The following is a 72,089-nucleotide window of genomic DNA, read 5'->3' on the forward strand; positions in this document are numbered from 1 at the left end:
TCGGGAAAGGTAATTTTTCTCCATTTTCCCAATTTCGCTATTAATATGCGGTTAAAACGACGATCGAATACCACCACGTGGTCTTAATCGCTATTGTCATCATTTTGATGTAGGTAAACTTTCAATTGAGATTTTTTAGGCCCTACTCCAAAGCGAGAGTGAAATTTGGGAAATTTAACAATTTGAGTGTATTTGTGGGTATTACTGTTTGTTTAGGAATTATGGCCCTAGGAAATTTTAAATAATATTTTATTCAAGAATAATTTATTGGAACTAGGAATTTAATTTTAGGATCCGGGTAAGCGCCACAAGCATCTTTTCGGGATCCCTGTTGGTGTAGTGTAAGAAATTAGGTAAAGGGAAAAATATATATTAAATCAGAATTTTTATAAATTTAATGAAAAATAAATTGTGTTATATGTACGTGTGAATTTTTCGGTATGGGTTTAAAATGCTGACCATTTAAATTATGTTTTTTTTTTCTGAATTTAGGACTGTTTATTCGATACGTATATGTGAAAATGAACTGATAAAAGTGGAAAAATATTTATAAAGTAATTATGTAAGAAATGAAAGGTATTTTCAGTATATAAACATCAAATGTTTGTTAGCTTATTTTACAGGCAGTGTATGAAATTTATTACTAAATTATGTGGCATGAGTAAATAGAATGTTGTGTGGAAATATATGTTAAATGTATGAGATGCAGGTTAAGTAAGTAATGCATTGTGAATAAAACATGACATGAACTATGTTGCTTATGTGTGTTAATGTAACCATGTAAATAACTGAAATATGTTGGGTAAACAGCTGAAATATGTTGGGTAAAATAGTTAAAAGTGGTTGGGTAAATGTGTAACAGCTGAAAATGGCTGGGTAAATGTGTAAAAGCTGAAATATGCTGGGTAAAATAGCTGAAAGTGGCTGGGTAAATGTATAACAGCTGAAAAATACTAGGTAAAAAATTGAAAGTGGCTGGGTAAATGTATGACAGTTGAAAAATGCTAGGTAAATGTATGACAACTTAAATATGTTGGGTAAAACAGTTGAAAGATGCTGGGTATGAAATGAAATGAAATGAAATGAAATAAAAAAGACAATAAATGAAATGGAAATGAAATGTGAAATGTGAACAATGTAAAATGGGAAAGAGTCACTTAAAGTGAAATACAATGCAATGTTAAGCCATAAATATGAACAGATGTGTATGATTGAATAATAATAGAAAGAATGATGTATTATGATATTAGAAGTATGTATATACGTAAAACATGTTACGATTGGGTAAGGTGTACCTTTCGCCTGAGGGCTTGCTGAGTAAGGCGAGTGCACTAGTAGCTTCAGATGTGGCAGTAGCTTCATAACGCACTAGGGCAGAGGGAACCTATTTGTATGGGCGGGTAGAATTCCCTATCCTTAAGGCCTTTGTTGGTAAACTGTTGTTGAATGCGTGAATACGAGATTAAGTTAACACTTGAGGGATTACTGAGTAAGGTGAGTGCTCTGGTATGTTTTAGTAGTGACCTTGGGGTACCTAAGTATCTGAGTAGATGGGTGCTACTTGTATGAGCGGGTAATCACCCCTATCCTTGGGTAATCTCGTGGGTAAACCTTTGCATGTGATTGTTAGATTTAGAAAATGATTTTAGAAATTATGTTAAAGATTTGCAAATGTTAAATATTATGTTGATTATAAACTCATGATGGCCACATGCTGAGTTTAATATATTATTTCTTCCCTTACTGTGATGTTTCTCACCGGAATATGAATTTATTTTTTTCAGGATTTCCTCGAGATCGAGCTGTGAGAGCTCGAGGTTTTTATAGCATTATTGGGAAATAGAAAAAGAAAATGGTATATTTCTATGTTAATTTTGAGATGTATATGTTATGTTTTATGTTTTGTATATTAAGTCTTCTAGATATTATGAAAGGTTGTGAAACATACTGGTATTATGAATACTAAATAATGTTTGGAGATATGTATATATTTGAATACAGGTGGATGATTAATTTATTAAGGTTGGTAGATGGATTTAGAAAACTCTGGTATTATATAATTGGGAGATTATATTTATATTTTCCGTTGCGTATATGTTGATTATGGGTTATCAGAGATTTTATCAGGATAATATCAGGTATAACGTGCCGAACTCAGGATTAAGGGTTCGGGGCGTTACAGTATATACGTGAGAATGATACCTTTGATTTAAGATAATATATTCAACAAGCCAATAATCAAAGGACCTTGAAATCCTAGTCAAATATCTCAACAAATATTTTTCAAGTATTTAGCACAATATAGATTAGGATCTAAGCTTGCAAAAACGTTTTATATCAAAAGCACAAGCAAGCTTTCAAATCGGGCAACAAGGATGCCAAGACTTAGGAGAAAATAAGAGTTCTTCCCAAATGATATTTATCAATAAAACACAACGGGAATAACTTGGCTTACTCACAAAAATCGATATCAATCACAACAAATAAGTGAGAGTAGTAAACTTAAAAAGATGTATGAAATGTGCACAACAATCAAAAGTCCACCTCCCTTTCAATTTTCAATTAGTTTGCAACCAAGGAGTATAAAAAATGATTCTCCTTAAAAATAGTTTTTCAAATCAAAGTAAAAGGAGAATGAGTAGTATGCTTTGAAAGATTGAAAGAATTTGAGCAATAAGAGGAGTATGAGTATAAAAGAATTTTACAGAATTTTTCTTAATGATTTTTTTTCTAATCTCTTGCTAATTAAGACAAATGAAGGGGTATTTATAGAAATTCATTAAAAAAAACCGTTGGGGATACGGAGGTCTCTTTGGAAAAAGATTAATGATGTTTAATAAGAATTAACCTCATTTATCTGCGGTAAAAATCCAACCAACTCGAGAGGTTCAGTCGACCAAGGACAAGGTTCGGTCGACCACTTTAATAAGTTCAGTCGACCAAGGTAATTGTTAGAATTGGTGTATTCCCAAGAGGGGGGGTGAATTGGAATTTAAAATTTATTGCCTAGGTTAAACCAGATAAACGGCAGTATATACACAACCTAGGGTCAATCTATTCAATTTCCAAATGCGTGGATAAATATAAAATGGAAATTAAGTCATACGCATCATTCACCCATAACATACATGTGCGGTAAATATAACGTGCTGAAATGTAAATGAACACACGATATGTTATCGGGGTTCTGCCAATTGTGCCTACGTCCCCGCCTTAAGCTAGAGGATTCCACTAAACGCTCACTTAAGGGTGGAGCGTCACCGTTTACAATTAGGTCAAATTAACACAGGGCTGACCTCAACCTTATCCAGGTCAATTAGCGGGGCTGACCTCAACCTACACGCCTTAACAGGACAACGCACCTAGCTTTCCTAATCGGGTCTAAGCCAATTCGGGACTATTCTAGGGCTAGTCTCCCTCTTCAGGCCCGTTCCTGGAAATACAACCAAATTGTATTACAATGAAATGGTACAGTGATTGTGCTTTCAAGTAAAGCAGATATGTACCCAAATTCGCGCAATAATATACACCACAAATATGAAATAATTTGTAAGCTCAATGTGGTCTCAGATGTCAACTCTCAAATAGATTTACTATCGTTGTAATGAGTGCGTGAGAGTGCAAACCTAAATGATCTTTGTATCACAGGATATTCAATCTAGGTGCTCAAACAAAGATATTATCCAAACTTCATATATTTCAATAAACAAGTTTTCTCAATATATATATATATATATGTATGTGAAGTTCTAGCAATGTATAAGTTTGGTTTGCAAAAAGAGTTTAATCTTTGTATTCAACTATAGATATAAATCAATGAATATTGCAACAAATATTTCTTTTCTCACACAAACAAATATCTCTGTAAAGATTTTTCAAGATAAAGCACACTAGATATTTGAAAGTATTTTGAAAATGTTTTGCAACCAAAAACAAATATAATCTTCTTTAGATGTTGCAATGAAGGTGCAAATCTTAGAAGATCTATCAAAGTCTTCTTAGGATAGACTTATTTACCAAGTCTCCTAAGAATACTTAGGTTTAGCTCTCAATGAAAATAAATCAACCAAATATGAATGGGAGAGCAAACCTATTAACTATAAACACTCAATCGACTTACAGAGGATTTAAAAGATCGAAGAAGGTAAGCATGAATGAATGGGGATTGGATATGCATATTATAGGGTTTTGATTTTTCAAAGAATTTTCTCTAATCAAAGTGGCTAATCACTTTTAATCTTTGCAAATGAACACATATATATAGCCATGGAAGGAAATATGACCGTTGGGGACCTTTTGGGTATTATTAGAAAAGTTTAATGATGTTTAAGGCATTTTAACCCTGTTTAAAAATATTAACTACGATAAAAAAATCAGGGCAACCCGAGAGGTCAGGTCGACCAGAACTCAAATGGCTCGGTCGACTAGGGGTATTTTGAACTGAGTGGTCGGTCGACCGAGGCAAGGCGATTTTCCAAATTCCTGATGTTCGGTCAACCGGGACTTTTTGAACTGAACGGCTCGGTCGACCAGACCACTGGGAATTCTCCCAAGACCCTTCGGTCAAGCAGGTAGTTGGAGTACAAAAAGTGGTCGGTCGACCGGGAGGTCAAAATGTTGACTCCCAGGTTGTTCAGTCGACCGGCAAGAAATGAACTATGAAGTTCGGTCGACCTAGCCTTGGTCAAACCGTTGACCCAGGGATGGTTTGGTCGACCAGGCCAAGAATGAACTGTTTTAGTTGGTCGATCGAAAATGCACCAAATGTGCATTTCGGTCCCGTATTGACCAGGCAAGTCCTATTCAAGTGCCTAACAAACATATGTATATATGTGTGTGTCCTAAGGTCACTTGGGGTCCAATTTGAAGACACCGAAAAAGTCCAGTATCAGTCGACCGAAAGTCGATCGAAGGTGCACCCTAAGGTCTTTCTACGGTCCTTTCTCATTCATGGTTCGGCTTGAGCTTACAAAATGAATCATGCATGTGATGTGTGTGAGCTTATTACAAACCAAATGCCTTAATTACTATTACAGACCAATATAAGTTTATTACAATGAATATGATTTGGTCTTCAAGCTTCTTTTGCTTTATGCACATCTTGATCTTATCATTCTTGATTCCTACACAAAACCTCAAACGCTCATTAGATACAATGAGTATTCGTCATAATCAAAACCGGGCGTGACCATTAAGGTCAACAATCTCCCTCTTTTTGATGATGACAAATACAACAGGAAAAAAATATAGGGTTAAGCCTACGAAGGCTCCCCCTCACAAGATGCATCTAATGTATTAAAACAAAACCATTAACCCATTATTTTTGCCTTTCCATCTCCCCCTTTTGGCAACAGCAAAAAGGGTTATTCCATGGGTAATTAGTACAGTTATACAAGAGAAATTTTTGGAAAGATTTAGAAAAATTTCGGCAGAGTGCCGTTTGTAATTCGGACTTTCCAAAAGATATCCTGTATAAGTAGGACCTGTTTGAGTTTAAATTTCCTAACAATTTATCCACAACTACTTAAACAGTTCAGTATGATCCAATTACAGCAAATAAAATATGAATTATGAACATGAATTGGACAAGTTGTGCAATAAAGGTATAAAGTGTGCACACAATCAATGTAATTGGTGATTCCAAGATTTAGATGATATAGCAAACATGATTAGACCAGAAATATACACAAACCATTTGACGTTGAAACATATCATAATACCCGTGGAAGTTGAGTTAAGGACACATGGTATATGATATCAAAAAGAAGGTTTGAGCATAAGTATAGTCTAACTAATGCGTATGCATTTTCACATATTACCAATGAATCAATTATATAATACAGCACCCTTAAGATATCTCTTGACATAAGATTTTAATACATGGAAGGCACAAGTCATGAAGACAAGTAAGCACACTAGCAAGACATACAATATATTCAATATGAGTTCAGTTCTTGCTTTCATAAATAGATTTATATATTCCCTTTAATGTGTGCTAGGGTACTGAGAAGTTGCTTGATGAAAAGGAGAACTTCAATTTTAAGATAATCAAGCAATATTTTTCTGGGTTGTCAATTATGCACATGCTAAATCATGATCAGAAAAATCATAACCATAATGATCTAGAAATTTAAGATTCACATGCATGATCATATGGCAAATCAAGTAACAGTGGCAACAAGAACATGTTTCAATTTTATGATTAAAACATTCCATTTAAGCACAAGCCACACTTAATTTAAAGTAGATATAGTCCAAACATATTTTGTGAGCAAGACAAGATGGACATTTATTTTTAGATGCTCCCCCTAAATGTATGCAAATTATGAAACAATTACTTCATATGGATATATACATTTGGCACATACAAGTAATTGTTTTGATTATTTGGGCAAATGCCTACAGAAAATTTGGCAGCATGTCGGCTGTAAACAGAACATTTCCCTAATTTTACCTGCACAAAAACGTTCTCAAACAGACAGTATTACAGAAGTAGGGCACACGAGAACCTATCATCTACCAGCAGGCAATTCTTAACAACTGCATCCGCCATGCAGTAGGCATTCTATACTACTCATGCATTTTATTGCCATACACAATTAACCACAAGAACATGCAAGTCAAGAAACTGCAGATGCATATATATATCATAAATAACCAGGGTAGTATGTCAATAACATCATGAGGGTACAAAATAAAGTGAAAGAGCTGTTTTTATTTAATACAGATAACATGATATATAAAATAAAACAAAAAGAATCAAGGCCACGCTATCTGATCTGTGGACAACTCCGGAGTCTAGATCTCCCTTCCATCATCTCCTCCATCCTCTCCTCCATCACCATCATCGGCGGCATCAAAATCTAAATCCATCATCATCCTATCTCTCTCATCCTGCATCTCCTGAATGCGGTCACTCAGCTCACTGAAGCCAGCTGTCATGGTCCGCTCCAAATCTGTAAGGCGGCTATCAGTGGAGATGGAGTGCTGCTGGAACTCCTGTCGAAGTGCAGCGGATGACGATGCCAAGTCCTGCAAGTCTGACTGGACTGATCCTCGAAACTATATGAACATGTCAGACAAGCCGGAGATAGCAGCCACAAGATCCACATTCGATGGCTGTGGAGGCTGTGGTGGCATCTGTGGAGCCTCAACATGTGCTGCAGCTGCTCTAGAGGGTGCCCAAATGTTCCCTACGAGCTCGTACCCCATCAGTCTAAGGGTCACACCAGAGAAGGTGTCCGCCGGTCGTCTCCTCTTCAATGAAGCCACATTCGTCCTCATGACTCCAATACTCCTGAACAACTTGTTCAGGATTCCTCCATATGGCATGATCACTCGGTCGCCAATCGTCTTGGCCATCATCCACCGAATAATCAAACTCGGCAGGTCCAATTTCTTCCGAGCAAAGAGGCACCACATAATAAAACAATCTAAGAAGGAGACATGCACTCTAGATCCCGCCTTGGACAGGACATTGTATGTGATCAGATGGTGCACGACCCTAGCCTCTAAGCTGAACTGTCTGTGCTGGGGAGGATGGATCTGGCTAGCAGTGCCAGGGTCAGACATGGTCAAGTTGGCGAATGTGGCTACGATAAATCCCTGATCAAGGATCCAGGAGTTACCTACCTCGGGGCACTCAAAATCGCCATGGCCAATGTCTAGGATGTCAGATATATATTGTGCGTCAAAGCGCACATCTGTCCTAAAAACATGAGAGAAATACCCGTTCTCATCATTGCCAAGGTTGGCATAGAACATCCTAACGAACGTCGGGTAATGTCCCCCAGGCTGGTAGGAGATAAAGGATCTCCACCCCTGATACTCGAACATATCCAATATATTCTGAAAATGCTGGCCCATAAATACTAAGTCGAGTATCTTACCTAGTATAGCCTCCTTGGGACGAAACTGTCGTATGTACCGCATCTTGCACCTATCTAAGAGAAAGTACTCATCCACTGCGTGAGCAAGGTCATGGGCTTCAATTTGAGCCATGGGAGTGACGGTGTGAGGCTAGGATAGTAGGAAGTGCAGTGAAGGAAGGGAATTCTCTCAAGATTTTTCATGCAAATGAGCTGAAAATGAAGAAATCATACATATATATCGCAGCTCGGTCGACCAGAACTAGATACGGTTGACCGACAATTGAGATTTCCCAGGCACTGACACAAGTCGGTCGACCGAGGCGAAAATGAACTAAGATGGCCGGTCAACCGTAAGGGTATGTTGTGCCATGTTTCGGTCGACCTAGGGGAAATCGAGACTTCTGGTCGACCGATGGAATTTGTCATGAGGGTTCGATCGACCGACGGGGGGTCAAAGTCAACATGCCCTGGTCGACTGGGGCATTTTACAACTACAGTACTCGGTCGACCGAGCATAGTAGATTTTCTCGGTTTTTCCTGATTTTTGATCCAAAGTTCTCCCTAAGATCCAAATTTGATGTGTAACAGTATAACCATGATTCTTAGGGATTCTTGGTGAAGAGATGTCGCTCAAGTGAGGTGCGTACCGAGAATTGACTTATCGACCTATTTTAGGTACCAGGCACTAAGGAATGTGAGGCCTTTCTTAACTTGTGCTCTATGGTGATTGGAGAGTATCCTGCAGAGATGATGGCATAAAGAAGCAAGGATATGAACCAATGAACGAGTGAAAACTCACCGAGTATGATTGTGGTTTTGGTGAGGACTACCTATGAAGAGGATAGGTGAGTGCGTATACCAAGATTATCATTATAAGCAACGACCACTTTTCAATCCTATTGTTATCACAACCTTTTAAACTTAAGCCTAGGAACTAAGGAAACATATCAAGAATGTATTTTCGATTTGAATTTGTCTTTCCTTAAGTCCTACGGGGTTTGCTTCACTGATTATCCATCTCATTTCCTTTTCTAGTCCTCTCACACTTCTTAGTAAGCAATTAAACCACGTATGCCACACATATTTGAAAAATAAGCAGGTATAGAATACACGTGAAGGATTGTGCTTATTCATTCCATCTTTCTTTAGTGAGACTAGACTATTGGTTCTATGTAAGCAACCCGAACCCTTTTTGAAATGAGTTCTCTCTTTAGATCCGAAGGGTTTATTATGATTATTCGTATCATTTTTAATCTCAAGAGAAATTTTCGAATAATCATCTGTTTCTTCATCCAAGCATGCAATATTCAATATCTTCTCAACCTTTTTCTTTTCAAGAATAGCATGAAAATTTTTCAGCCCCTTTAATTGTTTTGCTATTCTTTTGTTCTCATTCTTTAGACGTATTTCATGCTCAGAGATTCTAACTAGAAACTTGTGCATTTTCAATGAGGTATTTTCTAGTTCTTCATGTGATAGCATGCTTTTAATATTCAAATCAGCACATGATTCACCAAAAGAATTATCCCAACAGTTTTCATACAAATCATTGCATGCATGCTCAATAGGACTATCATGAAGTACAATGGATGATTCATTCCATAATATACTGCAACATTCAATATATGAATCATCACAAATATCATTATCAAAATTATTATGATATTCAACAGATGGTCCAGCATTTGATATGTTACAAACACCAACATATGATTCATCACAAGATTTTTCATAGTAAACATCGCATGAACCATTTATAGCATTATCAACAGATGATTCAATATATGACTCAATACAACATTCATCACATAAACCATCAAATGGGCTTGAGTGAGAATCATATACCTCATCGTTGATGTCTAGCTCATGAATTACCTCCTCTTGATCATTTAATCTTGGAGCATCTGGAGGAGTTTCCATATCAGATTCCTGGGATTTTCCATATTTCCTTTCCAGTTCATCCCAGATTTCCTGTGCAGTTTGATATGCCACAAACTCAACAAAGATATCAGAATCTAACGCAAGATGTAATATGTTCATGGCATTAGAACTAATCATATTAAAATCATTTTCATTTATTTGTGCACATCTTCCTTTGGCAGTCACAAGCCAGACCCTCCAGTCCATAGATTTCAAGAATATGGTCATTCTAACTCTCCACATGGTGTAGTCGACACCACAAAATACTGGAGGACTGGAAAGTGATTGTCCCTCAACGAATAGGGATACACCAATGTGAGCCATTGCGATCTTTTTACAAAAACGTTTAAGTCAAGTACAACGAGGCTCTGATACCCATTGTTAGAATTGGTGTATTCCCAAAAGGGGGGGTGAATTGGAATTTAAAATTTATCGCCTAGGTTAAACCAGATAAACGGCAGTATATACACAACCTAGGGTCAATCTATTCAATTTCCAAATGCGTAGATAAATATAAAATGGAAATTAAGTCATACGCATCATTCACCCATAACATACATGTGCGGTAAATATAACGTGCTGAAATGTAAATGAACACACAATATATTATCGGGATTCGGCCAACTATGCCTACATCCTCGCCTCTAGCTCGCAAGCTGGAGGACTCCACTAAACGCTCACTTAAGGGTGGAGCGTCACCGTTTACAACTAGGTCAAATTAACATAGGGCTGACCTCAACCTTAACCAGGGCAATTAGCGGGGCTGACCTCAACCTACACGCCTTAACAGGATGACGCACCTAGCTTTCCTAACCGGGTCTAAGCCAATCCGGGACTATTCCAGGGCTAGTCTCCCTCTTCAGGCCCGTGCCTGGAAATACAACCAAATTGTATTACAATGAAATGGTACGGTGATTGTGCTTTCAAGTAAAGCAGATATGTACCCAAATTCGCACAATAATATACACCACAAATATGAAATAATTTGTAAGCTCAATGTGGTCTCAGATGTCAACTCTCAAATAGATTTACTATCGTTGTAATGAGTGCGTGAGAGTGCAAACCTAAATGATCTTTGTATCACAGGATATTCAATCTAGGTGCTCAAACAAAGATATTATCCAAACTTCATATATTTCAATAAACAAGTTTTCTCAATATATATATATATATGTATGTGAAGTTCTAGCAATGTATAAGTTTGGTTTGCAAAAAGAGTTTAATCTTTGTATTCAACTATAGATATAAATCAATGAATATTGCAACAAATATTTCTTTTCTCACACAAACAAATATCTCTGTAAAGATTTTTCAAGATAAAGCACACTAGATATTTGAAAGTATTTTGAAAATGTTTTGCAACCAAAAACAAATATAATCTTCTTTAGATGTTGCAATGAAGGTGCAAATCTTAGAAGATCTATCAAAGTCTTCTTAGGATAGACTTATTTACCAAGTCTCCTAAGAATACTTAGGTTTAGCTCTCAATGAAAATAAATCAACCAAATATGAATGGGAGAGCAAACCTATTAACTATAAACACTCAATCGACTTACAGAGGATTTAAAAGATCGAAGAAGGTAAGCATGAGTGAATGGGGATTGGATATGTGTATTATAGGGATTTGGTTTTTCAAAAAATTTTCCCTAATCAAAGTGGCTAATCACTCTTAATCTTTGCAAATGAACACATATATATAGCCATGGAAGGAAATATGACCGTTGGGGACCTTTTGGGTATTATTAGAAAAGTTTAATGACATTTAAGACATTTTAACCCTGTTTAAAAATATTAACTACGATAAAAAAATCAGGGCAACCCGAGAGGTTAGGTCGACCAGAACTCAAATGGCTCGGTCGACTAGGGGTATTTTGAACTGAGTGGTCGGTCGACCGAGGCAAGGCGATTTTCCAAATTCCCGAGGTTCGGTCAATCGGGACTTTTTGAACTGAACGGCTCAATCGACTAGACCACTGGAAATTCTCCCAAGACCCTTCGGTCGAGCAGGTAGTTGGAGTACAAAAAGTAGTCGGTCGACCGGGAGGTCAAAATGTTGACTCCCAGGTTATTCGGTCGACCGGCAAGAAATGAACTATGAAGTTCGGTCGACTTGGCCTTGGTCAAACCGTTGACCCAGGGATGGTTCGGTCGACCAGGCCAAGAATGAACTATTTTGGCCGGTCGACCGAAAGTGCACCAAATGTGCATTTTAGTCCCGTATTGACCAGGCAAGTCCTATTCAAGTGCCTAACAAACATATGTGTATATGTGTGTGTCCTAAGGTCACTTGGGGTCCAATTTGAAGACACCGAAAAAGTCTGGTATCGATCGACCAAAGGTCGATCGAAGGTGCACCCTAAGGTCTTTCTACGGTTCTTCTCATTCATGGTTCGGTTTGAGCTTACAAAATAAATCACGCATGTGATGTGTGTGAGCTTATTACAAACCAAATGCCCTAATTACTATTACAGACCAATATAAGTTTATTACAATGAATATGATTTGGTCTTCAAGCTTCTCTTGCTTTGTGCACATCTTGATCTTATTATTCTTGATTCCTGCACAAAACCTCAAACACTCATTAGATACAATGAGTATTTGTCATAATCAAAACCGGGCGTGACCAATAAGGTCAACAGTAATTTTGAACTATGGATTTGGTCGACCATCTCAGGGCAATTATAAACGCTTTGTAGGTTCTTTCGACCATGGAAAAAGGCCGATTGACCATTCAAAAGGTTCGATCGGCCAAGGCAATTTTGAACTATAAGGTTTGGTGGAGCTAATAGTTGGGCTAACAGAGGTTAATGGTTCGGTCAATTGAGGGCGGTGTGTTTAATTCAGTGTGGTTGATCGAGCAAACTCAACATGTTAACTTCTAACCTATTCAGTTGACCGAGGCATTTATACTGCCAAGGGTTCAGTCGAGTGATCTTTTAAATTAAGCACAAAAATTCAACATCGATCGATTATAAGCCCTAATTTTTTACCTTAATTTATTTTAAAAACCTTTGTATGAGTTTTAGCTTTTAAGAAAAAGGTTTTGAGTTTAGGTTAGGTCCCCTAAGGTTAGGTCTAGATCCCTACGGTTAGACTATTGTCATTGTGAGCATAAACCTATCATGTATGCAATGCATTATTACAGTTCATTATTACACACCCAAAATATAAAAACCAAATGCATTTACAATTAAAATTAAATGTCTTCAACCTTTTTACTTGTGTGTCATCATGGAATGCACCTGATACATATGATCATGGATTTTCTTCTGGCTTCCAAGTGTGGGCCTAGGAAATGTGAATATGGTTATTATTTTTGGGGTTGAATTGATTAAACTAGGGTTTATGAATACAAGATTTTGTGCGAATGCCGCAGGCATCATTTAAGTTCCTCGCGGGTATATTTTCAGTAATCAGGTAAGTGGAATAAATTATGTCAGGCATTTTGGAAATTAGTTGATTAATTTAAAGCATGAGAAAATGATAACATTGTGAAAGATTTGCTAATGTATTCGGTATTTGAAAATTCTGGTTTTGGAATATTATATATTTATTTGAGCAATTACTAATTTATGAAATATTATTTAAAATTTATGTGGCATAAGTATTGGTTTTGTTGTTGTATCTTTAACATGTGGAAATATTTTATGATGAGATGTAATTTATACTAGCAAATATTTTGAAATGATAAAATATGGTTTATACTGGCTTAGGAGAAATGTGATGTAAGTAGATGTGTGTGTGTATATATATATATATATATATATATATATATATATATATATATATATATATTATAAGAACCCGACCTGAGATATGCAAATTGACTAAATAACAAAAGGGTAAAAAGGTAAATTTTGCAGGCTTCGTTGACGAAGCCATTGTTCTCGTCGATGAACGAAGGCCTTCACAATCTTCGTCGCTGAAATTCGGAGCCTTGTCGACAAAGAGATACCGGAGGAATTGTAAAATATCGAAATAGGGTTCGTCGCCAAAGGAACTGGTTCATCGACGAAATGCATGGATGATTCGTCGATGAAGGGGCGACCTTGTTGACAAGGTTGGCACGGTCAAAGGGGCTATAAATATCCTACTTCATTTTTTCATGACTAAGTAAGCTAAAACTCCTTTTCTCTCTCTTTCTCTCTCTCTCTCTCTCTCTATAAGCAGCAGGAACTCTCTCTCTCTCTTCGATTATTCTCTGTTCGTTGCCTGATTCAACGATTCGATGTTATTGCGTGGACCAGGGGAGGAATCTTTTAGAGAATAGTGGATCAGATCTTTATTTCGGGGGCTTTTGGGTTTTGACCCAAAACCAAGGTAAGGATCCGATTTCAATTTCGTTTTGGAATATATGTAGTAGTACGAATTGTAGTGAAGTATAGTTCTTGGACGTTTAGGTTTGGGTGTCTCGATTCATAGTTTTGGAGCCGTAGAGTTTGTATTTTGGTATTCGGGAAAAGGTAAAGGGATTCTGTTTATTTCAGTTATTTTTCAAATTAAGATCGGTAAACATGTAGTTTACGATCATATATATGTTTTGGTTACTTATTTAGAAAAATCTATCGAGTAAAAATGCAAGATTTTCAGGTTACAGTTTTTGGAAAAATTAGGGGTTTCAGGTATCATCTCTATTTTTGTTGGAAAAACTGTATGTGGTATAAAATTGTAGTATTGAGACGACTGTACTTGTATTTGTATTAAACTATATTTCTCGAACTCAAAACAATATGATTTTTTGTATACTGTATACTCAAATAAGTGTGGAATGAAATGTTGTATGTAAAATGTTCCAGGGTTTTGTAAAATAGTTAAGGGTGGCTAATTACCGTATGCTAATGAGTATAGGGATGTGAGTTCCAAAATTGTTCCAGGTTTTGTAAATCGACTAGGGGTGGCTAATTACCGTACGTTGAATCAGCTAAGGGCGACTAATTACCAAACACTGACACCATGTCTCGGCTAATTACCATGGGCAAAAGTGTCAAGCTCTATATCCAAGGGTGTGAGATATCACCAGTCCTTTCTGGCTGGTCACCGATGAGTGTGAGCTACACCGTGGTGGCAACGATATCATTGTGAGGCTTCAGTTATCGCAGGTTATCGGGTGCTTATATTGACAACGTTATCCATGTGAGGCTTTGGTTATCGCAAGGTAATTGGGTGCTTAGTGTGACAACACTGACCTTATGTTTCGTATCGTATGTACTAGAATTGAATTGTGAAAATACTGGAATTGTATTGTGTTATGTTTTACGTTGAAATAACACTTGTATGCCACACACTGATATAACCTGCTTTCTTCTTTACTAAGAGGTGTCTCACCCTGAATATACAAATATTTTTCAGGTCCTTCAGGTAGCTGAAACTATCATCCTAGCATCCAAAAGTGGGGGTGTCGCTACATTTAGTACCTGTGTAAGTATGAGTTTTGTAACCGAGTTGTCATTTTTGGGTTTTGTAGACACCTGGAGTATGTACTAAAATTTTGGGAACGTATATTCTAGTTTTGTATAGACTCTGGTGTGGTATGATGAATGTATAGAAAGAACATTTCCACTGCGTATTTGATGAATATGGATGTGTATGGGAATGTGTATAGGGTTTACGTGTACCCCTCGGGGTTGGACCCTCATTCAAGGTTGTATCATGTATGTTTAATTGATACAGAGACAAGTTAGGTTACTATATTCACACTTAGGACCCATCTGTGGGTTCAGGCCATAACATCTTGGTATCATAGCAAAACCAAGTTGTTAGGTCTTATAGACTTAGTTAGGCATAGCTACGTGTACATACCAGAGTATAGGATGTAGGAAATGGGTAGAGTAGGTCAAGTGTTGTTTTTTTGCTAGACAGGGCCTCATTGGTGGTATTATTTGTTTTTCCTAGAATGACGATTTTAGTAAAATTACGGCAAACCATTGATGGTTTCGTGTTGGTGTGGTAGGACAGACATGGACCCTTGAGAATAGTAGTTGACATGATTAGCTTTCAATGATTGTGTTAACTGTGTATGAAATAGGAATTCTAACTGATTCCTACCTTACTTTCAGAATGGAGCCCAAGGATATCAACTTGGATAGTGGTTCTGAGGGGACTACGAGTGATAAGTCTCCTTCCATGCCTTGGGGTTTGATGAGGTAGGTTATGCAGGAGATCGGAAGGAGTGTTAGTAGACCTGAGCACTCTCCTATGGCTACGGGTTGTATTATAGAGAGGTTCACCCACATGCACCCTCCGACGTTTACGGGAGGACTCGATCTGATAATAGTAGAGAACTGGGTGCAGAAGACCAAGAAGATATTGGAAGTTCTGCACTGTACTGACCAGAAGAAGGTTCTCAATTCTACCTTTTAGCTGGAAAAAGAAGTGAAAAGATGGTGGATGGTTGTGAGTCTGCCTGAGAAGCAGAGAGCTTGTCCATCTGGTATGACGTGGAGCCACTTCAAGGAGGTATTTTTTGAGAGATACTTCTTGGCTTCCACTCGTGACGCAAAGGCTGATGAGCTCTCAAACCTAATGTAGGGAACCTTGATGGCACAGAGATATGCCACCAGATATATCGAGTTATCTCATTTCACGCCCTACTTGGTCCCAAACGAGTATGAGAAGGCTCGGAGGCTCAAGAAGGGTGTAAAGAAGGACATCTGTAGGCTTGTGGGCATGCTGCAAATCCGAGAGTTTTCTATTCTGGTGGATAAAGCCACCATAGTTGAGAGTGACCTCCAAGGGGATGAGGTGGTATAGTAACAGAGGAAAAGGCCAATATCTTTTGGTTCTCAGACTGGTCCTCGACAGGGATTGTGTAAGAAGAAGAACTATAGCTTGGGTTATTGCCAGAATACCAAGCGGTAGAGTTCTCAGGGGGTTCCATCCTCTACACAATGCGCCAAGTGTCGTAAATGGCATGATGGTGAATACCAGCTATTCTGGGGTAACTGCTACAACTTTGGCAAACTAGGCCATATGTCTCGAAACTATCACGCATAGAGGAGCGAAATGCCTGCGCAGAGCTAGAACCGTGGGAGTAATCAGGTGCCTCAGGGAAACTATCAGGCAAATACGGCTCCGGTGAGGGTGTACTCTCTTACTTCAGAAGATGCGGAACACGTTGGGAACGTGGTGACAAGTACCATGTTATTACTTTCGAATAGAGTTGTTGTTTTATTTTATTCAGGAGCAACCCATTCGCTTATATCTGCTAGTTTTGTAAAACTGTGTGAGGTTAAAACACAAATGATGGATGAATGGTTGTCTGTGGCTACATTGACTAGCAATATAGCGATTTGTAGTAAAATGATAGGAAACTGCCCAATGGGTATTTGGGGAAGACTGCTACTGGGGAACTTAGTAGTGTACGACATGTGTGGATTTGACATCATACTGGGGATGGATTGGCTATTCTCTAGTTATGTTGTGATTGATTGTCATAGGAAGGTAGTAGTATTCAAACCTCTTAGGGAGCAGGAGTATGAGTTCATGGGATCATGTGTGCATTCGATGCCATAGATTCTGTCAGCTATACAGGTGAGAAGGTTACTCTTGGAGGGTTCTTAGGGGTACCTAGCTTGTATGAAAGAACCACCTCGGGATGATCTGAAACTTGAAAATATCCGAGGGGTTAACAAATTTTCGGATGTATTCCCGGAAGACTTATTCGGTTTACCTCCTGATCGATAGGTGGAGTTCACTATTGATCTGCTGCCAAGTAAGGTGCCGATTAATAAAGCTCCATACTAGATGGCTCCAATTGAACTTAGAGAGTTGAAGGAGCAGTTACAGGAATTACTAGACAATGGCTTTATCCAACCGAGTGTTTCACCCTGGGGAGCTCTAATATTATTCGTGAAGAATAAGGATGGGGTCAATGTGAATGTGCATTGATTACCATGAGATCAACAAGGTAACAGTGAAGAACCGATACTCGTTGCCTCGTATAGATGATCTGTTTGATCAGCTGCAGAGAACGCAAGTATTTTCGAAGATTGATTTAGGGTCAAGGTATTATCATGTGAAAGTTAGGACGAGGATGTTGCGAAAACTGCTTTCTAAACCAAATACGGTCACTACGAGTTTCTTGTCATGCCATTTGGGTTGACTAACGCTCTGGCCGTATTTATGGACCTAGGAACAAGGTTTTCCATAAATACTTGGATTAGTTTGTCGTGGTATTTATCGATGATATTCTAGTATATTCTAAGAGTCCGGAAGAGCATGGAAAACATTGAGGTTGGTACTTTAGGTATTGCAGCAGAAGAAGTTGTATGCTAAGCTGAAGAAATGCGGGTTCTGGATGAATCAAGTTGCGTTTGTAGACCATGTAGTGTTGAGGGGTGGTATCTCAGTTGATCCTGGTAAGATATAAGTAATGGTTGACTGGGTGAAACCAAAGAGTGTGCAGGATGTTCAGAGTTTTCTAGGACTGACTGGGTATTACCGATGGTTCATGGAGGGATTCTCTAGGGTATCTGGCCCTTTGACATGGTTAATGAGGAAGTGAGTAAGATTTGATTGTACTAATGAGTGCGACCAGAGTTTTTCAGGAGTTGAAACACCGATTGGCACTGCTCTGTTTTTAACCATCTCATCTAGGACGGTGGATTTGTGAATACAGTAATGCATTGCTAAAGAGTTTGGGATGTGTGCTGATGCAACAGGAAAAAATGATTGCTTATGTTTCTTAGAAACTCAAGGAGTACTAGAAGAACTACCCCACGCAGGATCTAGAGTTGGCGGTGGTAGTATATGCATTGAAGATTTAAAGACACTACTTATACGATGAACAGTGTGAGATCTTCACGAACCACAAAAGCCTCAAATACATTTTCACACAGAAGGAGTTGAACATGAGGCAGAGAAGGTGGTTAGATCTTATCAAGGACTATGATTGCATGATTAGCTATCATCCGGGGAAAGCTAATGTGGTAGCTGATGCATTGAGTTAGAAGTCAGAGCATGCGTCAGTATATGCAGTAGTAGGTCAGCATCATATCAGACGGGATTTGGAAATTCTTGGCATGGAGTTGGTGGATGGTAATCATTAGGCTTTCATTGCTAGCTTGGTGATCCAGTTGACATTATTTGAGAGGATTAAAGCCACGCAGACTAATGATGCGGAGTTAGTCGAGGTTGTAGAGAAAGTGCAACACGGGTTGGCTGCAGATTTTAACATCTCTAAAGGAGGTGTGCTGAGCTTTAGGACCAGGCTGTGTGTTTAAAACGATGATCGGATAAAGAGGACGATCCTAGAGGAGATGCATCGTTTTTTGTATACGATACATTTGGGTAGTACGAAGATGTATTGGGATTTTTACGAACCTTTATAGTGGAGTGGCATGAAAAGGGAGATTGTCCAATTTTTGGAACAATATCTGACGTGTCAGCAGGTAAAGGCTGAACATCATAGGCCGGTAGAGCTGTTGCAGACGTTGAGTATTCTAGAGTGGAAATGGGAGTACATCTCCATGGTATTTGTCATTGGGTTGCCACCAGAACTATATGGGCAGAATGTCATTTGGGTAATCATGGACAGGTTGACCAAATCTGCTCACTTTATACCGATGAAGGTTAACTACTGTTTGAGTAGGCTAGCAGAGTGGTACGTGTAGGAGATAGTTAGAATGCACATGGTACCAGTGTCCATTGTTTCAGATCGAGACCCAAGGTTTACTTCTCGATTTTGGAAGAGCTTGTAGGAAGTACTGTGGATGAAGTTTACTTTCAGTACAACGTTCCTCCCCCAAACTGATCGACAGTTAGAGAGGATGATACAGATCTTTGAGGATATGTTACGGGCTTGTGCATTAGACTTCAGTGGTAGTTGGATTCAGTTTCTACCATTGGTGGAGTTTGCCTATAACAACAGCTTCCAAGCTAGTATCGAGATGGCACCATTCGAGGCATTGTATGGTCGGAGGTGTCGGTATCCTCTGTATTAGGATGATGTTGACCTTATAGGTCACACCCGATTTTGATAATGACAAATACTCTAGTATTTGATAGCTTTCAAGTTTGTGTGTACATTTATATTAGCAAATCAATTGATGGCACAAGAAGTAAAGCCTGAAGACCCTAAAGATCATTTTGTGTTGTAATTCATTATTATTCAATTTGGGTCTGTAATAGTAATTAGGAAAAACGGTCTGTAATAATCAATGTTTTACTTGCATGATAGGGTAGTTAAGCTCAAATGACCATAATGAAACCAAATGACCATAGGGCACCCTTCGATCGACCAACGCCAGATTTTTTCGGTGTTCTCAAAAAGACCTAAAATGACTCTAGGACACTCATGCATGCATAAACATAATATGCTTATATGGATAGGGTGATTACATAAGGAAATAGAACTGAAATGCATTAAAAATGCATGTTTGGTCGACCGAACCAGTCACCAAGTCAACAATTTGACCATTGCATGGTCAACCAAACCCTACCCAGTTCAAGTCACCCAGTTGATCGAACTCTCTCCAGGTCAAATGTTTGACCATACGGTCAATCACACCTATTACTTAAGCCAACCACCTGGTCGACCAAGTTCCCATGTGTGTTTGGCCAATCGCCTAATCAACTGAACCACTTAGTTCAAATCCACACGGTCGACCGAGCCGTGTGGAATTGGAAAAATCGCCTTGGAACCCTATTGTCTAGTCGACCGAACTTCTAGTTCAAATTTTACCCGATCGATCGAACTTGGACACTTGGTCAACCGAACCTCAACTTTAGTCGACCAGTGCTCTCGGGTTGCCATATTATTTTTACCATGGTTAAAATATTTAAATAGGGTTAATTGGGTTAAAATGGATTAAAAACTAATAATCCCCTATGTGTCCTGGACAGTTATAATTATGGGGTATTCTATATATACCCCCTCATTTGAAAAGATTAGCACCCGATTAGCAATCTTAATTAGGAAAAATCCTCTAAAATTCAAAAATATCCTATACTCATTTTTGAGCCTCCTACACTCATTCTTACCAAATTTTATTGCTTAAATCTCTTTGTTAGTGTGATTGAGTGTTCTTTTCACTAGGCTTAAGCTCTCTCTTATTCTTATTGATTGAGATTATTTTATTGGAGAGCTAAGGTTGAAGTTTCCCTATGAGACTTTGTTAATAAGTCTTCCCTAAGAATACTTCATTAAGCCTTTGAGTTTTGCATTGTCATTGCAATACTCAAGAAGTTCACATTGGATTTTGATTGCTTAAATATTTTACAAATCATTTTCAAAATATCTTTTGCTCATATATTTGAGAAATATATATTTTGAGATATTTGCTTGAGTGCTAAAAGATCTTTGTTGCTATACCTTTGATTGAGATTATCATTTTAATACAAAGATCAAATAACTATTTTACAAACCATTGTTGAATATCTCTTGTGGTTTATTTTGATAAAAAAAATAAAAAAGAAAAACTTCTATTGAAATATTTGAAGTATACTTGTGATCTTTGCTAGTGCATTGTGATTGAGAATATTGACACAAAGATCCTATCACTTACACTCTCACCACTGATTGCATTATTGACATTAATTTTGAGAGTAGACACTAAGGCTACATTGAGCTTATCATATCTTATCATTTGGTAGTGTGTTGATTATACTGGTACATATCAGCTTGTGTAAGAAGCATTTCCTTGTACGCAAAAAATTTTATTTCAAATTTTTTGTATTCCAAGCATGAGCCTGAAGAGGGAGACAAACCCTGTTGAATAGTCCCGAAATGGCTTAGACCTAGTTAGGAAAGTTAGGTGTGCCATCCTAGTAAGGCGTGTTGGTTGTGGTCAGCCTCGCTAATTGGCCTAATTGTAACTAGTGCCACTCCACCCGTTAAGTGAGCCATTAGTGGAATCTTTGGGCTTGCAAGCTAGAGGTGGGGATGTAGGCACCGTTGGCTGAACCTCGATAACATATCATGCGTGTACTTTATATTCTAAGCACTTTATTTTCCTGCATGTGTATGTTATAGCGCATGATTTAATTTTCACACATTATCTGCACATTTGGGTTTATGTGTATATAGAAAGACCCTAGATTGTGTAATACTGTTGTTAAACCAATTAACCTAGGCGATAATTTTTTAAATACCCAATTCACCCCCCCTCTCTTAGGAATATACCAAATCTAACAGATGAGGTTGGTGAATGGCAGATATTGGGTCCTGAACTTGTATAGCAGGCTTCTAAGAAGGTTAGATTGATCAGAGATAGGATTAAATCAGTTTAGAGTCGGCATAAGAGTTACGCAGATGTTCGCTGTCGTGAGTTAGAATTCGAGGTTGGGGGTAAGATATTCCTCAGAATCGCTTCGATGAAAAGGGTGATAGATTCGGGAAGAAGGGCAAGCTAAGCCTGAGGTATATCGGACCATTCGAGGTACTGGAACGAGTGAGTCCAGTAGCCTACAGGATTGCACTACCCCCAATGCTCTCGAGGATCCATGATGTGTTCCACGTATCCATGTTGAGGAGGTACGTGTCGGATCCGTCACATGTGATTAGTTACGAATCTTTAAAGATTGGGGATGCTTTGGCATATGAGGAGATACCCGTTAGGATTCTGAACCGTAAAGTTCAAAAGTTGCGTACCAAGGAGATGTCTTTAGTGAAGGTACTATAGTGGAATCACGCAACTGAGGAAGCTTCTTAGGAGTTAGAGATAGAAATACACCAGAAATATCCGCAATTGTTCTGAGTAGTAGTTTCGATAGCAAAATCGGTATGGGTATGTATGTATGTATGTATGTAATATTATGTTATCGTAGTAATGATGTTTGCTTAGTCTCTAGGAGGGTATATGATATTGTGAGATTTCGAGACAGTGTATTTATGTAACCACGATATTCCTCTACCATAAGTGAGGGTGTGTATGTATTTAGGACGTGGCTGCTATATAGGTGGCCGTCAGCTCTTTCTAGAGTCGGGTATGCATTTGGGTATGTAGCTGACTTGGTAAATAAGAGATTACAAATTTCGATGATGAAATTTTTGTAAGGAGGGGAGGTTGTAAGAACCCGACCTGAGATATGTAGATTGACTAAATGACGAAAGGGTAAAAAGGTAAATTTTTTAGGCTTTGTCGACGAAGCCATTGTTCTTGTCGGCAAAGGCCTTCATAGTTTTCGTCGCCAAAATTCAGAGCCTCGTCGATGAAGAGATACTGAACATGTTGTAAAATATCGGAATAGGGTTCTTCGCCGAAGGAGCCGGTTCGTCGACGGAATGTATGGATGATTCGTTGACGAAGGCGCCATCTCATCGACAAGGTTGGCTGGGTCAAAGGGGCAATAAAAATCCTATTTCATTATTTCATGGCTAAGTAAGCCAAAATTCTCTCTTTCCCTCTCTCTTTCTCTTTCTCTCTCTCTCTCTAGAACCAGCGGGATCTCTCTCTCTCTCTCTCTCTCTCTCTCTCTCTCTCTCCTGATTCAACGATCTGATGTTACTATGTGGATCAGGGGAGGAATCTCTTCGAGAATAGTGGATCAGATCTTCGTTTCGGGGATTTTCGAGTTTCAACCCAAAATAGAGGTAAGGGTCTAATTGCAGTTTTGTTTTGGAATATATGTAGTAGTACAAATTGTAGTGAAGTATAGTTCTTGAATGTTTAGGTTTTGGTGTCTTGGTTTGTAGTTTTGGAGCCGCTGAGTTCGTATTTTGGTATTCAGGAAAAGGTATGGGGATTCTATTTATATTAGTTATTTTTGAAATTGGGATCGATAAACCTATAGTTTACGATTGTATGTATGTTTTGGTCACTTATTTGGAAAAATCTATTAGGTAAAAATGTGGGATTTTCGGGTTACGATTTTTGGGAAATTTGGGGGTTTCGAGTATCATCTCTATTTTTGTTGGAAAAATTGTATGTGGTATAAAACTGTAGTATTATGATGGCCGTAATTGTATTTGTATGAAACTGTATTTCTAGAACTGAAAATGATATGATTTGTTTTATACTCAAATAAGTGTGGAATGAAATGTTGTATGTAAAATGTTCCAGGATTTTGTAAAACAGTTAGGGGCGGCTAATTACCATATGCAAATGAGTATAAGGACATAAGTTCCAAAATTGTTCCAGATTTTGTAAATCAGTTAGGGACGGCTAATTACTGTACGCTGAATCAGCTAGGGGCGGCTAATTACCGAACGTTGACACCATGTCTCGGCTAATTACCATGGGCAAGAGTGTTCGGATCTATATCCAAGGGTGTGAAATATTGAATGTTCTTTCCGGCTAGTCACTGATGGGTGTGAGCTACACTGTAGTGACAATGATATTGTTGTGAGGCTTCGGTTATTGTAGGTTATCAGGTGCTTGTATTGGCAACATTATCATTGTGAGGTTTCGATTATCGCAAGGTAATTAGGTGCTTAGTGTGACGACACTGACTGTATGTTTGGTATCATATGTACTGGAACTGAATTGTGAAAATACTGGAACTATATTGTATTATATTTTATGTTGAAATAACACTTGTATGCCACACACTGATATAACTTGCTTTCTTCCTTATTGAGAGGTGTCTTACCCCAAATATACAAATTTTTTTCAGGTTCTTCGAGTAGCCGAAACTAGCATCTTAGCGTCTAGAAGCAAGGGTTTCGATTAGCTGCATTTAGTACCTGTGTAAGTATGAGTTTCTTAACCGGGTTGTCATTGTTGGATTTTGTAGACACCCGGAGTATGTACTGAAATTTTGGGAATGTATATTCTAGTTCTGTATAGACTCTGATATGGTATGATGTATGTATAGAAAGAACATTTTCGCTGCATATTTGATGAGTATGGATGTGTATGTGAATGTGTATAGGGTTTACGTATACCCCTCGGGGTCGGACCCTCATTCAGTGTTGTATCATATATGTTTAATTGATACAAAGATAGGTTAGGTTACTATATTCACACTTGGGACCCATCTACAGGTTCAAGGCATGACATATATAGACAAGATATTTTTAATATTGAGATTACTATGGAAATTTTGGAAATGAGAACTCTGATGGACCAGTAATGTATTTAAGAGCATGATATCATTGCTAGGAAATGAGTCGGTGCAACCACACTGCTTGGTAGGAGTGTTGGTATTGGAAGTCGATTAGGCCTACGGAGAGATGTTGACTGCCCTTGGGTTCGGACTAGACTGTGGTGGGCCAATCATAATACAGACGAGGTATGTTTTGACTTAGCTAGCTTGGTAGGCCAACCATGGCTAAGTCCCGCCTTCGAGCCGCACAACCCGATCATGTGGGTGATTACATGACAATGATATATGGATGTCCATTTAGATTGGTTCCTTATTACAGACATAATAGAACTACGTTTACATATATGTTGTGTTTCGAAACCAAGAAAACGTATTGAGCACATGCATATTTTTGAGAAAAATATAGGGTTGCAAACGTGTGCGTGTGTGTATATATGGGTACAAATTTCATGATTACTCAGATATATTATTTATTAAATGAACGTGTTTTGATTCATTTAAACTCATGTTGCCACACACTGACAATAGTTTATTCCATCTTATTGGGAGGTGTCTCACATTTCAGGAAATCCAGAGACACGAGCTTAAAGAGCTCCGAACAGGATTAGTAGTTGGGTTGGAAGATAGTGCTAGTGAGACACTGGTAAGTATATGTAAATGTATTTGTTTAGTAGTACCTTGGGTTGTAATATTACTTGGTTTTTGGGAAGACATGTGTATATGTATGATATGATGGTTCTAGAACTCTGGTATTGTATTCGGGCTTATGTATATGTTTTCGCTGCATGTTTTATTTGAGTTATGGTATTAGAGAAATATGAAAAGGAAAAAAAATATATGGTAAAAATTTCGGGGCGTTGCACCAAGTCCCTTGATCTTATGTGTGCTGAAATTTAGACTTGTTCACATACTCAAACGTACATAAAATACTGGTACTTTGTTAGTATTAAAACAGAGAACGGACTCAAAAAGTCAACATATATTTTCTTCTAAATCCATACAAACTCAAAATTCAAACTTGAAAATTCATGATTTCACGTATTAGCTTATATGATTTTAAAAAAATTTTAAAAAAAAAAGTTTCTTTTTTTTTTTATATAATTATTTTGAAATCTAAAATTATAAAATGAAAAAAAAAATTATTTTACACATTTAAACAAACTCTTTATTTTCTATCCTTTTCATATGAATCTTGACTAAAACCTAAGTTCAAATTTGTATAATTCTTTGAAAAACAAAAAAAAAAAAAAAATGAAAAACAAAAAATTTCTTCCAAAATTGAACGGGCTCCAAGGAATTATTTAGTTACATAAATATTTTCAAAAAATTATAAAATGTTGTCTTACTTTTTAATTTGTCAATATTTGTTTAGAAAAGTTGAATCAAATCTTACTTTTCCCTTAAAAAATTGAAAAATAAAGTGGCATTTTTGTCACTTTCTTATTACTAAAAAGTTATTATCCATAATTTTCTTAATTTTTAAAAAAATAAAAAAAAATATTCTCTGGGTATGCTCAACTGCAAAAAATAATTTTAATTTTTTATTTTCAGTTCCTCATATAATTACAAAATTGTATCTTACTCATCAATTTTCAACATTCATATTAAAATTATTATTTTTCATGAAAAATAATTCAATAATTTTAATAAATATAAGGCATTCATACTAAAAGTTAATTTAACCTCAAAGTCTGAGAGTATTTCATCCTGTAGTTTCCTCACAATTATAAAAATAAAATTAGTAGCATATTGTATTTGGTCATCTCATAAAAATTAAGAAATATTTATTAATGGAGATATAATAAATTACTTTAATTATTAGAATTTGATAATCATCAAAACATAATTCATCTCCAATCTTATTTTTCTTTAGAGGAGAGAAGAGCAGCCCTTCACGAGACCATCCCATTTAAGCAACATAGTATGGCATGATTAATAAGCAAAACAATGCATTTGGAACCCATCCTATTTTAGTTTCCTGCATGCACGCACTAGGCTTTCTTCTCATGGCTCCACACGTGGCATCATTAGCAGTAGTTTCTCTGTCTGTTTCATTAATCTCAGAGTTGAACTCCTTACGTTTTAACCTGTTGCTGTTTTAATTCTTCTTCTCTTCCGCGTTTTATCATTTATTATTGTTGCTTCTGATTCGTGTTCATTGCTTTCTCCTGTATTTAGTTTCCTGCATGCTCTTCATTCCCATTCCCATTTTCTTTCTTTTTGGCTTTTCCCTTTTGAGGGTAGATGGGATTTGTTAGCAGCCTATTGGGAATAATCGGATTCGGACTCGGAATCCCCTTCGGTCTTCTCTTTGGATTCTTTTTCTTCATGTACTGTGAGCCCAGAAACGTAAAGGTAATAATAATATCTGCTGTATTCTTTTTTATATCTGTCAACAGTTGCTACTTGTTGAATTTGTTGATGGAAAATGCTTTGCTTGATCTGGCAATGTCGTTTGATGCCAATATTCCTCACATCACATGCGTGGTTATTGATGGCCCCGCTCATCTGTCTTGTTCCTTAATTACAATTTTTTTTTCTTTTTTACTGTAGTTGTGTTTTCTGTAAGGATTATTTTAATGTTCTATTTTTGTTGAGTTTTTTTTGCCTAATACATATAATATATGGATATTGATTGAGATCTTGAAAGCTGTTTGGGTTGTGAGAATACCCATTCTTACCCATATATGCATTTTCAAAGAAATCCACATTTGTTTATTTGGGTATCTAGGAAAGGAGGAAAAAAATATAAAAAATTTGCAAAATTAATGAAAAAAAAATTGATTTTACACATCGTTAACATTTAAATTTCTTAATTTTTAATTATGTTAGAATAAGTTTTTACTTTTACTAGTAGCATTTTGTGTTTTTTGTCGCCCATTGGTAGATAAGTTGTTTTAAATTTTTTCTTTATTTGTCCCACATTAGTGAGAAGTGTTTTTTGGACTTGAGGTTGAAGTTATACAAAGAGGTCAACTCTCCATTTGTAAAACACACTTTAAAGTTGTACTTTGTCAAAAAATAATGGATTGATCATCAGTGTCCAAAGACGTAGGTAATTCTGTACTGAATCTCATTAAATTCTTGTCTTATTCTTTTTATTATCTTTTATTATTAGTTTCTACATTTGCTTTACTTCTTTATATTTTCAATAGTATTAGTTGTAGTATTGGTATTTGACACAAGTGGAGTGTCAGCACAACAATTGGTATCAAAGTTAGGTTGAATAGTGTCGATATGGAGGTGTTCTTTTGTTAGGATCCTTGATTCCACATTTGATACCTAAGAAAAACCTTATTTAAGTGAGTGCTCAGAGACCATTGCGGCTCAGTCGCTCCTTGGAGGTCGGTCCGATCAATGTGGAATTTCATAGGATAAAACGTAGTAGACATAGTTGGTACGTACTATTCATCTAAGGTCTTTTGCTTTGTTGGTTATTATTGAATATATAGAAGATGACAGAAACTAGTGCAACAATGGAAGAAACTCTATCCACATAAACTCCAACCCCTTCGGCTTCGACATCATCGTCAAAGACGATAGCTAATGTTCGGTTTAAAGTGAAGAAATTTGATGGTACCAATTATTTTGATATGTGACAATGTGAGGTGATGGAAATCTTGTATCAACAAGAATTGGATATTGCTTTGGATAATAAACAAGTGCATATGAGTGACAGAGATTAGGAAAAGATCAATTGTTAGGCATGTGGTACAATTCGTGTGTGTCTCACTAAAATACAAAAATATTATGTTATGAGGGAGACATTTGCAAAGAAATTATGGAAGACATTAGAAGATACATTTATGACCAAAACTCTGGAAAATAGGCTCTATTTGAAAAGGAAATTGATTCGCTTCCAGTATCAACTAGGTATTTCGATTAATGACCATATAAATGTTTTCAATAAAATTTTGGCTGATTTGTTAAATTTGGATGAAAATGTGAAAGATGAGGTTAAAGTCATATTGTTACTAAACTCTCTCCCTACTGTTTCCTTATGGACCCTCTGATCTTTCTTTTTGCATTCAGTACTAATTAATGTAGTACAAACAACATCAAAAGTAATTTTATCTTTTCCATACAATAAAGTGGTGGTAAGATGTTCATAATCATGAGGGAGATAGTTCAGTAACAATATGACTTTATTCTCATCTTTCACATTTTCATCCAAATTTAATAAATCGACAAAAATTTTATTGAAAACATTTATGTGATCATTAATCGAAATACCTGATTGATATTGGAAGAGAAACAATTTCTTTTTCAAATAGAGCCGATTTTTCAGTCTCTTGGTCATAAATGTATCTTTTAATGTCTTCCACAATTTATTTGCAGATGTCTCACTCATAACACAATATTTCTAATTTTTAGTGAGACAAAGACGAATCGTACCACATGCCTGACGATTGATCTTTTCCCAATCTCTGTCACCCACATCCACTGGTTTATCATCAAAAGCAATATCCAATTCTTGGTGATACAAGATGTCCATCACCTCACATTGCCACATACAAAAATTATTGGTACCATCAAATTTTTCCACCTTAAACCGAGCATTAGCTATCGTCTTTGACGATGATGTCGAAGCTGAAGGGATTGGAGTTCGTGGAGATAGAGTTTCTTCTACCGCTGCACTAGTTTCTGTCATCTTCTATATATTCAATAGCAACCAATAAAGCAAAAGATTTAGTATGAATAGTACGTAGCAACCGTGTCTACTCTATTTTATCCTATGAAATTCCACTTTGATCAGACCGACCTCCAAGGAGCAATTGAGCCGCAATGGTCTCTGAGCACTCGCTTAGATAAGGTCTTTCTTAGGCATCAAATGTGGAATCAAGGATCCTAACAGAAGAACACCTCCGTATCGACACTATTCAACCTAGCTCTGATACCAATTGTTGTGCCAGACACTTCACTTGTGTGAAACACCAATACTACAACTAATGCTATTGAAAATATAAAAAACTAAAACAAATGCAAAAACTAATAATAAAAGACAATAAAAAGAATAAGACAAGAATTTAACGAGATTCGGTACAGAATTACTTACGTCATCGGGTGCTGACGATCAACCCACTACTTCTTGATAAAGTACAACTTTGAGGTGTATTTTACAAATGAAGAGTTGAGTTCTTCATATAACTTCAACCTCAAGTCTAAAAAACATTTTTCATCAATGTGGGACAAGTAAAGAAAAAATTCAAAACAACTTTTTCTACCAATGTGAAACTATTCTACCAATGTCGGACAAAAAACAGCACACACACATATATATTTTTCCAATTTTTTGTTGTTTGCCGGTTTGTCTTGCTACTTTTTGGATGATGTCTTGGTTAAATTTGTTATTGTGGTTACTGCAGCAATTGAAACTGACTTCGACAAATTCAGTATCAGCTAGATAAGATGCATAGACAGCTTATGATGTCCATGTTTTGAATTCAAAATAGGAATGCACAGATAGAATTTAATAACAATCTTTCTCGACATCTGAGTAGGAGTTTAGTTTTTGAGTTTCTTGTGCAGGCACCGATAATTCGGCCGCTTCGTGAGTTGGATGCAATCTCTTTGCTTGATCTTTTGCCTGACATTCCCCTCTGGGTGAAGAATCCCGACTATGATCGAGTAAGTACTGAACTTGATATTATTTAAATTTTATCACCTCACTATTCAGTCCATTCCTCTTGTTTGGCATACGCACTTACGTACATATACATTAGTTTCATGAATATTTTGTAACTTTGCAGGTTGATTGGCTTAACAAGTTTATATTTGACATGTGGCCTTACCTTGACAAGGTAACATAGAGCTTTTTGAAGATAAAAAATGTGATAATGGCAATTTCACTGGCAGTAATATTGTGAAATTCGCCTTGTAGCATTCAAAAGTAACACGGGAATGACTGACTTTACAGGCAGTGTGTGGTACAATAAGGAGTATGGCAGAGCCTATATTTTCAGAGTACATAGGCAAGTTTCATATAAACTCAATAGATTTTGAGAGCATGAGTCTCGGAACTCTTCCCCCAACAGTTCATGGTAAGAATAGCTTTTAACTGTCAAATGTCATACCACTAATTCTTGCTGAAAGACAACATAAGCGAATGCTATGGATTAAGAAACCAACGCTAGTCACATATATATAATATCTTTTAATTTTTTTAAATTCTTTCACATTTTATCATGGAATCTGATTCATTTATCTGACAGGTATAAAAGTACAAGAGACTAATGAAAATGAATTAGTTATTGAGCCTGCTGTGAGGTGGGCCGGAAATCCGAGCATAACTCTTGTGTTGAAATTGTTGTCTCTGCCGATTACTATACAGGTTAGAAGAGCTTGCAAACTCTCATTCATAAGAACACAGCATAAGGGGCACTTTGGAACTAAATGGAAAGACAATAAATCGCATTTTTAAGCCTATTGGATTTGATGTTCAGAGTACATCATGGATCATTTTGGACTTAAAAATGGAAAAATAAAAGGGGAAAAAGAGTGTCCCTGGGAAGTGCCTGGATGGTGTGAAAATCAGAATTGGATTAATTCTTCTCATTGGGGATTCAAATGTCTTAAAATCCTTTTTAGTTGTTGTCAGTTGATGGATTTACACATAATTGCTGCGACGCGGATAGTTTTGAAACCTCTCGTCCCCGCGTTCCCTTGTTTTGCCAGTATCATGGTGTCTTTGATGGAGAAAGTAAGTCACAAGACAAATTTTTTGAGTAAAGTTTTTCCATGAGTATGAAGGCATGACATTCATCACTCATGATGAACATTTATTCCATTCTTGTAGCCGCATGTTGACTTTGGACTGAAACTAATGGGAGCAGATATTATGGCAATCCCGGGTCTGTATCATTTTGTTCAGGTCCTACTTTATTTTGTCTCTTTCCCCCTTTTGTTCCTCGCCCTCTCTACCCCTCCCTGAGTAATAATATTGACATGTTTGGATGATAGTCAAAAGTTTAGGCGAGTTTGCATAAGTCATCTATTCATTTGAATATACAAATATGAAACAGCAATATTATACACGCACGCATATATATATATATATGTATATATATGTATATATATTGCGTTTGTTTCTACAGGCAGATAAGTGGTTGACACTGATTGAGGGGGAAAAGGTTGACATGACCTTTCCACCACTAACAAAACTAAGCCTAAATTTTATAGATCCAAACCATGCCTCACAAATCCCTTACCAATCCTGCATAACTGTCTATATGATTTCTATATGATTCCACACTTTCACTTGCATATCAGAAAAATGGTGACATTACTCTAAATAATTGTCTCATTAAGTATGCTGTGAGTTAAGGATTGATTTTATGCAGAATCGAACCCAATACCTCCTACTACCCAAAAAAAAAAAAGGTATGCTGTGAGCTTATAACAGAACATTTAGGTTTTGTTTGTTTGATGAAAAGACAATGAAAAACAAATGGAAAATTAGAATCTTATAACATATTGGGTTTCACTTCCAAACTTTTTCTGGTTCCTAAGACTTTTTAATAATAAAACACAGCCCTAATTTCATTTCCAAACACCCAGCTCCCCCCCCCCCCCCCCCACCACCACCCAAAAAAAGGGAAAAAAAAAAAATGGAAACACAGCTATAAGTTTTCCGCTTTACCTTGCATGCGTGTGCACAAATAGACATCTCCCCAATTATTATTATTATTGTTATCATTACTATTATTATTATTATTTTGACCTGCCTATAATCGTGATGCAAAAGGGTAGTCTGGATTTGAAGTTTAGTGTTTTTCTGTCTCTTGTATCTGCAATTTTAATTTGTAATCTTGGATTTTTTTTTGGAGTTTGAAGTGCTCATATTTGTCTGTAATAGCTTATATTCATAAGAATAACATGTAGTGCTTGAAGTTTTAAGTTTGCAATCATTATTTCTGTTAGTAGGATTATTGAACTGATTTCCCTTTTTTTGTCCCTTGATATTTATTATTATTATTATTATTATTTTGTTTTGGCTAGGCCTTGATTTCCATAGTTATTTAAATAATTAAATGTCCTGTCTTTTTCCCCTCTGGTTTCTAACAGGAACAAATAAGAAAACAAGTGGCTAGTCTCTATCTCTGGCCTCAAACTCTTGAAATACCTATTCTTGATGCTTCAGTGTAAGTTTTCTTTTGCAAGGTAACATAGTTAAGCAGTAGCACTGGTATTCTGTACTTTTTCTTCCCCCTATCTGTCACTTTATTACATTTAGTTAAGCAAATTATGTATGTTGGGGTTTAGTGCGGAGCTGCTTTGAATAAAATTCCTGGTTAGAATTCAAATTCTTGGGTGTTGGATCATGAAAATAAAAGTTTTGAATTGTATAGCAGAAATTATTACCAACACATCTTCTTTTATTTATGGTTTTTTTTTTTTTTTGGTTTCTGTTTGATAGAGGGGCTATACATAGACCTGTGGGCATTCTACATGTGACGGTTCTATGTGCACGCAAGCTCTTGAAAATGGACTTATTGGGAACATCTGATCCATATGTCGAACTTAGCCTAAGTGGCGAGAGGCTCCCGGCAAAGAAAACTTCTATTAAGATGAAGAACCTGAACCCTGAATGGAATGAGCATTTCAACCTAATTGTAAAAGACCCACAGGCTCAAATCCTCCAGCTACGCGTCTTCGACTGGGAAAAGGTTTAATGTCTTTTTTATCTTCTCATAAACCAGTGCCTAAACCTTGGTATTTATCATTTCCTATCGAGTAAAAAAAGTAGTCTACTTCCATAAAGGGAACAAGATCTACCAAATTCAAAAGTTTCTGCCAATTTTGATTTGGTGTTGACTGAAAAAGCAACTTTGTGTTTGATATGCGAAGGTGGGGAGGGGAGATGATTACTCAAGCTCTCAATTCTGGCTAATCTGTTTGACTGTGGACTATAAAAGTTGATGCCTTTTTGGTGGTGGAAAATGATCCATGTGATTGGGTGTAGAAACAGACAATGTATCTTTCATTGTCATTTTTACATTTTTCTTTGTGTGAGAAAAGTATACACTGTTGACTAGCTGTCTTATCTTTCATCTCACAGTTTGCATACTAGAGTACCATCATTACCATATCATTCATGCACAGTTGAGCTGCAGTTTGGACATGTTATTCTGTGCTTGCTCCTTTTGAAAACTCTTTAGACTGAATGGCATAGGATTTGAACTGATTTCATGTGATGTGATTCGTTGAGGCCTGCCTGAGATTCAAAGTTAGGATTCTATATTTCCTGATTTCGGCAGGTTGGGACACATGACAAGTTGGGAATGCAAGTGGTTCCGCTGAAATACCTCTCTCCTTGCGAGACTAAAAAGTTTACCCTTGATTTACTAAAGATCACTGTTTATAATGATCCCCAAAACAAGAAGCCGAGAGGGCAAATTGTTGTGGAGATGGCTTATAATCCCTTCAGAGAAGACAATAAAGGATACATTGCACCTCTTGATGCATCCGCAAGTGAGGCAAATACGGTGAAAAGAAAATCTAGAGACAAGTCCTTTCATGGCGCAGGCTTACTTTTGGTCAACGTACAAGGTGCAGAGGATGTTGAGGGAAAGCATCAAACCAACCCTTATGCTTTGATCCATTTTAGAGGAGAACAGAGAAAAACTCAGGTGAAATTTCTTACCAAATAGTCGCAATAACGGGTTTTCCTTGCCTCCACTTTTCTGTTGTTACCATTAGTACTCAAGGCATTGAAATGCTAACTATGAAAGCCAACTCATATGAGTGTACATGCAGAGAAGTGCACACACATTGTCATTGCCTATTAGAATTGAGGATGCTTAAGAACTGTAATTTTGAAGTGGTATGTTGAAATGGTTTTGTTTCATCGCTTCATGATATATGTAATTTTTTTGTAGATTATCAAGAAAACTCGAAAACCATGCTGGAATGAAGAATTTGAGTTCATGCTAGAAGGGGCTCCTTTAAAGGAACGTATTCATATTGAAGTCATGAGCAAGCGCCGAAGCCTGGGCTTCCGACTTAAGGTTTGATCGTGAACTTTCTATCTTTCCTATTTACTCTTTATATTTCAATCTCTAAATTTTGTGGTTGGATTAGGAGTCATTGGGGCATGTGGATATCAATCTTACTGATGTGGTCTACAATGGACGCATAAACGAGAAGTATCATTTGATCAATTCAAAAAATGGAGTAATACGAGTTGAGATACGGTGGAAAGTGATTTGAGAAGCCCCACAACCATTTGCTGTTAATTATTCTTGACGAAAGAGTTATTGAAGGGGGAGGGGGGTGGGGGAGGAGTAGAAGAGTGCTCAAACAGCGAAACAGAATGGGGAACAGGACAGCTGAGGAGAATACAAGCATTTGCTATAAATTAAGGAGAATACAACCATCCACTGTAAATTACTCAAGTTCAATTCTCTCCATTGGATTATTGAATTCAATTGGCTGTGCAAGTCCTATTTTAAGGAATAATGGCTATAGTGATTTGAATACATTATTTTGATACACATTGTATAGAATACAGAAACCTTAAAAAGGAATTACCAAGATATTACATGTTTTCACTGGTTCTTTCATTGTTGAAAAAAAGTTCCAAAAATCATAAGTTCTCGATTCTGTTGGAAATATTGAACAAGTATTATTGTACTTCTTATCTCTAAGAGTATACATGGGTGCCTATTTATATAAGAGGTACGAGTGTTGTAGAAGTAAATAGGAGTGCAGTACAAGTGTAGTACAAGTAATAAGAGTGTAAGACAAGTAGTACAAGTAATAAGAGTGTAGTATAAGTAAATAAGGGTTGGGCTTTAACCCAAAGCCTAATACTAGTTAACAACCCCCGTCAAACTCAAGGTGGGTGGGAGACCAGGTTGAGGTTGTCAACCAAAGCATGATGACGTCCCTAATTAGGATGTGACTTGGTGAAGATATCTACAAACTGATTTGTGGAAAAAATTGAGAATAGCTTGAGAGCACCATGGACAAGATGATAATGGATAAAATGACAATCAATCTCGATGGAAGACATCATTGTGAGCAATGTGAATGACACTTTGATTGTCACGATAAAGAGGAGTAGCAAAAAATGTGGACACACCTAAGTCCCTGAGAAACCATCGTAGCCAAAGGAGCTCAGATGTGGTATCAGCAAGGGCACAATATTTTGCTTCAGTACTAGAGCGGGTTACAAGGATTTGTTTCTTACTTCGCCAAGAAATCAGAGAAGTGCCAAGAAGAAAACAATAACCAGTAGTGGACCTGCGATCAATGGGATCTCCTGCCTAATCAGCATCATAGAATGCATGGAGAACAAGCGGAGACTGAGCAGAGTAGAAAAGGCCATGGAAGAGAGTGCCCTTCAGATATCAAAGAATGCGCAGAATAGCAGCATAGTGAGTCGAATGTGGAGCAGACAGATACTGGCTCACCTAGTGAACAACATAGGAGATGTTTAGACGAGTGACAGTGAGATAAACTAGGCTGCCAACCAAGTATCTGTAAAGAGAGGGATTAAACAATGGCTTCCCCCCTGAGGGAGTCAAATGCGCATTAAGTTTAACTAGAGTGTCAACGGTCTTGCTATTAGTAAGTCCAGCTCGAGACAAGAGTTCAAATGCATACTTGGGCTAAGAAATGTATAGATCATCTGTGGAATAAGTGATTTCAAGACCTAAGAAGTAGCTAAGATGACCAAGATCTTTCATCTCAAACTGCTGACTAAGAAAATCCTTGAGTTCTTGAATGCCACTGAGGTCATCACCAGTTATGATCATATCATCCTAAAATAGGAGAAGCAAAATGGTGCCTTTGTTAGTGCGATGAAGAAATAAGGCAGAATCATAAGGATTGGCAGTGTAACCCAAGTGAAAGATGGTGGAGTTTAACTTGGCAAACCAAGCTCATGGAGCTTGTTTAAGACCATAAAGTGCACATCGAAGGTGACAAACCTTGTTTGGCTCAATAGAGAGACCAAGTGGCAGCTGCATATAAACTTATTCACTTAACTTCCCATTAAGTTAGGCATTTTTGACATCTATCTGAAAAGGGCCCCACTTACTAGCAACAGCAACAGCTAAGAGGGTACAAACAGATGAGATATGAGCAACTGGAGCAAAGGTCTCCTCATAATCAATTTCGTACTCTTGTATAAAACCTTTTACAACAAGACTAGCCTTATAGTGCTCAATGGACCCATCAAAGCGAGTCTTGATCTTGTAGGTCCACTTACAACTAACAATAGACTATCCAGGAGGGAGAGTAACCAAATCCCAAGTATGTTTGTTAAATAATGCATCAAGTTCCTCTTTCATTGCAATATGCCATAAAGGGTCAGTGGAGGCCTCACGATAGGTGTGAAGCTCTTACAGTGCAGCAAGGGAAGTGTAACAATGATAGTCAAATAAGTGAGCAGGAATGGATCTTACCCGAGTTGAGTGAGGAGGTGGAATGTCTTCTATAAGATCTTTAGGTGGAGCAGGAGCAGGAGACCCAAGCTCAGGGTTGGGTAGCCCGTTGTCAACCATTTCATCTTCCACTTGTTCATGAAAGGGTGAACTGGGAAAGGGATCAAAAGTATCTAGTGGTTGGACAGAGAAGTCAATAAGAGGATCTTGAGCATTTATAGAGGAAATAGGCGACTCATCTGGAAAGATTTCTGATATAGAGGAGGTAGACAGGGAAGAAAAAAAGTGAGAGATCTCAACAAAGGATTGGTGTTCCCAAAAGACAACATTACGAGAGACACGAAGACAATGAGAGATAGGATCATAACACCGATACCCCTTTTGAGTCTCGCCATAGCCAAGGAAACAATAAAGTCTGGATCGAGGCTCAAGTTTGTTGTGCTCATGTGGTTGAAGAAGAACGAAACAAGCAGAGCCGAAGGATCAAAGGTGATGATAGTTTGGAGGTGACCCAAAAAGACACTTATATGGAGTTTGATTTTAGATAACAAGACTAGGAATGCGATTAATAGCATGTGAAAGTTAAGGAGTTGTCCCAAGAGGGGGGTGAATTAGGTTATTAAAAATTTTAGTTCTTTTTATGAATTCTTAACTTCTTGTTGATTTAGAAATCACACAAAACTTAAATGAATAATCAATCCACAAACCAATCACAACACAAGTAAACAAACCTTGAACAATCCAACAACTAATCAACAACTAAAATAATCAAAAAACTTAATTAAGATAGCTTTTTGGCAATTCTCAGCTTTTCTAATAACTTAAGGTATTTGATTGTATGTAGCCCTGTGAATATATGTAAGCCCTGTAGTGAATGAAATTTGTTTGCACTCTCTTAACTAAGATTTCCGCAAACGATTAAACAACATACTCCCTTTTAGGTTTCCGCAAAAGTTTAATTAAAATGTACTTTCTTATATTAAGAGTTCTTCTTAATCCCAGTTTGTAATTTTAGAAACCTGCACTTTGCATACACCACACAATATATATGTTTGCTGAAAATGAAGAGAAATGGTAGAGAATGACACTGAAATTTTTACGAGGTTCGGCTTATCCCCAGCCTACGTCCTCGCCTTAGGCCAATACCACCTAAGGATTCCACTAAAGCACTCATTTCCGGGCTGAGCAAACTGTTTATAAATCCCTCCTTAAGGGTAGAGCCCCCTCTCCAAGCGATACCCCACGCTTGGTCCAACGATCTAAATAACCCTTGAATCGTCAATCACTACAAGAATACAAGAAATAGTTCATGTATACAATAACACTCTCACAATAGCAGATTAGTACAATTTAAAGCACTATATACTTCAATATTCAAATATCAAACTGAAATAGATTGAAGCTCAAGTGTAATTTCACCAAGTTCCTTCTCCAGGTGAGAATCAGCAATTAGAACTCAGAGTAAATGATCAACACTTCAGTTTTTCTCAACGATTCAGATTTGCAAAGGGTTGAGTAAGAGAGAGCTTTGAGATAGCAAGTGTGCTTTCAACTTTGAAACATATTTTGAATTTATTGGTGAGTTTTTTTTGCTAAAACCATGTATTTATAGGCTCTTAAAAGTATTTTCATGTTGCCCAAGATTACTTGGAGTGTTTCCCAAGTTTTCATAAAATTTGGAGCACAAGAAACCTTAATTTGAATTTTAAAACTTTTTTTAAAAAAAATTAGTCGTTAACAGTGTTTAGTAGACTAAAGTGTCGGGTTCAGTCTTCTAAAGTACTTTAAATCATTGAAAAATTACAGGGTCAGACGACTGGGCTGAAGGGTTCAATCTTCTAAGGGTGTACTGCATCTTCTGTATTCCAACAAGGAATTCTTCAGTAGATTGAACTTATTCTTCAGTCTTCTGAGGCAATTCTTCAATCTTCTAGAATTATACCTCAGTCGTCTGGGGAAATTTTTCAGTCTTTTGGAATTGCACCTCAGTCATCTCAACAGTCAATTTTTTTTTTTATTTTTCAGTTTAGTTTTCAAAATTTCTTTGCTCTCTTGCTTTGAGTTCTCATAAAACATTTTCTGGGTTTTAAAATAAAGTCTCTAAGTCCATAAATACCCCTAAAGAGCTTCAAAATATTTCATGAGATATTTTGATATGAAGTACTTACATCTTGATCTTAAAGCCTAAAACTCTAATGTTCAAGTGTTCCATGGTATTTTGCTTTATGTATTTTTTGACTTGAGCTTGAGTCAACTTTAAGTTTCCACATACACTTTACTCATGTTGGTGTTGCTTGAGCTTCCTTTGAATCACTCTACATATGAATGTGGCTTTTGAGTCCTTAGTGATCTTGAGCTTTCTATTGCTTTTCTTTTGAACTTTGTCTTTCCTGAAACATCATCACTCCAACAAACACATGTTAAATCATTCTTCATTTGTTATCATCAAAACAAGATTTGAAAGTCATGTTAGGCCAACAATCTCCCCCTTTTTGATGATGACAAATAAGGAGCAAAGATGAGAGATCCTTTGAAAATGCTCCCCATTACAATAAGCATTCGCTTTTAAAATTTTGAAAAAAAAATGATATTAAATATGAAAAAGTTCAAAGAAGATCATAATTTAAGCATATCAACACCAATCAAGTATATCAAGCATATGAACACGCATAATCCATTATATTTTAACACTTATTCATTTTTCATATTTGTTTTAACATATTTAAATTTGTTTCATAATCCATATGTTGCTTAAAATGCATATTAGCTCAAAATACTCAAAATTCATATTAGCCACACAATTCAGCTCAAAATACTCAAAATTCATATTTGTCACACAATTCATCTTTGCTTACAATATTCTCTCCCCCTTTGACATCATTCAAAAAGAATCGAGGGGAATAAGCAAAAAGTCATAACTAAACATAGTCATTACAAACATAAGAAAGCACAGCAAAGCAGTATACAAACTAAGTGTTTTACATCAAAAGTACTTAATACATCCAAAAAGACTAAAGTTCATCTTCTCAATACATTATAAAAGTCCTAAAGTTCAGCTATCAGCATCATCTTCTTCTTATTCAGATTCTTCGTCATCTTTCTTTTCCTCATTTCCTTCTTCGTCCTCAGCACCTTCCTATTCTTCACTTTCCTTTCCTTCTTCACTTCCCTCCTCAAAATCCTCATCATCACTGCGAGGGGCTCAACTATTGTCCATAGGATCACCACCTTGGGAGGAGCTAGTCTAATATTCCTCAATACGAGTGAGGTGCTGATCAAGAGAGGATACCTTCTCCTGAAGGCTATGAAGTTCTGACCTCATATCCCAACTAAAGGTAGAGAAGTCACTATGAAAGTCCAAGAACCAAGAAGGAGTATCGGCAGGAGGGCCTTGGTTATAAGCTGAAGGAGGCGGAGGAGGAGGAGGAGGAGGAGAGGCTGCTGCATGATTACGCGTCAAAACTGCGTAATTGGGCATCTTAACCCGGGTTTTACGGTTTATATTTTTAATTAAATGTCCAAAATTATCCAATATTTTAATAAAGTGCCAAAATCATCATTCTTGAACTTTATTGCACTATTTATGAAATTTTGGTAATTTTTTGTTGTAGGAAAAATCTCAGAAACCAAAACCAACACCTGTTCGTATTTTGTACATACCTTTTCTGTCTGAGCTCCGATTGAGAAGATTCAAATTTCTGGACAAAGAGGAAAGGATTATCTACAACTTTTATGTTTTGAGTTTTGTGAGATACAGGCTCTAAAAGAGTCATATTTGTGATAAATAGAGAATGAAAAAAATGGAAAAAAATATAACAATATGGGTCAACCCTTTCCAAACGGGTCGGGTTGTTCCACGCCGGATCCTAGGGCACCCAATTTCCCTTTTTATCCCCTGCTCCTCCCCTGTGCAAGCAGCCATTGGGGCTCCCATCTTCCTCTCTCCGTCTTCTCTTCTTCTTCTTTAGTTTTGTTTTTTTGTTCTTTTAATATGCTTTGCTCCTTTCTTTTCTCTCTATCTGAATTCTCTGATCTCCATCCTTCTTCCTCTCCATCTCCATACTCCTTTGTTTTGTTACCGCTTGCAGCCTTCTCTTCCCTTCTTAACCTCCCTCTGCCTTCCGAGTTGCAACTCCAGGCCAGCCTCCACCACGGCAGCAAAACTAGCAGTTGAGCAGAAAGAAGACTCTACGGGCCACTGTTCTTTGGCCAGCCTACCTCCCGACACTCGACTCCAGAGAGCAACAACAGCATTGCCGTGGACTCCATCACTAGCAACCATATTCCCCAGCCTTCCAGACATCTGGCAGGACATCCACATAGCAGAAGCACATAAACAGAGACCTCCAGCCATGGCCCTATTGCAAAATATCCAGCCCTCTCCGGCAGACCGCCCTGCGGTTCCCATGGCAGAAGCATTCTATCTCTCCTCTTCGCTATCTCTCTCTCCTCTTTCGTCCTTTTCATTTTTCTTGTTTTTTTTTAGTTATGCCAAAACATGTTCTTTTTTTTATTATATTAGTTTTGTTTGAAAAGTGTGGTTGAATAATTGTCTCAGGTATATTTTATTATTAAAAGTATTTATTGGGACAGTGTAAGTTTCGTTGAGGTTATGGAAAGTTTTGAGTTTTTGAGTCGTTGTTTAGGGTGTTTTTCTTATATTGCACTTTATTATGTATTTTCCAAGTTAATTTCATGTGTACGATTTAACTAGTACTTTAGTTATTTGCAATATCTAATGAGGGCCAGTTTCGTTCTTAAATAAAAAGAATAACAGGTTTTATTGTGTTTGTAAATGAGGTCTTGTTTTGGTTTGTTCTTTCGTTGAATTCTTGGCTAATATAAAAGTTCAGTTTTAGTCTGCATTTAAAATTGTGATTTGTTCGTAATTTTAGTTCCTGTTAAAGATTTGAGTTTTAGTACGCGCGGTGTGTGTTTGATTGAGTTCCATCCGCGTATTAACGTCCTATTCAAAGTTGTCATCTTGAATTAAGCATGGTTTCAGTGTTTCCTTAAGTAGGATAGGATTTCCGGTTATTGTTATTAATCCGTGCGTGCTAATTTAGGACTTAATTTGCGTGTGTATGGAATTTGAGTCTCCACAATCTTGAAACAAAACCGAATCTGAACTGAGTTCAGTACCTTTTTAATTTTGATGGAAGAATGTGAAATCTGAGATTAACACGATTCCCTAAGGAGACGATCTAGCCATTGTGGACTTAATATAAATGACAGAACTCTATATTGGGATAGCTTCGATGCTGCTCATTTTCGAGTGTGTCAAGTTTTTTGGCGCCGTTGAGGGGGGGAGGGGGGATGTCGTTTTTAGTCTCAAAATTTGCGTTCCCGTCATTTTGTTAGTTTTATGAAAAAGAAAAAAAAATATAAAAAAACATAGAACAAAAAAATTTTTGAGTTTTGAAAAAGGCTGCACCTGCACCGCTGCACGCTAATGGATTTTTTTGCAGCTTGAATATGCCACTGCTCCTCTTCCAACTGTTTTGCCTTATGACGAGCTAATTTCTATGCATGACGTCAGTGGAGGACGCATTGCTACCCCGATTTCTAACGGGTCGAAATCTTAGTGCCCTTATCAGCACCTAAGCAGAGGTTTTAGTTAACCTGCAACATGTTTTTCTCCTCATGCTCGAACTGACGAATCTACTAGACTGAATTTATTTTGGCTACTTTGCACGGACTAGGGCACTGATCTGGTTTTCCTTTTCTTGAGACATCACTCTTCATTAAGTGGGTTGATATGGGAGCGTGAATTTCGTGCATGCATTTTTGTCCCTTACAGAAAACTCAAATTTTTGCAAGACAAATTCTTTAATTTTGGTGCAGCAGGATGACGAACATTTCGGCTTACTGGGAGTGGATTCAAGGATCTACTAAGCACTTGTCCACATCACGGGTCGATCTCGTGAGGTTTAGCTGGATTGTTTTTATCTGCTCTTACCCCTGATTGCAAGTGTTTTGTCCAGACTATGTCTAATGGAGAGCCCGTCTCGAGACCCCAGATCAGGTATTATCATCTTTGATTCTTACTAACAAAGTCCCAGAGTGGAAACACACGAGCACTCAGGCACCCATACTGCACACCCTATCAGCACATCGGTGGTGGAAATGTATACAAGCCACCAACTGCCAAACAACCCTCCGCCTCAATATCATCCACAACAGATCTCTCCGACTGTACGTCGTCATGACTTTTCAGGATAGCAAACACAGATGGCGACGATGCTCCAACACTTCATGCAAACTCAAGTTGAATCATAAAACTCGAATTGCGGGATACCATTGATGAGATAGCACGCAGTTGGCATCTTAGAAACGAAATTTCCCGTGGAACCTCAGCTTAGTCCCTCAAGAGTACCAACAGCCACAACACAAATGCCGATGTTCTCTTTGAGGCAGCAGAGGCCGCCATCACTTTTGGAGAAGCGCGAAGAAAGTTCCCCAACCTGAGATGCTCATCGTCGACATTCAGTTGTCCAGCCCTAGAATCACGTTGAACCAGAAGAAGGCAAAGAAAAATCAGGAAACGGGGCACAAGCGGCGCAGTAGTTGATTGAGGAACTGATACTATAACGGAGTACCACCCTGTGGTACCTCATCTCCGAGCTCAGAAACCATGAAACCGTCACTCTGCTCCCCGCCTGAATAAGATGTTAAGGAGCTTAATGTGGAGGCAGACTCTTGCATTGGTACGATGATATGTACACCCCGATAAAGAGGGTGACCAGTCTGGTGAGCCTATAATTTTCAAAGAACCAGGTAAACCTTTAATGTTAATGCTTATGAAGAAACTGTAGGTAATTATGTCAATCACTTTCTCTCAAACCTGTTCGTAAAAAATCCCATTCGCTGGACATGATTTGATAAAACCCTTTCTTGTAAACACAAGAGGGTCGACCTGCGCACATATTGTTTAGTATTTTGACACGCATTTATTCATTTAAGGCTGATTTTCGTGCAGGTATGAAGACTAATCCACTTTGGCGGCTCAAATTTGGAGACCCACCGATGCAATTTATAGACCTGCGACCACCAAACGAAATTCCTCCAGAGCCTCCACCATACAATTGTGATGTTTTTCTTTCCATTCTTATCTTTTTATTTTATCTTATTTTATTTTTAGTTAGTTTCAGGTTCTATTTCCATTAGTTTGATCTTTATTTACAGTATTATTTCGCCACTCAGGTACGCTTAATTTTACCGTGCACAGTATTTCTATTTTTTCCCCTATATGCTTTCACATTGAGAACAATGTTCCACTTTAGTTGGGGGGGGGGGATGAGCATTCGCATGTGACACTGTGCACGTACACATACTGGGTTTTAAAAAAAAAATCAAAAAATTAAAAAGAGAGAGAAAGAAAGGAGGAGCATTGAGGAATTACATTGCACTATGTCATGCTTAACATTGCATATACCTTTCACATACTCGCGTATAACTTAAGAATGACACACTTGAGTCAATCATGCATAGTTTCTCTTTATATGATTTTATGACTCTATGAAGAATCGATTGGTAGTACATTCGTGTTAATTTGGCTATATAATTTCTTGTATCTACATGCATCTCACGAGGCTAAATAAACACATTTACGTGACTCATTGCACTTAGGGCTCCTTGTGAGCACTGAGAGAGTGACGAGAACACAGTGGCGACTATGACCCTGTGAGACATCCTTGAGCTATTTATCGTCCTTTTGAGCATTAATATCAAATCAGAGTTCATAGAACTCAATTCTCTTTTTCTAGATGATTCCTTTGTACACTAGTCTTTGTTTTTTATTTGCTAGTCTAGAGGTGACACCTAGTGGGGAGATAGAAACCCAGGTCTTGTAGCCTACTCAAGATGTGAAGGCTGAGCCACCCCTAGAAATAGACTTAATTCATGGACCCCTATTCGAGCTCAATTCCCATTGATGGTATGAAGATTACAAAAGAAGTGTTAATATTGTCCTTATTGCTCAAGAAAAGACAGAAAATAAAGAATGAGCAAAAAAAAAAAAGAATAAGCAACACACATGCGCATGAAATGAAAAGTCAATGCCGGTCCAAATACATATCATAAGGACACGACACATATTTTTCACGTATGAAGATTCTTCAACCGGTTAATGCCTCAGATGTATTCACGACAAGTTTGTGAATGAGTTGATCTAGGGTGGTCTCGATTGGATATGGCGAGTAGGTGAGAAGATGTTAGGGTGAAGGATCCGACACCTCATAAATAGGCTAGATTCTTTCCAGACTAGTCCACTCCATATACTTAGCGTAATTGGGCATCTTAACTCGGGTTTTACGGTTTATATTTTTAATTAAATGTCCAAAATTATCCAATATTTTAATAAAGTGTCAAAGTCATCATTCTTGAACTTTATTGCACTATTTATGAAGTTTTGGTAATTTTTTGTTGCAGGAAAAATCTCAGAAACCAAAACCGACACCTGTTCGTATTTCGTACATAACTTCTCCATCTGAGCTCCGATTGAGACGATTCAAATTTTTGGAGAAAGAGGAAAAGACTATCTACAATTTTAATGTTTTTAGTTTTGTGAGATACAAGCTCCAGAAGAGTCAGATTTACGATAAATAGAGAATGAAAAAAATATAACAATACGGGTCAACCCTTTCCAAACGGGTCGGGTTGTTCCACGCCGGATCCTAGGGCACCCAATTTCCCTTTTTATTCCCCTGTTTCCTCCCCCTGCGCAGGCAGCCCCCGGGGCTCCCCATCTTCCTCTTCTCCTTCTTCTTCTTCTTCTTCTTCTTCTTTAGTTTTGTTTTTTTGTTCTTTTCAATTCTGCTTTGCTCCTTCTCTTTTTCTCTCTATCTGACTTCTCTGATCTCTCATCCTTCTTCCCTCTCCATCTCCATCCCTCCTCTATTTTTTTTACCCCCTTGCATCTTCTCTTTCCTTCTTCAACCTCCCTCTGCCTTCCGGTTGCAACTCCAGGCCAGCCTCCACCACGGCAGCAGCAAGCAGTAGTAGAAGACTCTACGACTGCTGTTCTTTGGCCAGCCCACCTCCCAAACAGCTCTCCTCCAGCAAAGCAACCACACAAAATTTCCGTGGACCTCCATCACACTAGCAACCATCTTCCCCAGCCTTCCAGACCTCTGTGCAGGAGCCTCCACACAGCAGAAGCACATCAGCAGAGTACCTCCAGCCATGGCCCCTGCTGCAACCTCCAGCCTTCTCCGACAGACCTCCCTGCTGTTCCCATGGCAGCAGCCTTCTCTCTCTCTCTCTCTCTCTCTCTCTCTCTCTCTCTCTCTCTCTCTCTCTCTCTCTCTCTCTCTCTCTCTCTCTCTCTCTCTCTCTCTCTCTCTCTCTCTCTCTCTCTCTCTCTCTCTCTCTCTCGCGCGCTCTCTTCCTTTTTCATTTTTCTTGTTTTTTTTTATGTTATGCAAACATTGTTCTTTTTTATTATTATTTAGTTTTGTTTGAAAAGTGTGAGTTTGAATAATTGTCTAAGGTATATATTTATTATTAAAATTATTTATTTAGTTGGACACTACTAAGTTCTCGTTGAGGTTTATTGGAAAGTTTTAGTTTTTGAGTCGTTGTTTAGGGTATTTTCTTATTATTGCACTTTATTTATGTATTTTCTCAATTAATTTCATGGTAGATTTAACTAGTACTTTAGTTTATTTTGTAGTAATCTAATGAGGTCCAGTTTCGTTCTTAAATAAAAGAATAAAAGGTTTTATTGTGTTTTGTTAAATTTAGGTCTTTGTTTGCGTTTTGTTCCTTCGATTCGAGTTCTTGGCTCGTATTAAAAGTTCAGTTTTTAGTCTACATTTAAATTGTGATTTTGGTTCGTAATTTTTAGTTCATGTTAAAGATTTGATTTTTATTCTGCACGTGTGTGTGTTTGATTGAGTTTCCATTCCTGCATGTTATAATTCCTTATTCAAAGTTGTCATCTTTAATTAAGCGTGTTTCAGTGTTTCCTTAAGTAGACTAGGATTTCCGTTATTGTTATTTAATTCCGTGCGTGCTAATTTTAGGACTTTAATTTGCGTGTGTATGTAATTTAAGTCTCCACAATCTTGAAAACCAGAATCTGAACTGAGTTCAGTACCTTTTTAATTTTGATTAGAAGAACGTTAAATATGCGCTTAAAACGCATTCCCTAAGGAGACGATCTAACCCTTGGGCTTAATATTACACGACAGAACTCCTATACTTACTCATTTTTCGAGTGAGTCACTGCACGTGCTCATTGAGGTCTTCCTCCTTTGAAGTACCAACCCTAATCACTTTTGAATCCTTTGTGGATAATTTTTTGCATGACCTAATCTATCTATTAAAAGACAAGTCTGAATTTCATAATGTATTTACTCAATTTTACAAGGAAAAAAAAAATACGTAGTTTGGCATTAGTATTCAAATTTTTTGATTTGATAATGCACTTGAAGTTGTTCAAAATAAGCTTCAACCTTTTTATTTGGCTAAATAAATTATTCTTCAAACACGATATGTACTCACCTCTTAGTATAATTGAGTAGTTGAATGGGAAAATAGACATTTACTTAACATAGAATGATCTCAACTCTTTCACATGCATGCTCTTAAAACCCATTGGGCTAGTGGTTTTTTTTTTTTTTTATAGTCCATTTTCTGCTTAATAGGATGCTAGGGGAAAAATTCCTTTCTCTATCATGTACACAAAATCATTCACATTCTTTCCTATGCCTCATGTTTATTGGTGCACATGTTTTGTTTATGTTATACACATAGTCAAGACAGGTACTCTTCTTGTGCTACTGAAAGTGTTGACAATTTCACTTGTGAGTTTGTCCCACATTGAAAAAATACAGTAGAGGATGTGTGCTTATATACATGGTTAGGGCCAATACCCAATAGGCTTAAGCTTTTAGGTCAAGTTGGTGTTCATCCATGTACACGCTCGTATACAAAAACTCCTCTAGTGCTAAAAAGTGGTATTATAGTCGATGGTTTGTAACTATCAGTGAGCAACATCAGAAAGTCTAGATATGAAACCAATTCTTTTAGCATGCTAGCTATTGGAGGGCTGAGTATGTGATTAAGGTCAGTAAGAATCATCTAGGCTTGGTATATGGATTTGAATAGGGTCGGGACATAGGAGGTATGATTGATTGAAGTCATATGGAATGCAATCCAAGACACATAAGGCATGGGGGTAAGCCCATGTGAGCAATTGTTAAAGAATCTCATATGGAATAGATGCTTTTTGTTTAATAGGAAGAGATCAAAGTGGGTTCAAGTGTTTATGCATATGATCTTAGGGATGTAGACATGTGGAGGAGGAGCAGTGATGAATTGAATCCCATGGTTTCTTGTCGTTTTTCATGATTGAGTAATGACTCTTAGTTAGTTGTACAACAAGTAATGACTTCTGTTTTAAGGGGGAGTGTTTAAAACGCCTTACTGAGGCGGAAATTATTGAGAATTCCACTTGTAAGTTTGTCCCACATTAAAAAAGTAGCAAAAAAAAGGCAGTTATATACATAGTTAAACTCAAGACTCAATAGGCTCAAGTTTTTGGATCAAGTTAGTGCTCATCCATGTATATAAAGTCTGCATACAAGAACTCCCTTGGTGCTAACAAAATGTCATTGTTGACTTGTAACGCCCCAGACCCGGTAGGGCCCCAAACCCGGTAGGGTCTAAGGTGCGAGTTTCTATAAATATTTTACAAGTGAAGTAAAGAATAGAAACAATGAAAGTAAATAAAACCTCAAATACTTTTATACTAGAGTGCTAAACAACCGTGTTATAGTAGTATCTCTAACATCAAAATTAACATCCTTAAAAATTCCAAACTATATAAATACAAAAAAAAAAAAACATATCCAATTAGTACTACATTAATATTTATTCTAAACTGCTATTTCTAATCTCGCATATGTGCTTGCTATGCCTGATTTTCAATACGATCCATGCAGCTATCTATAAGGTAGGAGATTAATTGGATGAGACAATGCTCAGTAAGTAAGAGAGATTATATCAGTGTGTGGCTAAGGTGAGTTTTACTTGTATCGTAATTTCGTAACAATTAATGTGGAGCCTTAATAAAGGAGGAAAACGGTTTGGTGTAGACCAAACCGTCGATGGTTTTGTGGAGACTCAGAAAAACCGTCAAGGGTTTTGAGTTACAGTAACCTGGTAAAGGTAAAATAGTAAAAATTGGTTTGGTTAAAAACCAAACCATTGACGGTTTTAGGAAAACCATCGACGGTTTTGTCTAGGACAGAGGCCTATATATCGAACAATAGTTCATTTTCTTAGGGAAAAATAATATTTTCTCTCTTTCTCTCTTTAAGGCTGCGAGCTGCTCTCTCTCTCTCTCTCTCTCTCTCGCTCTCTCTCTCTCTCTCTCTCTTTCTCTCTCTCTCTTCAATTTCTCCCCAATATTTAGCCGAATCAATAATCAGACACCATCACGAGGTCCCGACTTCGATTCTTAGCAAGTTAATCGGAGCAAATTTTAGGTTTGGGCTTCCTAAACACCACTCCAAGGCCAAGGTAAGGGGAATAATTTATGTCAGCTATTTTATAAATTCACCCGATTAAATCATGGTATGTGATTACTGGAATATTGTATATGGTTTTCTGAGTAATTTTATGGGTATGAAAATTATGATTTATTTATTAAATGTCTATTTAGGAAAAACCTGGTATTATGAATTTGAGAAAACCCTAAAACACGTAATAAATTATTTTTCAGCAAAACCTATAATTTTTCTTGGGTGATTATTATATTAAGAATTATTACTCAAATTGTGTAGCATGAGAAATGACTATACGATTACAATTAGAATATCTTATGACGATATACATCAGATTATGATTTTATTTTGAGTACAGGAAATGTTACGCATATGATTTTATACTGATTTTAGAATTTTATGAATATGATGAAAATATGATATTGTAGTTTTATGCAGTAATTTGACACGGAAAATTTATGCTAAGTTATGAAATGACGGCTTTAAGCCGAGTTATGATATGATATGCTAGTTTTATACCAAGACAGTTATGATATGACGGTTTATACCGATTATGATATGATTGATATGATATGACAGTGAAAACATGTTTTATACAGATTTATGAAATGATGATTACGAAATGAGATTACACTCTCAGTTATGTTATATAAATTGCATTATATGATATCAAAACCTTGATGGACTAGGTGTGTTCAGAGCACGGTACCGTAGCTAGCTAGCAATATCAGACAATGTAATCCCACTATGTGCCAACCCGAAAAGTGTTGAGAAAAGTAGGATGGGCGGACCAAGTTTGGTGTATAACCGACAGTGTTGCCACATTATTCAAAAAATGTTGGTGTCGGAGCTGATTAGCCCTGAAGTTTTGAGAAGTGTAGGATACCCACTATGTGCCGACCCGAGAAGTGTTGAGAAGTGTAGGATTGGCGGACCAGTTTGGGTGGGCAATCATGCCTAGTTATGTTATGTTTGACTTAGTCTGGTAAGCCAACCATGGTTAAGTCTAGCCCTTAGGCCGCACAAACCGATCATGTGGGGTTAATTCATGATGTTATGATAGAACCACCAAGAGAGAGAAAAAAGGAAGTATCTTATGTATATATGTATTTTTATGAAAATATAATTATCTACTACGTTAAAATATGTTTGAGTATAAAATATGTACCTTAAAATGTATAGGTGTGAGTTACGATTGTTATACAGACGCTTTTTCAGTTACGATTTAATTAATAGCTATGTTTAAATATGTAAAACTCATTTACCACACACTGACAATAATTTATTCCATCTTACTGAGAGGTGTCTCACCCCAATAAATATTTCAACATTTTAGGACCATGAGGGGATCGAGCCTAGAGCTACAAGACATGACATAGATTGTATTATTTAAGTAAGTGCTGGTGAGATCTGTTATGTAAATAGTGATATTTTGAAACATCTGGGGGTCATATTGTAGTATTATTTCTGGAGAGTAACTTATGTAATTATGATGACAATAGTGCTCTGGTATTGTATTTGGGATATTATGTGTATGATTCCGCTACATGTTAGAAATATGTGATGAACAGGTTAGCCCGATACCCACTTAAGGTTCGGGATATTATAGCATGGTATTAAAGTTTAATGTGGGAAAATATACATACATACATACATACATACATATATATATATATATATAGTAGAATTTTTAGGTCATCACAGTTTGGTATCAGAGCCTAGGTTACTAGGTTTTGTAGACTTTAGCGGATAACAATACAAGAGTATAGGTATGGATTTTGTTGAGGATAGGAATGGGTAGATTAAGAATTTTAGTAAGTCATTAATGGGAGTTAAGTGAAATTTTGGGTTTTGTCTCGCAACCTAGAGGCCGAAATTTTGTGACGATCTTCTGTGATTTTCCTAAAGCTATGATTTCAAGAAAGCCATGGCAAAGGGAGACTAGAACTTGAAAAAGGAAATTTGGACGTTAGGTGGATATATTTGTGTGGAGGAAAGTCTAAGTATTCTAGCATGAGGATCTAGTGTCTTTCACAGTTTTCTTCTAGTTAAATAGTAGTACCGACCATGTTACAAAAGCTGGATTTTCATTGAATTTTCATTCTATTTTTAGGATGGATTCTAGGGACGACATTGCAAATGCTGGAGGAAGTAGCAACATGGGGACTTCCTGTGTGGATGACAGTGATTTTAATCTAGTACCGCATGGTATAACCCAGTAGGTAATGGCATTTCAGGTACAAAATTTCTTAGAGCTAGAGGATCAAGCCACGATATTGGAGACTAGTCTCCAGAGGAATGTAGGGCTACTAAATTAGAGGAAGAGGCCCATACCTCCTACTTTTCAAGCTAGTACGAGTTAGGGACCATGAAGGAGAGATAGCAATAAGGTGGGCAAGAGACAGGAAATGGGAAATCGAGCTGAACAGGGCAACCCATCACACCCTCCTTGTCTCAGGTGTTACAAGAGAAATTTGGGGGAATGGCGGATTAGAAGAGTGATCTGTTATCAATGCGGTAGACATGGACATATTGTGTGAGATTGTTGTGTGCCTCTGAATCATGCCCCCACTTTTAGACAATTTTGGGGAAACAATCAAGCATTTCAGGGTAACTCATCAAACCCTACTTGCCTTAGATGTAATAGGAGGCATGAGGGAGAATGTTGAGTTGGAATGAATGTCTATTATCGATGCGATAGACCCGGCCACATCGCATAAGACTGTCATACGCCGTCAAGTAATACGCCCGCACCTAGACAATTTCTAGGAAACAACCAAACATCCCTAGGCAACCAGCAGGGAATTACTGCCCAGGTGCGGGTTTATGCACTTACACCAGGAGATGCAGAGACTGCAAATGATGTGGTGACAGGTATTATTGTTATGTTTTCAGTTAAAATTGTTGTTTTGTTTGATTCAGGAGCAACACATTCTTTCTTATCTTTGAGGTTTATTAAACAGTGTGGGATAGGAACTTAATTGTTAGACATCGAATTATTATAGCCACACCAATAGGAACAATGGTAAAATGTAGAAAGGTGCTTAAGGATTACCCAGTGGATATTCAAGGAAAGGTATTGTCCATTGATCTTATAGTGCTTGATATGCACAAGTTTGAAGTGATTTTGGGAATAGACTGGCTAGCCTCCAATTATGCTAGTATAGATTGCTATAAGAAAGAGGTAGTGTTCCGACCTCCTAGGGAGCAGGAGTACAGGTTTGTTGGGCCAAGTGTGTGCTCCTCACCACAAATATTGATAGCCATTCAGGTGAGAAGGTTACTCCTTAAGATATGTCAAGGGTACTTAGCTTATGTGAAGGTAGCATCAGAGGGAGAACTAAAGTTGGAAAATATCCCGATAGTAAGGGATTTTCCTGATGTGTTCCCTAAGGATCTATTGGGATTGCCTCCTAATCATGAAGTCAAGTTTGCTATCGACCTATCTCCGAGAACAACACCAATTTCTAAGGTTCCTTACAGAATGGCTCCAGTAAAATTGAAAGAACTAGAGGAACAAAAATAGGAATTATTGAACAAGGCGTTTCTCAAGCCCAGTGAGTCACCCTAGGGAGCACTAGTGCTTTTTGTTAAAAATAAAGATGGGTCGATGAGGATGTGTATAGATTACAGGGAGATAAAAAAAGTGACAGTTAAGAATAGGTATCCTCTTCCCCATATTGATGATTTGTTTGACCAATTTCAAGGGACACAGATATGCTCTAAGATTGATCTCCGATTAGGGTATCACCAGCTGAAAATCAAGGCAGAGGATGTTCTAAAGACTGCTTTTTGAACCAGGTATGGCCATTATGAGTTCTTGGTTATATCGTTCAGACTGACGAATGCTCCTGCTACATTTATGGATTTGATGAACAAGGTTTTACATGAATACTTGGATCATTTTGTGATAGTATTCATAGATGATATTATGATTTATTTGAGGAGTTTTTAGGAGCACATAAATCATTTGAGACTAGTACTTCAGTTGCTAAGGGAAAAAAGGAAGTCACATTCCTTGGACACATGATATCCAGGGATGGTGTCTTAGTGGATCCTAGAAAAATAGAGGTGGTAGTTGATTAGGCAAGACCAAGAAATGTTTAGGAGGTTTAGGAGTTTCTTGTGGCTTATTCTTCTTAAAAACTCAAGGAGTATGAGAAGAACTACCCTACGCATGATTTGGAGTTGGCTGCGATGGTTTTTGCATTGAAAATTTGGAGGCACTACTTATATAGTGAAAGATGTGAGATATTCACATATAAAAAAATCCTGAAGTACTTCTTCACATAGAAGGAGTTGAATATGAGGCAGAGGAGATGGCTGGAATTGATAAAGATTATGATTGTACCATCAGTTACCACCCAAGGAAAGCTAATGTGGTAGTCAATGCCTTGAGTCGGAAGTTAGGGAATGCCTCGGTATTAGCAATGGCAACCCAACACCAGATCAGGATGGATCTAGAAAAGCTTGATGTGGAACTAGTAGAGGGGAGCCATCAAGCATTCATTGCTTGTTTAGTAGTTCATCCCACTTTACTGGAGAGGATTAAGACTACTCAGATGAAAGATACAGAGCTAGTTGTTGACCTTATTGCTCACGCCCAATTTTGATTATGATAAATACTCATTGTATCTAATGAGTATTTAAGTTTTTGTGCAGGAATCAAGAATGATAAGATCAAGATGTGCACAAAGTAAAGCTTGAAGGGCAAATCATATTCTTTGTAATATATCTATATTGGTCTGTAATAGTAATTAGGACATTTGGTTTGTAATAAGCTCACACACATCACACGTATGATTTATTATGTAAGCTCAAACCGAACCATGAATGAGAAAGGACCGTAGAAAGACCTTAGGGTGCACCTTCGGTCGACCTTACACCGAACTTTTTCAGTGTCTTCAAATTGGACCCCAAGTGACCTTAGGACACGCACATATTTCACATATGTTTATTAGTCACTTGAATAAGACTTATTTGGGTCGATACGGGACCGAAATGCACACTTGGTGCACTTTCGATCGACCGGCCAATTCAGTTCAATTTGGCCCGGTTGACTGAACTGGCCCTGGGTCAACAATTTGACCAAGGCCCGGTCGACCGAGACCATGTAGTTCATTTGACCCCGATCAACCGAACCACCTAGAAGTCAACATTTTGACCTCTCGGTCGACTGAGCACTTTTGTACTCCAACAACCTGGTCGACCGAAGGGTCTTGGGAGAACTCCCAACGGTCTGGTCGACCGAGCCCTTCAGTTCAAAATAGCCCCAATCGACCGAACCTCGAAAATTTGGGAAATCGCCCTTCCTCGGTCGACCGACCACTCAGTTCAAAACACCCCTGGTCGACCGAGCCATTTGAGTCCTGGTCGACCAAACCACTTCTGGTCGACCTGACCTCTCGGGTTGCTCCCATTTTTACCGTGGTTAATATTTTTCTAAACAGGGTTAAAATGCCTTAAACGTCATTAAACTTTTCTAATAATACCCAATAGGTCCCCAACGGTCATATTTTCTCCCTTGCCTATATATATGAGTTCATTTGAGAAAATTAAAGAGATTTTTAGCCACTTTGATTAGGGAAAATTCTTTGAAAAACCAAAACCCTATAATACTCATTTTATTACTCAAACCACTCATACTTGCCTTCTATCATTGCCTACATATTTTGTAAGTTGATTGAGTGTTTTGTTTAAAAGGTTTGCTCTCCTTATGCTACTTGTTTGACACGATTCTCTTGAGAGCCAAACCTAAGGATTCTTAGGAGGCTTTTTCTAATAAGCATTTCCTAAGAAAACCTTGTTAGATCTTTTAAGCTTGCACTTTCATTGCAAGATCTTGAGAAGAGTGTATTTGTTTTTGTTTACAAAAACTTTTCAAACACTTCCAAATATCTATTGTACTTTTATATTGCAAAATACTTTGAACAGATATTTGCTTGTGTGATTGTGATCTTTGTTGCAATATTCTTTCACTCATATATTATTTGCTGAATACAAAGATTACATGTCTTTTGCAAACCAAGCATATACATCGTTTAATACTTACATGCTTGAGATATCTTAATGATTGAAATACATAAGACTTGACATCTTTGTGTGAACCTATTTGTTGAATATCTTGTGATACAAAGATTGTTTGTTTGACACTCTCACGTACTCTTTACACCGATAGAAAATACCTTTGAGAGTTGAATCATCTAGACCACATTGAGCTTACAAATTATTTCACATTTGTGGTGTATATTATTGCGCGAATTTGGGTACATATCTGCTTTACTTGAAAGCACAATCACTATACCATTTCATTGTAATACACTTTGGTTGTATTTCCAGGCACGGGCCTGAAGAGGGAGACTAGCCCTGGAATAGTCCCGGATTGGCTTAGACCCGGTTAGGAAAGCTAGGTGCATCGTCCTGTTAAGGCGTGTAGGTTGAGGTCAGCCCCGCTAATTGACCTAGTTAAGGTTGAGGTCAGCCCTGTGTTAATTTGACCTGGTTGTAAACGGTGTCGCTCCACCCTTAAGTGAGCTACTAGTGGAATCCTCAAGCTTGTGAGCTTGAGGCGGGGACGTAGGCACAGTTGGCCGAACCCCGATAACATATCGTGTGTTTGCTTACATTTCTGCACTTTACATTTACTGCACATATATGTTATGGGTGAATGATGCGTATGACTTAATTTTCATATTATATTTATCTACACATTTGGAAATTGCATAGATAGGCCCTAGGTTGTGCATATACTGTTGTTGAATACATTAACCTAGGAGAAAAAGTTTAAAATTCCAATTCACCCCCCCCCCCTCTTGGGAATACACAAATTCTAACACTAGTAAAGATTGAGGATAAAGTGCAGAGCAGGATGAGCACAGATTTTAGTATCTTAGATTATGGAGCTTTGAGATTTCGTACCAAGCTGTGTGTACCAAACAATGCTGAAATTAAAAGAACTATTTTGGATGAGGCACATCATTCCCTCTACACAGTGCACCCAAGAAGTACTAAGATGTATAGGGATCTGTGAGAATCTTTCTGGTAGAGTAATATGAAAATAGAAATTGCCTGATACGTAGAGCAGTGCTTGACATGTCAGCAAGTAAAGGCTGAGCATCAGAAACTGGTAGGATCACTACAACCACTACACACTCCTAAATGGAAGTGGGAGCACATTTCCATGGACTTCGTCACGGGGTTGCCACCAACAACTGTATGGGCAAAATGCCATATGGGTAGTCGTTGACTATATGATAAAAACTACCACTTTCTTCCAGTTAGGACTAACTACTCCATGAATAGGCTTGTGGAATTATATATTCAGGAGGTAGGTACACTCTATGGCGTGCTAGAGTCTATTATATTATATCAGGACCCACGGTTCACATCTTGGTTCTGGAAAAGCTTACAAAGAGCCTTGGAATCCCAGCTGACGTTTAGCACCACCTGCTGACTTTTTTAGTCTGATCTCTACTTTGATGTTGATGAAACACAGTAAACTTATGTGTGTGTTTAGTATGTAAACAAGTCCATAATTGAGATCACACATAAAGGACAGAGAGAATAGAGGCCAAGACAGATAATACACATACACCTATCATACTCCACAAAGTGAAGAGCAAGAAGATTGAAGACATTTGTTTTTATTATAATTGCATTTAATTTTTCGGTCTGTAATAATGGTTTGTATGTAGAGACCCAAGGAATTATGGTATTTAAATAATAAAAGAGGGAGAAAAATAAAAATTTTAATGGGGGTCACAGCAGGTGCTTGCGTTCATTGATGAAGTGGCTTATTGGGATCGTCGACGAGGACACGTGTCACGTGAACGAGAAATTACCGAAAGGCTATTTTTTAGTTCTGAATTTCATCGATGAGGAGTGAGCAGCCGTCAATGAACTTCCTTCGTGGCGTTGTCGATGAAGTGATATGGCTCGTCAATGAGTGTAGGTGTATAAATAGCCTAAACTCGAATTTTTCATCAGAAATCACGCGAAGAACACACTCTCTCTCACATGTTCGTCCCTTCCCCCTTCTTTTTAAGATTCGGGACCGTATTCTTTACGGTTCGACGATCTGAAGCCACCACGACACTCCTAGGAAGTTCTTTGCAAGTCTACTGGAGTGGATTGTTGGTGGGGTTAACTTGGATTTCGAGGCTTTTTATTTAATATTTGGCTTTCCTACAGTTGTAAGAAATGTAGTACTCGAAGAAATACTAAAGTTTTGTTCAAGGAGATGTTGTTTTCAGGGTGTTGAACGAGGAACCCTGCAGGTGTAAAACTAGACTTTGTAGGGGCTTTTCAAAAATTAGGTAAGGGGATAAACTAAGTCAAGATTTCATAAAAAAGTATTTACTATTTTACAATATTTAATTTTAGATAAATATGTATGTTGTAGAATTATGTTGGAAATAATGCTGTTGATTGGAAATAGGATTAATACCTATTTTGTGTGGCATGAGTAAAATTTACCATGGACAATTATGATGATGGAATATTATGTTTACAAAATAAGTATGTTTTTTACTATTTCAATAAAATGTTAAAAAGATACAGGTAATTTTCAAACTGAGGTTTTTATATGATATATCGGCGTACGAGCTGAGGATTTTTAATGATATGTCGACGTACAGGCCAAAGTTTTTATATGATATACTGGCATACAAGCCGAACATTTTATAATATGCAATACCGGCGTATGGGGCGTGAATTTTATATGATATGATATGCAAAGATGTATGAAAATACTAACATGATAGATATGATTATGTATAGCCATGTATCATTATTTGGGAATATGTTATATGTTATCAGAACCTGATTGGCTTAGTTTAGGCTTTAATGAAGCACGGTACCATATCTATATGATCACGATCATGTTTATGTTAGTGCTACTACTTGTCATACGGTGCAGTGGGAGATTGGCAGTCGATGAAGTTTATTGTAGTGCAGGCGTCCCTCTGGTGTCTGGACCAGGAGGGGCAGACCCATCGTATTTACCACTTTTATTTGACTCAGTAGTGGTCAGTCAGCCATTGTTAGGTCCCGCCTTCGGGCTGCACAACTGAGTCATATGGGGGTAAGACATGACACTAGCCAGCTAACCAACTAGGATGTTTTCTACTTACAGTTATATGAGATGATGTATATGTATGGAAATTCAGTATGTTATACCATTTTATGATTATATATGTTTTCTCAGATATGGTACAGACAATTTTACTAAGTATGTTCATATGCTGTAATATGTATAATACGAAAATGCTCATGTTGCCACACACTGATATTAGTTTATTTTCCTTACTGTGAGGTGTCTCACCTCAAATTATATAAATATTTTAGGAGCCCTAGATAGGAGAGCAGATAAAGCTTTGCAGCGCTAGAGTTTGATAGTCTTACCCTACCTAAAGGGTAAGTCATTTTGCTAGGGTTAGATGGATTTTTGGGTAGTGACCCTAGGCTACTTTCGAATGTTTTGGGATATGTGTATGTATATGATAGTTGTAGAAAGACTCTAGTATTGTGTTGGTTGGACAATTTGATAAGTATATGATTTTATGTTTCCTGCTGCTTAGGAATCTGTGTTGTGTTTCAGGTATTTCCTTAGTACTCATGGTTCCAAGTTGATTATGATTTGTCAAAATTATTATATTGGATATTATTATGAAAAAAAATTATTACGATAAAATAAAAAGGTCGTTATAGTTTGGTATCAGAGCCTAGGTTGTTAGGTTTTGTAGACTTTAGAGTGCAGCGAAAACGATACCAGAGTATAGGAAAATGATTTAAGGCTTTGTTCTATAGTCTAGAGGTAGGACAACCATGGTGGTTTCTGTGTTTTTCCTGGGGTGACAATTTCAGAAAAACCATAGTAAACTATTTTCAGGTTGTGTTCTTAGAATGAAGGACTGGATCTAGAAATAAGATAAGGATGTTAGTATAGGGGACTATGTTAGGCGATAAAATTATAAGGATAGGGTATCTAAATCACGTTTACTGTTTTTCAGGATGGACCCTGGAGGAGGTAGTGCCCATGCGAGTGGAAGTGATGGTGCAGGGCCCTCGAGTGCAGGCGGGACTGATTCTGATGTGGTACTACGCAGCATGGCTCAGTAGGTTATAACAGAGATCACTAGGAGCTCTAGAGAGCAGGGAGGCCCATCTGCAAGCTATGGGTGCATGATAAAGAAGTTTACCAAGATGAATCCTCTGACATTCTCAAGAGGAGTTGATCCTACAGCCGCTGAGAATTGGATGCAGGAGATCGAGAAAGTTTTGGTCATACTACAGTGTATGAAGGAACAGAGAGTCCTCTTCGCCACCCATAAACTGACAGGGGAGGCCGAGAGGTGGTGGATTGCTGCGAAACTTCTAGAGCAACAGAGGATGATGCCAATAGCTATGACATGAGACCGATACAAAGAATTATTCTTTGACAGATATTTCCCAGCCACTATCAAGGAAGTTAAAGTAGAAGAGTTCCTGAATCTGAAGTAGGGATAGCAGTCGGTCCAACAATATACGGCGCAGTTTATAAAGCTATCTCGTTTCGCTCTGTATATTGTTCATGATGAAGTAAAGAAGATGAGATAGTTTGAAATAAGATTGAGGCAAGACATATACAAACAGGTGGTAGTGCTAAAGATACAGGACTTTGCTGAGTTAGTCGACAGAGCAACCTTGGTTAAGGTTAGTGAGCGTATGGACGCAAAGGAGCAAGGACAGAAGAAGAGATCTGCTCTTCAGGTTTCTAGCAAGGATCTAGGTAGGGTCAGTGGAGGAGAGGAAACTATGGTAGAGGACAGAGGCAAGATACTAGAGGTCGTGAGGTTCAGGCAGTGCAGAATTTTCCTGTCTGTCATACTTGTGCGTAGAGACACTGGGGAGAGTGTCGAGTGGGGAGAGTTGTCTGCCATCGTTGCGGTAGATAGGGACATTTGGTACAATATTTCCCTACACCACCAAATATCGCTCCTACTCCCAGACCGTACCGGGAAGGCTATCAGGTGCCACGTGGAGATCAGCAGAGGAATATGGTTCCAGCTAGAGTTTTTGCTTTGATGCCAGGTGATGCTGAGATAGCCGACGATGTGGTAATAGGTATGGTTAGCATGTTTTCCTTTAAAGTTATTGTATTGTTTGATTCACGAGCCACACATTTGTTTGTTTCTATGGAGTGTATTAGATTATGTGAGCTAGAAACACAAATGTTAGACATCAAACTATTAGTCACTACACCGACACAATCTGTAGTAAGGTGTTGTAGAGTGCTTCGAGGTTGTCCAGTTGATATTCAGGGGAAAATTTTTCCAACTAATTTGATAGTAATAGACATGCATGAGTTCGATGTAATTTTTGGTATGGATTGGTTGGCAACCAATTACGCCAACATAGACTATCATTTGAGAGAAGTAATATTCAGATCTCCGAGAAGACCAGAATTCAGGTTTATAAGGTCGCGAGTGCAATCCTCGCCTCAAGTAGTTTCGGCAATTTAGTCAAGGAGACTGCTTCTGAGTCGTTGTCAAGGATTCGTGGCCTTTGTGAAGAAAATGTCAGGGAATGAATTGAAGCTCACTAGTACGCCAGTAGTGAAAGAGTTTACAAACATTTTTCCAGATGAGTTACCAGGCTTGCCACTTGATTGGGAGGTAGATTTTCTTATTGATCTGCTTTCAGGTACAGTGCTGATCTCTAAAGCACCTTATCGAATGGTGTCAATAGAGTTGACAAAATTAAAGAATCAGTTACAAGATTTGCTTGATAAGAGATTTATTCGGCCCAGTGTATCTCCATGGGGAGCTCCAATGTTATTTGTGAAGAAGAAAGACGGATTCATAAGGATGTGCATAGATTATAGGAAAATTAATAAGGTGACAATCAAGAACAAGTATCCTCTACCCCATATAAAGGATTTATTTGACCAGCTCCAGGGTACACGAGTGTATTCTAAGATTGATCTCAGATCAGGTTATCATCAAGTAAAGGTAAGGGCAGAAGACGTCTCAAAGATAGCTTTCAAAACTAAATATAGGCATTATGAATTCCTCGTTGTGCCATTTAGTCTGACGAATGCTCCTACGATATTCATGGATTTGATGAATAAGATCTTCCACCAATATTTAGACCAATTTGTTGTTATTTTTATTGATGATGTACTTATCTATTCAAGGAATTACGAGGAGCATGAGACACATTTGAGGTAGGTTTTGTAGATGCTCAGAGAAAAGAAGTTATATGCCAAGTTCAGCAAATGTGAATTCTGGCCTAAGAAGGTTGTGTTTTTGGGACATGTTATCTCAGGGGATGAAATTTCTATCAATCCTAGTAAAATTGATGCGGTAGTGAATTGGGTTAAACCGAGGAACGTTGAGGAGATCAGGAGTTTCTTGGGGCTAACTGGGTATTACCGTCATTTTGTTGAGGGATTCTCAGCATTATCAGGGCCTCTGACACGACTGATTAGGAAGAATACCATATTTGAATGGGACAACAGCTGTGAGCAGAGCTTCCAGGAACTGAAGCAAAGGCTTGTCACGAAACCAGTGCTGATCATCTCGTCAGGGGATGAGGGTTATGTTATCTACAGTGATGCGTCCTTGAAGGGACTTGGTTATGTATTGATGCAACATGGTAGGGTGGTAGCATATGCTTCCAAGCAGTTGAAAGAATATGAAAAAAACTACCTTACCCATGATCTTGAATTGGCTGCAATAGAATATGCATTGAAGATTTGGAGGCATTACCTGTATGGCGAGCAATGCGAAATCTTCTCCGACCATAAGAGTTTAAAGTACTTTTTTATTCAGAAGGAACTAAACATAAGGCAAAGAATGTGGTTGGAGCTTATTAAATATTTTGATTGTACTATCAGTTACCACCCAGGAAAAGCAAACGTGACAGCTGATGCGTTGAGCAAAAAGTCTATGGGACCAGCGTTGGCAACTATGGAGATTCAGTATCCGATCATAATGGATCTGGAGAGACTTGGCATAGAATTGGTTGAGAGTGATCCTCAGATATGTATTGCCAGTTTAGTGGTGCAGCCTACTCTATAGAAAAGGATCAAAGCTGCTCAGGAAGATGATCCAAAATTAGCAAAGATAATGGTTAGAGTATAGAGTGGTCAGGGAGAGGAGTTTAGTATCACAAATGACGGAGCTTTGCAGTTCCGTTCTAGATTATGTGTTCCTGCTGATGCTAATATTAGAAAGACCATCTTAGAAGAGGCTTATAGATCTTTATATACAATTCATCCCGGCAGCACGAAAATGTATAGGAATCTGCAAGAGTCTTATTGGTGGAGTGGTATAAAGAAAGAAATTGCTAAATATGTAGTACAGTATTTGACATGCTAGCAGGCAAAAGCTAAGCACTAGAGACTGGCAGGCCAGTTGCAGCCACTTTTTATCCCAGAGTGGAAATGGGATCACATATCTATGGATTTTGTTTCAGGGCTGTTGTCCGCATTGCATGGCCAAAATGTCGTTTGGGTGATTGTAGATCGTTTGACTAAGACCGCTCATTTCCTTTCCATCAAGATCAGCTACTCCATTAACAAACTGACAAAGATTTATATTCAAGAGATAGTCCATTCTCACAGTGTTTCGATGTCTATAGTGTTAGATCGGGACCCATGTTTCACGTCATGATTTTGGAGGAGCTTACAGGAAGCTCTAGGGTCTCAATGATCTTTTAGCATGAAATTCCATTCTCAGTTAGAAAAGCAGACTGAGAGGATGATTCAGATATTAGAAGATATACTTCGAGCATGCGTGTTGGATTTTGGAGGTAGTTAGACTCAGTTTATGTCGTTGGTGGAGTTTGCGTACAATAACAGTTATCAGGCCAGCATTGGCATGGCACCGTTTGAGGCGCTCTATGGTAGGAGATGTCGTTCTCCTTTATATTGGGATGAAATGGGTGAGCAGCAAGTTGTGGGGCCAGAATTAGTACAGAAAATGTATGATAAGGTTTGACTCATCAGAGATAGAATCAATGCAGCTTAGAGCCGACAGAAAAGTTATGCTGATAACCGCTGCAGGAAATTGGAGTTTGATATTAGTGCTCATGTTTTTTTGAAAATAGCTCCGTTAAAAGGGGTTATGAGATTTGGAAAGCAAGGTAAACTTAACCCTAGGTTCACTGTCCCATTCGAGATTCTAGAGAAAGTGGGCTAGTTGCCTACAGGTTAGCTTTACCACCTGTGTTCTCCAAGATACACGACGTATTCCATGTCTCCATGTTGAGAAAATAAGTCACAGACCCTTCTCACGTAATCAATTATGGTGAATTGGAACTCGGTGATTCGCTAATCTATGAGGAGGTACCAGTACAGATTCTGGAAAGGAAAGAACAAGAATTACATAATAGAAGATTCCTCTAGTGAAAGTCATGTGGAGGAATCACACAATAGAAGAAACTTCTTAAGAACTCGAGGAACAAATAAGACAGAAATATCCACATTTATTTAGTGGAGCTCAGTTGTAATAAGAAAAGTGGAAGTAATTATGTAATGTTTCTTTTACAGGTTAGTTAGTATATGTAATAGTTTAGTTAATAAGTAGTACTTTAGTTTTGGGAGAATTTTATTTTATATATCTAATCTCCCAGAACTCTGAATGTAACCACAGTTTTCCTCCGCCCTAAGTGAGGGTAAGTAATAAAATATGTAGACTGCTTTCTTTAGGGGATGATGAATTGTATGGATAGTAAATTTTGAGGATGAAATTTTTATAAGGAGTGGAGAATGTAAAGACCTAAGGAATTATGACATTTAAATAATAAAAGAAGGAGAAAAAGGAAAATTTTAAAGGGGGTCATAGTAGGTCCTCGCGTTCGTCGATGAAGTGGCTTGTTGGGATTGTCAACGAGGACACGTGTCTCATCGATGAGAAATTACCGAGAGGCTATTTTTCAGCTCTAAATTTCATCGACGAGGAGTGAGCAGTCGTCAACGAACTTCCTTCGTGGCCTCGTTAATGAAGTGACGTGACTCGTCGACGAGTGCAAGTGTATAAATAGCCTAAATTTGAATTTTTCATTAGAAATCACATGAAGAACAAACTCTCCCTCTCTCCTGTTCATCCCTTCCTCCTTCTCTCTAAGATTCGGGGTTGAATTCTTGTCGGTTCGATGATCCGAGATCACCATGACACTCTTGGGAAAGTTCTCTTCAAGTTTGCTGGAGTGGATCGTTTGTGGGGTTGACTTAGATTTCATCCCAAATTCAAGGTAAGACTTTTTATTTAATTTTTGGATTTCCTATAGTTGTAAGAAATGTAGTACTCGAAGAAATACTAAAGTTTTGTTCAAGGAGATGTTGTTTTCAGGGTGTTGAATGGGAAACCCTCTTGGTGTAAGACTAGACTTTGTAGGAGCTTTTCAAAAATCAGGTAAGGGGATAAACTAAGTCAAGATTTCATAAAAAAAATATTTACTATTTTACAGCATTTAATTTTAGATAAATATGTATATTGTAGAATTATGTTGGAAATAATGCTGTTGATCGGAAATAGGATTAATACCTCTTTTGTGTGGCATGAGTAAAATTTACCATGAACAATTATGATGATGGAATATTATGTTTACAAAATAAGTATGTTTTTTACTATTTCCAGGAAAATGTTAAAATGATACAGGGAATTTTCAAACTGAGGTTTTTATATGATATATCGGCGTACTGGCCAAGGATTTTATACGATATGTCGGCGTATGGGCCAAAGTTTTTATATGATATACTGGTGTACGGGCCAAACATTTTATAATATGCAATATCGGCATACGGGCCGTGAATTTTATATGATATGTTATGCAAAGATGTATGAAAATACTAACATGACAGATATGATTATGTATAGAAATGTATCATTATTTGGGAATATGTTTTATGTTATCAGAACCTGGTTGGCTTGGTTTAGGCTTTCACGAAGCACGGTACCGTAGATCATGTTTATGTTAGTGCTACCGCTTGCTATACGGGGCAGTGGGAGATTGGCAGTTGATGTGGTTTATTGTAACGCAGGCGTCCCTCTGGTGTTCGGACCAGGAGGGGTAAACCCATCGTACTTACAGACTTTTATTTGACTCGGCAGTGGTCAGCCAGCCATTGTCGAGTCCCGCCTTCAGGCCACACAACCGAGTCATGTGGGGGTAAGACATGACACCAGCCTGCTAACCAGCCAGGATGTTTTCTACGTACAGTTATATGAGATGATGTATATGTATGGAAATTCAGTATGTTATACCATGTTATGATTATATATGTTTTCCCATATATGGTACAGACAGTTTTACTAAGTATGTTTATATACAGTTATATGTATAATACGAAAATGTTCATGTTGCCACACACTAAAATTAGTTTATTTTCCTTACTGAGAGATGTCTCACCTCAAATTATATAAATTTTTTAGGAGCCCCAAATAGGAGAGTGGATAAAGCTCCGCAGCGCTAGAGTTTGATAGTCCTACCCTACCTGAAGGATAAGTCATTATACTAGAGTTAGACGAATTTTTGGGTAGTGACCCTAGGCAACTTTTGGATGTTTTGGGATATGTGTATGTATATGACAGTTGTAGAAAGACTCTGGTATTGTGTTGGTTGGACAATTTGATATGTATATGATTTCACGTTTCCAACTACTTAAGAATCTATGTTGTATTTTAGGTATTTCCCTGGTACTCATGGGTCCAAGTTGATTATGATTTGCCAGGATTATTATTTTGAATATTATTGTGGAAAAAAATTATTATGTTAAAATAAGCAGTTTGTTACACTATAATACTTGCATATCACGCATGATAGGATGTATATGCTCAAGAGGCCTTAAAATGACCATAGGAATCATCACTCATATAGCCTAAAATGTCTTATGCTTATTTATACTTGGTTGATGAAGCACAAAGACCAAAACAGGACTTAAATGCACATTGTAAGCGGTACCCTAAGCAGTACAAAAACCTCGGTCGGCCAAACTGACTAGAAGTCAACATAATGACTTCACTCGGTCGATCATTCTGAAATGAACGTGTCTTCCACGATCAACCGAACTAACACATGTCTGAACCCTCCAACAACTTAGTCGACTAAACCATTAGTTCAAAATTGCCTTGGTCGACAGAACCTACGAAGGGTTCAAAATTACCTTTAGACGGTTGACCATATCTCCAGTTCAATATGGCCATGTCAACTGAAGTTAGTAATATGATCGACCGAACCTTTAGTATGGTGGACCGAACCTCTCAGGTTGGTGAAATTTTTACCGCAGTAAATATGGGTTAACTTGCATTAAACATAAATAAACAATTTCCAAAATACACTGTATGTCCCCAATGGTTATATTTTTTCCCAACTCTATATATACCCCATCATTTTTAATAATTAGATATGATTAACATATAGATTAGCAAATTTTCTTTGAAATTTTTATTAAGCTAAATCTTTCATAATCCTACCCTTTTTACAAGTATATTGCCAAAAACTCTTTCTTGTACTCATTTGATCATATATCTTTAAAAAGAGCATATTTTCCTCACCTTCTTCATTTGCATATTGATTGTATTTCGAAGTTAGGTTGAGTGTTATTCTTTTGTGAGAATATTTCATACTACTCAAAAGCTTATCTCTCTCCCAAACTTGCATTTGTTGTGTACTGATTTTTGGAAAGTAGCTTAAAGTTTTTGCCATTATATTTTATTTATAAATATTGGATTGGGAAAAACTCTTCATTGGCTTAAGAACTTGCATCCTTATTGCAAGTTTCATAAGCTTACTTTGTGTTTTGATAAAATCATTTTTAGAAAGCATAAACCCTAATATCCATTGTGCTTGATACTTGAAAAATATTTTTGAAATATTTGCTTAGGATTCTAGAGATGCTTTGAATACTCATATTGCAAATACATTATCTTGAAATCAAAGGTCTCACTCTCACATATACATATTGACACACATATTGTTGAGAGTTAACACATTGGTTAACGAAATCTCACTTGAGTTTAATATCTTATCATTCGTGAGTGCATTAATTACATTGTGCGTATAGTGGTATATATCTGCGGCCTCCCAAAGACTTGTACCTTTTAAGTATATTTGGTTAACCCACTTGGACCAAAGAGAGTCTTTTTTAGTGTGAATATTCCATAGGGCTTTTGTGAGAAGAGTTCTATTCCAAACTTTCAGATGCATCACCCCCGGTCCACCTTCTGATTTTGGCATACAGACATCCTTCCAAGCAACCAATGGCTTCTTCCTCCCTCCCTAAAGGAAGGACATGCATAATTTAATAACATGATCCAATACATTATTAGGAATTGGGAAAATTGAAAGCTAGAAGCATTCCACTCCCTAGATGACAAAATTAATTAACTCTAATTTCCCAGCATATGATAATGTGAATCCAAGCCACCCCTTGAATAGACCAGCAATTCTATTAATTAGGGGAGAATAATGCCTTGAGTTTAGTCTAGATGCAGCCACAGGGATTTCAAGATATCGAAAGGGGAATTCCCTTACATTAAAGCTAGTAACCTGCTTTATACAATCCATATCATATTCTTTTACACCTGCATGAAATAGGTTAGATTTCAGATAGTTTGCTGTCAAGCCATAACATTCAGAAAATCCTTTCAAACAATCCATAAGAGCTTTCACAGAAGCATAATCCCCTCTAGAAAAGAGAATCAAATCATCAGCGAAGGCCAAGTGTGTGATCTTGAGAGTTCCACATCTGGGATGGAATTTAAAATATGGGTTATCTTCCAAGGACTTCAACATTCTTGAGAGGTATTCAAAGCATATCAAAAATAACAGAGAGGATAAAGGATCACCTTGTCGCAGTCCCTTCCTCCCTTTAAAAAATCCATGCATACTACCATTAATATAGATTGAGTAGGAGGTGGTGGAGACACATTCCATGATCCAATTCACCATGGTGGGAGGGAAGTTCAAATAAGTTAACATATCTTTAAGAAATCCCCATGAGATTGAGTCATAAGCCTTTTTAAGATCTATCTTCAACATACATCTTGGAGAGACCCTTTTCCTGGCATACTTCCTTACAAGTTCCTGGACAATATAAATGCTTTCCACCATGCTCCTTTGTTCTACAAATGCAGATTGTGCTGGGTTAACAATTCCTTTTAGTACAGGCTTAATTCTTGAAGCAATGATCTTAGCAATAACTTTGTAAAATACATTGTAACAAGAAATTGGCCTATAATCCCCTATAGAATTAGCATGATTGCATTTAGGAATCAAAGCAATTACTGTATGATTCACCTGTTTCAACAGCTTTCTAGAGACAAAAAATTCCTTCACTGCACTAATAAATTCATTCCCCACTGTATCCCATGCTTTTTTGAAGAAGCAGGCAGAGTAACCATCAGGGCTTGGGGATTTGCCATCCCCAATGCTGAATAGTGCCTTTTTAATCTCCTCACTAAAAATAGGAGCCATCATGCTAGCATGTTGGGAATCCTTAATCAAAGGTCCCTTTGCAGCAGTATGTCTATCAATCCTGGAACCATCCACTTCCCTTCCCAACAACTGATAGTAAAAATTCAGGAACTCCTTAACTACCTGAGCCTGAGAGCTTGTCTCTTCCCCAGTATATTTGGTTACAGCAGAGATATAATTGTTATTCCTTCGACTTCGCATCAGACTATGGAAGAAAGCAGTGCTTCTATCACTTTCCTTTAGGTATCCGCATTTTGAAATCTAGGAAATGAACATTCGATTAGCTTCAGCAAGTCTAAAAGCTTCTGTTCTTTTCTCACTTAGAGTCAATTACAAGTCACCATATGAGGGATTGTCATGCAGTAACTGTTGTAGCTCCACCACTTCCTTGCTTGCTTTCTCAGCTCTTGCCGATATATGGGGAAAATGAGTAGCATTTAAAGCCCTTAGTGGTTTCTTTAGACTCTGGAGTCACCAGTTTAAATTGTTCACAGCCCAGAATCTGCGTATCCCATCCCTTCTTAATTATGTCCTGAAAGTTGTGGTGTAAAGCCCACATATTGAAAAATTTGAAAGATCTCCTTCCCAGACCCACCTCTTCAAACAGTGACACAAAACATACTAAATGGTCAGAGAGAATTCTAAGGAATTGGAATTCAACATTGGCTCTCAGACCATCCAATATCCATTTTTAGTTGGCAATCACTCTATCCAATTTACTCCATACCTTACCATTTGTCTAGGTAAGGAAACACCCTGTCGATCTCAAATCTGATAGTCCTGAGTTAAAGAAACATTCCCCAATATCTCTAGTGTTATAGTTAGAAACAGGAAGGCCATTCTCCTTTTCTATAGCTGAGAGTACACAGTTGAAATCACACAGAAGAAGCCAGGGGGCAGGGATATTACTAAGCTGGTAAATGCTATGCCACAAAGCTCTCCTAGCCATGATGGGGTTGAAACCATATACAAAACTCACATTGAATTTATTAGAAGTAACTAAACATTCAATATTACAGTGAATTACCTGGGGGTTCATGTCAACAATCTGAAGGTAGATTTTCTGAGGGTTCCACATCACTAGAATCCTCCCAGCCTTGTGGAGATCAAAGTTGTTAATCTGCTTCCAATTCTTGAATTTTTTCCTTATCATTTCTTTCATATTCTCTGTATACATCTTTGTTTCCAAAATGCCAATAACATCCAATTTATTTTTCCTTATAAGGCTTAGGACCCCATTTTGCTTCAGGGGTTTGTTTGGACCCCTAATATTCCAGCTTGCAATATTCATAGGGCTTTAGAAGGGGGTCTCAACCCCTTGCCAAAAGTGAGTGGGTTAAAGTGAGGACCTTTTCCATTCTTCTTCCTTTTTACAAGTTGAAACTTTTTAGCCTTTCCTTTTCCTTTGGAATTTTGATTCTATTGTTGCCCAAAGGTGTTCATATCATTGTCGTTTTTATTCTTCCCTTCCTTTCTAGACTCCACTATAGATTCGTTTTTATCATGCATTGTACAGTTATCATTATTTTTCTCATTTGTAGCCTCAACTTTGGAGTTTGTAGTACTCTTATTATCTGTTTTAATCTCCTCTGAGGGGTCTTCACTGTCATACATCACCTTACCATCTTCTGCAATAGCCTGAACATTCTTAGTACTCTTTTCTTCATTCAGCACCCTCCTACTGCTAGTTGTGGCCACATTTTCATTCTTTGACATTGTATTTCTAGTATCACCTCCACCCTTCTCTGTGTTTGGTGCCATGTAATCCAACTTGGGTCTGTACTTGGCAACCTCAAGCTTTTTAATCCCTTCTTTACGTCCACAAAAAGCCTCAAAGTGTCCACTGGCCTTGCATTTATTGCAGAACCTCGGAAGTCCTTCATAAACTACTTCCTGGGTAATTTCAATGTCATCTTGGAGCAGAATCTTAACTCTATGTTTAACTTCTTTCGCTATGTCCATCTCCACCATAGCTTGAGCATAAGAGATTCTACCCTTTGTGGTAGTTAGTTTATCCATACACAATGGCCTTCCTATTCCCGAACAGATCCTCCCTATAGCTTCAGGAGTCCATAGTTCAAAACGTAGGTCCTTTAGTTGTACCCAGACAGGAACAACAGTTTTGTGTTCAAGGCCAAATTGAAAGAATTAAGGCATTTTCTTCAGAATGAGAGTTTTTCCATGTATTGAGCAAGGACCTTTCTGTAGAACCTTGTTGAGTTCTTCCTTGCTATGGAATTTAAGAACAATCTAACCTTTATTATGTTGTACAAATTCAACTTTGACCTTCCATGACCTTAACAAGGTGTTGAAGACCACCTTACCAAGAAATTTCCCTGTAAAATATCCCACCAGATACTTTTTTGTTATACTTTCTGAATTATACATCACAGAAGGAGGAATTCGAACATACTCGCCATCATAATCAAATGCTAGGAGGGAACCATAGTATAAGGGATCACGATTGTTGGCAAAGAGCTCTGCCCAGGAAACCTTCTTATTATTCCTTAGAATAGTTCTCTCACCATCTATCTCCTTTTAATTATGTATCTTATCAGAGTGGTCTTCCAAGTCAACCTTTTGTTCATTAGCCTTCTCACGAATTGTGGCCACAACATTGCTCGTGTCTTTCAAGTATTGATAATCAGACTCCATAGTCAGAAGAGGGAGATTTGCCTTGTGAAAAGTCCCGGACTAGTTTAGACCGGGTTAAGAGAACTAGGTGCACCATCCTGATAAGGTATTGTATTAGGTGCCGCTCCACCAATTAAGCGAGCCATAGTGGAATCCTCTTGCTTGTGAGTTTGAGGCGAGGATGTAGGCAGTATTGACCGAACCTTAATAACATATTAGGAGCGGCTTTTATTTTTACGCACTTTCAATTTCAGCATATGTATGTTTTATGGTTGATTTATTATATGCAGTACATGTGTTTGATTGTTGAATATTTG

General features: G+C 37.6%; 1 protein-coding gene across 3 annotated transcripts; it reads left to right on the forward strand.

Moving 5' to 3' along the window:
* Positions 1 to 26,983: 26,983 nt before the first annotated feature.
* Positions 26,984 to 35,361, forward strand: LOC131168205 (synaptotagmin-3-like). Of its 3 annotated transcripts, none has more exons than XM_058127490.1 (12): positions 26,984 to 27,131; positions 30,306 to 30,404; positions 30,527 to 30,577; positions 30,694 to 30,817; positions 30,989 to 31,107; positions 31,375 to 31,476; positions 31,573 to 31,647; positions 32,841 to 32,917; positions 33,193 to 33,442; positions 34,034 to 34,405; positions 34,655 to 34,783; positions 34,857 to 35,361. In XM_058127490.1, the coding sequence occupies exons 1-12, from the start codon at positions 27,021 to 27,023 to the stop codon at positions 34,983 to 34,985; spliced, it is 1,638 nt and encodes a 545-aa protein (XP_057983473.1). In that variant the 5' UTR covers positions 26,984 to 27,020; the 3' UTR covers positions 34,986 to 35,361. The 3 variants fall into 3 exon arrangements, with proteins under 3 accessions (XP_057983473.1, XP_057983474.1, XP_057983472.1); XM_058127489.1 differs by having other exon boundaries at positions 27,021 to 27,125; positions 30,294 to 30,404; XM_058127491.1 differs by lacking the exons at positions 31,375 to 31,476; positions 31,573 to 31,647.
* The last annotated feature ends 36,728 nt before the right edge of the window (positions 35,362 to 72,089 follow it).

The sequence above is a fragment of the Malania oleifera genome, chromosome 11 (assembly GCF_029873635.1).
Source record: "Malania oleifera isolate guangnan ecotype guangnan chromosome 11, ASM2987363v1, whole genome shotgun sequence".
Lineage (NCBI taxonomy): Eukaryota > Viridiplantae > Streptophyta > Magnoliopsida > Santalales > Ximeniaceae > Malania > Malania oleifera.

What these genes read in the sequence shown, in the direction of transcription:
- LOC131168205 (XM_058127489.1), top strand. Translation starts at nt 27,021, where the DNA reads ATGGGATTTGTTAGCAGCCTATTGGGAATAATCGGATTCGGACTCGGA. An exon ending in TCTTCCCCCAACAGTTCATG is followed by an intron (nt 30,818 to 30,988) that starts GTAAGAATAGCT and finishes TTTATCTGACAG; the next exon opens with GTATAAAAGTACAAGAGACT. An exon ending in CCTATTCTTGATGCTTCAGT is followed by an intron (nt 32,918 to 33,192) that starts GTAAGTTTTCTT and finishes TCTGTTTGATAG; the next exon opens with AGGGGCTATACATAGACCTG.